Source organism: Apium graveolens, chromosome 3 (genome assembly GCF_009905375.1).
Source record: "Apium graveolens cultivar Ventura chromosome 3, ASM990537v1, whole genome shotgun sequence".
Classification (NCBI taxonomy): Eukaryota; Viridiplantae; Streptophyta; class Magnoliopsida; order Apiales; family Apiaceae; genus Apium; species Apium graveolens.
The window spans coordinates 284843046-284915134 of NC_133649.1; the positions used below are offsets into that span (position 1 = coordinate 284843046).

A 72089-nucleotide genomic window follows, 5' to 3' on the forward strand; every position below is an offset into this window, starting at 1 on the left:
CAAAATTCTGCATGGAGCTGAGTTGAATTATTCAACTATTGAGAGGTTTGCTTTAGCTTTGGTAATGGCTTCAATAAAGTTTCGTCCTTACTTTCAGGCTCATCAAATTGAGGTGCTAACAAATCAGCCCCTGAGAAATATTATTCATAGTCCCAAGGCTAGTGGAAGGTTGATCAAGTGGGCAATAGAGCTGGGAGAATTCGATATCAAGTATAAGCCACGAACGGCAATAAAAGCCCATGTATTGGCTGACTTTGTGGTGAAATGTACCATATCCAACCAAGAAGTCGAGGGGCAGGAGGATACCATACCTCAACATAAGGAAGTTGATAAGGGGGACAAAGAACAGGATGATAAAGAGAAAGAAAATTGGGTTCTCTATTTTGATGGAGCATCAAAAACAAGTTCAAGTGGAGCAGGTTTGGTTTTACAAAGCCCTAATGGGTTCTTGATTGAGTATGCCATGAAGTTAGACTTCCCGACCACAAACAATGAGGCAGAATATGAAGCTCTGATAGCTGGCCTCGGCCTAGCAGGGACACTGAGAGTCAAGAACTTGAAGTTTTGTGGAGACTCGAAGTTGGTCATATCCCAAGTGAAGGGAGAGTTTGAGGCAAGGGATGACACGATGGCTAAGTATGTCCACCTAGTAAGGGCTGTGATGACTCAGTTCGATGAATGCCATGGTGAGCACATCCCAAGGGAGGAAAATGCTAAGACAAATGCATTGTCTACGTTTGCTTCATCTGAGATAGAGGAAAGTTCATGAAGTGTATACTTCCGCGTTATGAAGACATAGAGCATTGATGTTAAGCTTGTAGCTCCTATAGGTCTGGGGACGTCATGGATAGATCCCATTAAGACTTATATTCAAACCGGTTGGTTGCCTAATGATGTTACTGAAGCACGGAAGTTGGCTGTTCGAGCATTAAGATACTCCCTGATAGATGGGATTTTATATAAAAGATCTTATGTGGTTCCTTACTTAAGATGTCTCAGGCCCGATGAGGCACGCTTGGCTCTTGAAGAAGTACATGAAGGTATCTGTGGACAACACTTGGGGGGCAGAGCACTAGCTCATAAGATAACTCGTTTAGGCTTCTATTGGCCAAAAATGATGGCTGATGTCAAAGAGTATGTGAAGAAGTGTGACCGCTGTCAGAAGCATGCACCTATCGTTAGACAACCCCCCCCCCCCCCCCCCGAGATGCTGACCTTCATCAACTCACCTATCCCCTTTGCTATGTGGGGAATGGATATACTTGGGCCTTTCCCCATGGCCACGACACAAAGGAAGTTCCTGATTGTAGCCATTGATTATTTTACTAAGTGGATTGATGTCAAACCCTTGGCCAAAATCATAACTAAGCAGGTTGCACAATTCCTGTGGGAAAATATCATGTGCCGATATGGAATTCCCTGCATCCTGGTCACTGACAATGGAATACAATTCAACACTGAGAAATTCAAGAAGTATTGTGAGGAGAATGAAATTGAATTACGATTCACCTCTGTGGCTCACCCACAAGCCAATGGGCAAGCGGAAGTGGCGAATCGGATAATCATGGATGGACTAAAGAAGAGGATCGAGAAGTCGAGGAATAATTGGGTGGATGAAATACTCCCAATACTATGGGCCTATAAGACTACCTGTAGAGTCACGACTGGAGCAACTCCCTTCATGTTAGCATATGGGGCAGAAGCAGTTGTTCCTGTAGAGATATCACATTCCTCCCCCAGGATATAAGCTTTCAATGCTGAGGAAAATGAGGAAGGGCAAAGGTTAGCCTTGGATCTAATCGACGAAGTACGAGATGAGGCACATGCGAAGATAATGGAATATCAGAAAAAAGGCTTCATTCTATTATAACCTAAGGTTTAAGGAAAGGTTTTTTAAGCAAGGTGACTTAGTCCTGAGGAAGGTGGAAGCTTCTGGTGTAGGGCAGAAAGGGAAACTTGCCCCGAATTGGGAAGGGCCATACAAGGTCAAAAGTGTTCAGGGTAGAGAAACCTACAAGCTTGAGACTATGGATGGTTTTGAAGTCCCGAGAACTTGGCATGCACAAAACCTGAAGTTTTACTATATGACAAACAGTTAAAGCGTGATTCTCACTTGTCGGAATGATAAGTAGGTTTAAAAGCACCTTGAAGCTTTGCTTGCTTAGGATTTTTATATATTTAATAATAGAAGATATGTTTAGATTTTGTCAGGGTTGAACCCATCTCATGTAAAGTATTGAGAATACCAAGTTATAATAAAAAGCGTTCACCTTGATCTAGCCTTTTAGATTGATACATTGTGAAGGATAAAACCAAGTTATAAACTTGAGTTTGAAAACTCGGAAAAACTACAATAATGTTTGGAAAATACAAGTGAAAATAATCAAAGTCAATTACATAAATTCAAACATGTCTGTAGAAAAGAAAAGTACATAAAGAGTTAGGCCTTAGAAGGCTCGGATTCTTCAGAGCTGCTATCTGTAGTCTCCTCGGACGTCTCCTGAGTTGGCCCCTCGGAAGTCTCTTCAAAAGTCTTCGTCGAGGTCTCCTCAGAACTACCCTCGGATGGCTTAGATGCCTTGGGGGACGCTGGTTTCAGAGGCTCCTCCACCTTTACCTTCTTAATAAGGGGCTCGGCCTCTTCCTTAGAAGAAGATTCCTCCTCTTCAAAGCTGGATTCGGGCTCCCTTCTTTTTTGGCCTTGACCCTGGCTTCCTGATGCGCTCTGATCGGGGACGCTGAAGTGCCCTCCTTAATAAGATCAGCGAGCTTATCTGCAACGCCTCCAAGTGCTGGGACTTGCACAGGGCAAGGGAAGGAAGATTGTTCAAGAACCTCAGGAAACTCGTCCTGGATAGCCTCCACAGCAGCATCCCAGCCTTCCTTATAACTGATTAGATGGATGAGGGCATCGTGCTCTACCATTAAGTCCTTGAATTCTTGAGTATCCATCCAGCCATCAAAGGCCTTGTCTTTCTGGGCCTTGAGAATAACAATCTCAGCCCGGGCCGTTTCAAGATCCGAAGTTGAGGAGGCAAGTTGGGCTTTAAGAGCCTCTATCTGCTGGTTAGCATCCTCAAGCTTCTTGTTTGTGTCCTCTAGACCAACTTTCCAAGCCTTGGCTTGGTGAATTGCCCCTTGAAAGTGGACGTTCGCCTACAAGAGACAAAGGAAAAGTGAGAAATGAGAAAAATTATGACAGAAAACTATGGATACCAAAAGAAAAAGACATACCATCGCCAAGGCCTGAGCTCCGAAAAGCTTGTTAGCTTCCAAGTCCTATTGAAGGACAAGGTCATGATAGTCTAGGAGGTAATAGACTGAATCGACCACTCCTTGGCTAGTTTTGTATTCCCAACGATCGAGTCTTTCCCCCGAATCCCCCAGGCAAGCTGGAAGAAAGCCCTCGGTGTTTGTTTTGTACGCAAGGGTTGGCTGGGGCCTTCCTCGTCTCCTTCCCTTTCCTGGAGAAGGAACTCTGGGAAGCGATCCCCAAGGCGCGGGTCCTTGAAGACCTTCCCGGCTCTCTTCATTTTGGTCGTTTCCAGGTCTTTAGGCTTGGTAGCCTCTTCAATCTTCTCAGCAACTCCAGCGAATAAGTAAAGTGAATTGAGAAAATAGTAAAGTAAAAAAGTAGGAAAAACGAAGGCAACTAGAAATAGAAGAAAACGTACCTTTTTTAGGAACGGGAGAAATCCCACGTTCCACAAGAACAGTCTCCATGATTAGATCCCAAGAGTGGGATGTCCCATTATCCTGGGTAAGGAGGTTAAAGGCCATGGTCTCCTCCTCAGATAAAACTATGTCATTCGGGCTCCCATCCACAGCTTGCCCAAATGACGAGCGAAAGAGGGTGCCCCAATCGCCGCCCTCCCAAAGGACATACAGAAACTCCTTCTTCCACCCCAAGTTATTGTCAGGGATGGACTTCCCATTCATTATGTGGGGAACAGTGGGGCGTTGGTTCAAAGAAACCCACCCCGGATTTTTGTCAGGGCTGTTCTTGAACTGAAAGATTTTTCTGAACACAACAACCGATGTAAGGATGTTGTGCTTGGCGCATTGCGACAAGTAGCAAAGAATCAACCTCCAAGAGTTTGGAGGGAGTTGGCAAGGGCTGATGCCCACATCAGCTAGCAAAACAGGGATAAATGGATGAAAGGGGAGTTTGATACCTACCCTTAAAGTATCCCTATAGACGCATAGAGCGTCTTTCTTCCATTGACAGGCCCTATCGGCCGGGCCCGCAAGAACCAGCTTGAAGGGTTCCTTGATCTTGAAACAAGTTTTCAACTTATCCAACTCCTTTGCATCCCTGAAGATACTGATGTGATCATGCGCGTCTAGATGCGCGTCAGACGGGTACTCATCCCCTCGAGTGTTGATCATGTCAATCAAGGAAGTGTACCTTGACCGAATGGGGAACTCATTAGACTTTTTGGCTACGCTCATCTTGACCAAACGGGTCATTCTCTTATCAGCCATCTGAAAAAGGGCGTAAAAGAAGACAATTTTAAACACAAACTATGCAAAAACGAGCAAAAGAAAAGATGAGGGAAAGGTATTTACCTGAAGTAATGCTGTAAAAAGGGGTTGGCTTGCTAAAAGAAGGCTTTGGGGCTCAAAAACTCCGACCTATAGTTATTTCTCTGAGATCTTTAAGAGAAGAAAAGAGAAAGTGAGAAATGAGTGACCCTAGTCACTCCCTTATATAGGCGGAAAAGAGAAGATGAAAGGGCAAAAAAGCCCATTAAGCTGAAGGCCCAAAGGAAAAGCCCAAAATTCTGGAATGTTCCAGAATATCTTTGGAGTTATTAATATCTTTGGAGTTATTAAGTTCTGGAACCCTCCAGAGTATCTTCAATAATTCTTAAGGCCCATCTCAAATCCAAACAGGACTTAGAGAAATAAAGGCCCAAAACGAGGCCCAAATCCAAAAAGGATTTGGAAAAGTGAAGGCCCAAACGAGGGCCAAATCCAAAAAGGATTTGGAAAAGTGAAGGCCCAAACGAGGCCCAAGTCCAAATAGGATTTGTAAAATAAGCCTAATAAAAGGCACAATTCAAGTTAATTTAGGAAAAGCCCAATAAAGGCCATATATCAGGATTGAGGTCGAATTTGAGGTCGTGAATCCAGTTCGAATTCTTTCGAACAGGCACCCGAAAAATGCGCGTTAAAAAGACCAGGATGGAGGTCGAAGTTAAAGTCATGGATCCAGTTCGAATTCTTTCGAACAAAAGCCAGAAAAGCACCTATAAAAAGACTAGGATTCAGGTCGAGATCCTGGTCGTGGATTAAGCTCGAAACATTACGAACAGGAGTCAAAAAGGGACCAAAACTTTGACCAAGATCCAGGTCGTGGGTTCGACTAGGATCCAGATCGAAACCCTGGTCATGATTCCTAGTCGAAACATTACGAACATGAGTCAAAAAGGGACCAAAACTTCGACCAAGATCCAGGTCATGGGTTCGACTAGGATCCAGATCGAAACCCTGGTCGTGATTCCTAGTCGAAACATTACGAACATGAGTCAAAAAGGGACCAAAACTTCGACCAAGATCCATGTCGTCGGTTCGACTAGGATCCAGGTCGAAACCCTGGTCGTGATTCCTAGTTGAAACATCACGAACAGGAATCAAACAAGGACCGAAATTTTGAACAAAATCTAGGTCGAAGGTTCGACTAGGATCCTGGTCGAAACCCAGGTCGTGGAACCTAGTCGAATTTCTTCGACCAGGATTAAAAAGCTAGCCCAAAATTTGACTAGGATCCAGGTCGAATTTTTCGACTAGGATCCTGGTCGAAAAAGGGCTGAAAATTGGAAAATGTTTCTGAAATATTGTAAAAAATTCGGAAAGTTCCAGAAATTAAGAAAAATTCCCGGAAATTAAGGGAAGATTCCTAAAAAATACCAGAAAATTCCTAAAAAGAGAGAAAAAGGTATGAAAATAATAGGGAAGTTTTTAAAACAACCCTGAAGCCGCGTACAAGGAAAATCGTTGTAAATGTGTAGGTCGCTCCACACTTTACACCAAACGATACCCTGTAAGGGAACGAGTGAACTTAACTTTTGCGAAATCTTTTACGGTTTCCCAAAAGTTGGGGGGCAAATGATAGGGAATAAATAAATCCTGATTACGTAATTAAATATTGCATTAATTACACATAATTTGGGCTACAAGGCCCAATAAGAAGATGTATGAAATTCATGCCAAAAAGGTTAACACATTGATCATGCCTGATGGACCAGATCAGGTCGGATGAAACAAAGAAGGCCCAAAAACCTAAATATTAATTAATTTCGTAATTAATTAATAAGGGAAAAATTAGCTGTTAAGAAGAGTCCCAATAAGGACATAAATCCTAGTAGATTATCCTCCAATGGACCTAAAAGGATAAGGAATCAGTTTCCTACCACTTTGGACTCCAAAGTCCATTCTAATTTCGAGACTTGCTCACCAAGTCTCCCAACCCAAGTCCAATTCAAGGACTCCCAACATCTATATAAGGGGTCTCACCCCCACCAATCAGAACTACGTTTTTTGACTTGATCCTTGGCAATCAGCAAGGTACGTAGGCATATTGTTAAGGGAGATCGAGTCACGAAACACAAGAGCAGTCAAATCGAGCCTCGAAGCTCACATTCCCTAGTAATAAATACAGCAATTATTATACTTTAGTTTTTGATCCATAACATAGTCGCTCTACTTTTATGAGTTCGTGGAGTAGGCATTCTAGGTGGCTGAAAAGCTTCCAAAGTAATCATACTCTTTGGAGTCTACTATTCCAAGAGTAAGAGGATTGATGCTCTAAGCAGCTGAAAAGCCTCCAAAATATTATTACTCTTCGAAGGTACGTAAGCTATTTCTTACAAGCATTTTATCAAACACCTTTCATACAGACAACTCTTCACTTAATTTCTTACAGATATGGCACCCAAGGACATCATCTTTAATGGAGCTAAGTCCGTCCCTAATGACTACATGGCTTTTCTTAGCAAGGATGAAGCTCCATCAGATCTTCACTTCATCCAAGATTTTCTTGCTCGAAGTGAGATTGGGTATGCTTTGACCCAACCACAATCACTCTCAAAAACTCAAATACTGGAGTTTTGGAGGAGTGGTTTTTATGATGATGATGGTGAAGCTGGGTCTCCAAGTATCATTTTCATAACAGGGGAAAAAGAGCATCTGGTAACATTGTCAGCAGTTCGACAGGCTTTGCACTTCCCAGAAAATTGCACTTTTAATGCTCAGATTGAGGAGCCACTTCTACAGAGTATGAAGGCCAATCTTGGCTATGAGAAAGGTTTGTCCAAGCGGGGACAACTGAAAAGACCATACATTAGAAGGGAGTGGAGTTTCTTCTTTGACTGCATCACCAGAGCTTTTGCCAACAAATGCTCCAACTTTGATGCCATTCCCATTTGGAGTCAGCAAATAGGGTATGAACTTCTAAATCAAACTCACTTTGATTATGCTACTGCTATATTGGGTTTTATTGGGGATAGGATGAAGGAGGACATAAATACTGTTTACTTTGCTAGATTTTGTCAACTTATCTACAGTTTCTGTTGTCCTGATGAGCCCCAAAACTTTAGTGAGACAATTCAACCTTTTAAACTTGCTAAAAGGGCTTTCACATACTTATTATCTACTGATAATAAGAAGGCTTTACTAAGACCCCTCCAAATTCCTCTATCTGTTAAACAATTCTTAGTAAATGCTGATCCTCACACATATAGTACCATATATCCTGATGTTGCACCTAAAAACCTTCCAACTCTCAACCACAAACATCACAGCCTACCATCAGAACATATTTCCAACCAACATAATCTTCACAACCACAACCATCAGCACCTACAATCAGAACTTCGTCCTCTAGGCCTAAAAGGAATATCTTTGTGCCTAGATCTCCACCAAGGAGAAAAAGAAGGATTATTCTAAGGGATGAATCTGATGAAGATGAACAGGTACAGGTTCCCAAATCTGAACCTGTAGAGCTGGAAGCTGAAAGTTGAATTTTTCAGAAGAAAGCGGCAGCTGAAAAGATAACTCCTCAAAGAAAACTGAAGCTGAGGGCATGGTATTTTAAAGAGGAAAAGAACTTCAAGTTCTGATACTGCTCAAACAACTCCTCCACCATCCAGAAGATCAAAGAAGATGAAAGAAAGAATGCATATGGCACAACCTCAATCTGAGGATGCTACAGAAACTGAGGAAGAGGATCTGGAATCTCTGATCTCAAAAGAACCTACAATCATTGAATCCCTTCCAGCACCTGGAAATACTGTTCATGACACAGTGATCACACCTCCTGTCTCTCCTATCAAAGAAAATGTTCCAGTTGAAGATTCAGGATTAAGTCCTGAAATTGATATTCATAGGCTGAACATTCCATCTGTCCTGTTTCTGGAAGCACCACAAGGACAAGTGACAACTCCATCTGTTTCTCCACTAAATGCTGAAGTTCCTACCATTCCAATTCTGGATGTGGAAACAGATGAAGTTGTACCAGAATCTCCTACATCCACACACACACTTGTGTTGTTAGAAGATGATGAGTTTCTTGCAAGTTCTGGAGAGTCAGCGCCAGTAAACACTCCAACTCAAATCCTTGGAAAGGAGGCACTGATTAAAAAGTTTGTTGAAGAAGATGCTCTTGTTCCTTGGGAAGAAAATCACAGAGGAGTTGAGTGGACCAAGAAATGGAATGATTCTGACTTCATTCCCAGTTCAAAAGTTCTTGTCTGAACATATTGCAAAAGCTGATGAGTTGTTGACAAATTCTGACTTCAAAGCTCAACTTAAAGTCACAGCTCTCAGTACTAAAAGTCTTCAAGGTCAACACTCAATTACTCATGCCAAGGTTGATAAACTATAGGAAAACGCTGATAAGCTGGACCTGATACTAAAGCTAGACAAGAACAAGTTTATCAGACCTATTCATGAAAAAGTAGAGGCTATTGAGAAAGTTCAAGAAAAGCAACAAGCCCAACTGACTGAGGTCCTGCAAAATCAAGCCTCTCAACAAGCTCAACTGAATGAAATCCAATTTTCAGTAGAACTACTTATTCCTCTACTTCTATCTGATGATGCCAAAAAGGGGGAGAAGGTAGTTAAATACAAATGCTCAACTAGTCAAGTACTGAAGAAGAAGGATGATGAAGCTGATGACCAGGGAAACCCTAGTAAGGGCAAGGGTCAAGGTCAAGTTCAAAGCAGCAAAGTTTCTTCAAAGAAACTAATTTCTGATTCTAGCAAATCTTCTACACAGAAGAATACAATTTCTGAAGCTGTGAATGCTCAAGTTCTGAAAGCAATTTCCGATGATCAAAGTCTGATATCAAGTTCTGACCTTCTCATTCAAGGAGGAAGTCAAGACTATCTATCTGTGTAATAGAAGCCTAGTAGGATACCATCTCTTGTTTAATTGCTTTCCAAGTACTAAAGGCTGGCCACCTTCTGTACTAACTATGCAATGTAACAAGTGTTCATGATCATAGTGATCTCTCAATAAATTCTTTTACTTCTATATGAAGAACCAAGCTTTCGAAGATGGAGGCAGTTAGAGATGAAGTGGTACCAAGTATGGTGGTATTCTGATTTTAACGCATTCGTGATACTAAGGTTGACGCGATTATTAAAAGGTTATAGAACGCTAACGAGCAAAAGTGTAATCAGTACAAAATTTGGTACGGAAGATAGTAACGATTACGAACTGGAAAATAGTGGGTATTGAGAAGTAAAAGCTATAGATCCAGATGAGATAATGAGAGTCTGTACAATAGACTTGAAATAAATTTGGAATGATCACTTAACACGGATTGAGTTTTCTTACGATAATCGATCGTATATCAGAATCGAGGTATCGCCTTATGAGATCCGTAAGGGAAGACAATGTCGATCTCCCTTATGTTGTGATGAAGTTGTAGAGCGCAAGATGCTCGGACCCGCAGTAGTCCAAAGGACCAAGGATATAATAGATCTAATCAGAGGACGGCTGGTAGTAGCCCAAGATGGACATAAGAAGTATGTTGATTTGATATGAAAGGACAAAGAATAGGAAGTAGGGGACCTAGTGCTGTTATAGGTATTCCCTTGAAAAGGATGGATGTGGTTCGGAAAGAAAGAAAAGCTAAGCCCACGAATTGTTGGACCCTTGGATATATTAAGTCGTATTGGGAAGTTAACATATGAGCTAGCCTTACCCCGAACCTTAGCAAGTTCATAACGTGTTCCATGTATCAATGTTAAGGAAGTGTAATCTGGATGCCAGACAAATAGGGGCATATGAGCGCATAGACATGCAACCAGACGTAACCTATATGGAGCAACCAGGAAGGGTTATAGATCAAAAATGGACAAGTGCTTAGAAGAAGGGTTATCATGCTAGTCAGGGTTTGTGGCAGAACCACAATGTGGGAAAATTGACTTGAGAGTTAGAAAGTGCAATGCTAAGAAAGTATCCCTTTTCATTTTATATCTGATCCTGGGACGGAATCCTTTTAAGGAGGGGAGACTGTAATAACCCCAAAAATTTTGGACTTTTTGTAAACCTTATGAATAGTGATTTTGCTGATTATGTTGAATAAGAAAACTTTTCATGCCACACAATGTAGCAGTTCTTTTATTGATATTCTGAGGTCTTATTAGTACTCTATATGGTATATAAGTGTATGTAAAGATCGTCATAATTCAAATCCGAACACTTTGATTTTTCCCGAAAATCCACCAAATACCGAAAGAATTGAGTAAAGTAACATGATAAAAAGGATTTAAATTCAAGGATTTTTAGAGAGGATCATAAAAGGAATATAAAATATTGAAAAAGGTTTAGGGGAACCTAAGTAATAAGATCCCAGGTATGATCCCTCAAATGATAAACGAGAACGAAAGTTAAGCGAACCGTATAACAGATAAGCGGTCATTAGCCAAGTAATTAGGGGTTAATCAAAGAGGTTAGTGGATGATGATGCCATCACACCAACAAGAAGAAGATAAGTGTAAGAGGATGACATGAGAAAGATGACATAGGCATGGTGCCATAAGCATGACAAATGGAGGGATTGGTTGGTTGATTGTGAGCCACACAATTTTTACCATAGTAACAATCTAATTAACAACAAAAGGAAGTAACCAAGGTAAACACCACACAAATCATTTAATCAAACTAGAAACATTTTTACTTCACTTTTTCTTCCCTTGCTCTCGGCCAAAACCAGAGAAACAACTTAAAACTACCATATCTCCTTCAATACTCACTCAAATGTTGTGTTCTATATCTCGTTGGAAAGGTATTGAGATGGCCTACAACTCTTGTTCACAAGTCTCATCCAAATAAGCATGGTAAGACCCTCATTTTTACAGTTCTTTAAATCGGACTTTTAGAAACTTCAAAACCTAACTTTGTGTTCTTGATTTCTTTGGAAAAATCAAGCTTGTAGGAGGTTAGATTAAGGCTCCCTAAGGCTTCCTATCAACTTAACACCTACCAAGGAAGGAATCATATTCAAATCCTAGCTTTGATTTTATGATTCCATTAAGTTTTATTGAAGCATTGTTAGTATTAAGGCTTGATCTTTGATTATAAGTAGTTTTGGTGGATTTATATTGGTTTTGAATATTGGGTCTTTGATTGGTTGGATAAATTGGTAAAACTTGGAGTTGGGGACTGAGTTTTTAGTATGATGGTTGAATATTGTTTTATTGGTGGTTGTGAGTGAATTGATGATAATTTAGAGTGTTAATTAAATTGGAAATCGCATAAACATAAACGTCATAATGCCCGATTTTCCTTAACTGTTTTGTTCTTAACTTTAGGACCCGTGAACTCACTAAAAGATTCTAACCTTTGCCATGTTTAGATAGTTGATGTTACGATCTTCGTTTTGATATGTGGTTCGCTTGAATCCAATGTAAGGGTTAGGAGAAACGACTGTTTTAAGTAACGGCGTTTCGCGAATGAACCATTACCCCTCGCCTTACTTTGAAACCTTGGTTAAGGCCCTTAAATGACTAATTGGAGTATGAAACAATTATGTAAAGTGGAGTAGGCAGTTGGTAGGGTATTCGCGAAAGCGTCGCCTTAAAATTTGTAACGGTTAATTTATTAAAAATGGTGGAGCTGAGGGTACTCGAACGACTTATGTGATTTGTTAAGCGTAGAAATGACCATAAGCAAACGTTAGGGTTCAATTGGTTAAAGTCTAGTTTCTTAAACGACCGTGGTTTAATTCCGGCTTATGTTTTTGTTCATAGGTTACCGGACCCACTCTAAGCTTAAGTCTACCCCGGAGCACTCAGGCAAGTTTTCTACCCGTTATACTGTTGTTGTGATGTAAATATATGTATATGCATTATCTTGTGATAAGTGCATGATTGTTATTAGCAAATTTTGCAATATATTGGAGCATGCTGATATGGTATATATGCATGTCTGTTTCGTAATCTTGATATCTAATTGTTGATTCAAATGCTTATAAGTTGCATAATACCTATGCTAGAGATAAGCAGTAGTTGCCTATACCCTTAGTAGAGGGGACCCAAAGGTGAACATTTTTCTAAACCGGGAGTCGATGTTTTCGAGTATAATATATATATATATGGATATAGTTTTCAAAACTATTAATCGAATAAGTTTTATTCGATAACTTTATTTTATTAATGAATATTACTTTGAATATTCATTCGAGGACTTATGACTCGGTTTATTTTATTTAATAAATATTATCTTGAATATTCATTTGAGGACTTATGACTCTGTTTATTCTATTTAATGAATATTATTTTGAATATTCATTCGAGGACTTATGACTCCGCTTATTTACTAAATAATATTCTTTATTTTATTAAAGAATAATGTTTCGATAATCAAACTTATTTTCGATTATTCAAATAAAGATCGTACTTCGTATAAGTATGCATTTGGTTATTTATTATTCATTTCAAGTACGAGTTTTAAAACTTCTACTTCAAATTATTTATATAGAGATTATCCTTATGGGAATATTATTTAAATAATAATATTCAGATATTTCCTAATATATCGGGACTGATTTATTTCATTAAATCAGCATTACTCCAAACATTCTTAAAAATGTTTTCGAGTCTTCAAAATGATTTTAAAAGTTAGAGCGGATCCCAAAACTTATTTTTATATTTAAGATCTTCCTTTCAAAGGGGATTTAAATACTCGCTCAAAACCTGAGGGATCCGGCTCTATGGTGTATTTTATATTCGCAACGAGGTTGCTATTTTGATAAATTGAATTGATTACTTACCCAACGTTCGGGAAGTAAGTCCATCTATTGAGTCGGCATAAGCAACATGGGCTCAGTGGGCGTCCATGAAAGTGTAAGTGGCTCAGTGGGAGTCCAGCATAAGGTCCTATTGCGGCCAGGGTGATGACTAGTGGGGAATTCGTCCATCTACTAGTAGAAAAGGTTACTTATTGGTATCTTTGCCTGATCAACAAGATATCAGGTTTATGCCAAGGTTTTCTCCTTTCCAAAATTCATTGGATATTGCAACTCTGTTTATAATTTTCATAACAGAGGTTTTCAAGAAGTGTATGAAATGTATATATATAGGTGTATATATATATCAGGACTTAATGAAGTATCTCGTAACTTCATTTCTTTCAAATGATATTTCAAAGATTGAATTTATTCAAGTCTTATCTTGTAGTATCATCAGTGTGATGAACTTTTGAAACTAATTATAACTTGAACGGTGGTAGTTCAAGTAGTATTCGGAAAAAATATAAGTATATTGGAGTATCTTGCAACTTCATCTTTTGAACTTATATCTAGTAAATGATTATCTTATGCATGTCAAAGATTTTCAGAAAAACGTTGAGACAAGGTTAGATATATGAGATCACCTTACAACGATATTTTTATACAGTTATAAACTGGAACTCTGTGTATATTATACATGTCAGAGGATTTCAAAGATTGTGAAAAGTATATATGTATGTATATACTGAATATTTTGCGACTTGGTCGCGTTAAGATATCAACTTTGTTCATTTCTTCTTAACCAAGACTTTCTTGAGTACTATGAGAATGCTCATATATTGTAAATTATTATACATACTATTTCGGTGGGCTTGTTGCTCACCCTTGCTTTCTTCTTTCATCACACAACATCAGATAGACAAGATGAACAGGACCAAGCTCCCAATTCGCGAGCGGATAGGAAACGTTCCGCAGTTTCCTATAGGCGTTGATGTCGCTGTAGCTAAGGTAGGAACTACCAATAGGCTAGGCTTTCAACTTTTGATGTACCAGACTTATGTATCTTTATGAATTGTAATAATGGCAAAGAAATGTAAATTTATTCAGAAACCCTTTTAAGGTGTAATGGCATATAATTGTGGAATAAAATGACTCGTGTTATTTTTGGATATTCATCTCTGAGACTATAACTTGTGGTGTGTGTGTTTATTGTGGGGTCACAATACGGAGTAGTTGATTGTTTATTAAAATTGAGTGTTATTAAGGGAAATGGAACTCGTGACAACCCGAATCCCCGACCCCGGATTTGGGGGTGTTATAAACACCTTGACAAGGTTATATCTGTGCAAGTGGTATTGGATGCTCATGATAAAAGTAATGTCAAAGAAAAGCTGATTCTGTTTCTTGAAGATGGGAAGAACATACAGAATGTCAGAATCAGATGTGTTGAACAAATCTTTGAAAGAACTTCAATTCTTTCATTATCTTTTGGAGATAAAGTCTGAAATTACCAGGAGATGGTCAAATTTCATCATGAAGACCAAAAGGGATAAAGCCAGAATCACTGGATCAAGAGTTACAGAATTTGTTCCAAATATAGTTGAAGATGATGGAAGTGAAATTCCAATGAAGAAAAATTCTGCTAAACTTGAAGTTGTTCTGAAAGAGAAATGTCTAAGCTATAATGAAGACTCATCTCATCCAAGAGTAATCAGACTTCGTGATGGATTGGAAAGAAATCATATCTCGGCACTTAGGACTGCAATCTACCAGATTGGAAGTCAAGATGAAGAAATGAAGCAAGTCAAGGATACATTAGCTCAAGTCCTGAGAAATGCAGAAGAGAAACTGATATCAAACTTTGTCAAGAATCACTTTGGATTCAGATTGACTCAGTAAAATTGGTAAAAGTTGCAAGGACTGTAAGTTGTAGTTAGTTGTTTAAATAAACTCTCATTGCATTTGTACTTAAATTTTTTTGACATCATCAAAACTATTAACTTGTATATTTTTCATAATTTATAAGTTGGGGGAGATTGTTAGATATATTTGTGATGTCATGTCTAATCTGATGTGTTTAGTATCAGATCTTAATATCAGGACTTATCAGGACTTACTGGAAATCAGAACTTACTGAAGTCAGAACTTATATCAGAACTTAAGGCCGTCAGGATTTATATCAGGACTTAAGTGCAGGTACTTCAGATAAGGAATGCGGCTGATTTACAGGAGAGGATCTGGACTAAAATAAAAGAAGATATGCATGAAGAGTTAGAGGACTAGAAGACTTGTAAAAGATAATATCTGATTGATATATTTTAGGAGACATAATTATATTCCATATCAATTAGAAGATATCTTTTAACTGTGTACTATATAAACACAGCTTAGGGTTTACACTATATGTGTTATCATTCACGAGAAAGATAATACATTGTAACCTAGCAGCTCTTAGTGATATTGTTCATCACTGAGAGAGAACAACTGTTCTATTGTTATAGAGTTTATTATATTGAATATACTTGATTATTGTTACAGACTTGTGTTGATAAATCGATTTGATTGTATAAACACTATAATCAACCCCCTTCTATAGTGTTGTGTGACCTAACATCTCCATTCAAAGAAACATCTACAGTTGAAGATTTAGGATTAAGTCCTGAAATTGATATTTAAAGGTTACATATACCAACTGTCTTGTTTCTGGAAGCACCACAAGCACACGTGTCAACTCCACCTGTTTCTCCAATAAATGTTGATATTCCTACTACTCCAATTCTGAATTTGGATCCAGAAACAGATGAAATTGTTCCAGAATCTCCTTCAGTTACACACACTCTTGTGTTGTCAGAGGATGATGAGCTTTCCTCAAGTTCTGGAGAATCAGCTCCAGTAAAAAATTCAGCTCCAATTCTTGGAAATGAGGAACTATTGAAATTTGTTGAAGAAGATGCTCCTGTTCCATGGGAAGAAACTCACAGAGGAGTTGAATGGACCAAGAAGTGGAATAAATCTGACTTCATTCCCATCTCAATAGTTCTGTCAGGTTATATTGCAAAAGTTGATGAGTTGTTGACAAATTATGGCTTCAAAGCTCAACTTAAAGTCACAGCTCTCAGTACTAAAAGTCTTCAAGGTCTACACTCCACAACTCAAGCAAAAGTTGATAAACTTCAAGAATCAGTTGATAAGCTAGATATGGAGATCAAACTAGACAAAAAGAGGTTAATCAGACCTATTCATGAGAAAGTGGAAGCTATTGAGAAGTTCAAGAAAAGCAGCAGGCCCAATTGGATAAGGTCTTGCAGAATCAAGCTTCTCAACAAACACAGCTCAATGAAATCTAATCTTCAGTGGAACTACTTCTTTCTCTACTCTTATCAGATGATGCCAAAAGGGGGAGAAGGTAGTTAAGTCAAAATGCTCAACTATCCAAACACTGAAGAAGAAGGATGATAAAGAAGATGACCAGGAAAACCCTAGCAAAGGTCAAGGTCAAGGCAAGCAAAGCAGCAAAGTTTCTTCACAGAAACTAATTTCTGATTCTAGCAAATCTTCTACACAGAAGAATTCAAGTTCTAAAGCTGTGAATGCTCAAGTTCTGAAAGCAAGTTTTGATAATCAAAGTCTGATATCAAGTTCTGATATTCTGATTCAAACTGAAAGTCAAGACTCTCAGAAGTTTTTAAAAACTCTGAAGCTTAAGGGAAGGGAGACTACTGTCTACTATAAAGATCCCAAGATTCAGACACTTGATGAAGAAATTGCTAAAAGATTGTTTCTCAAGGATAATCCTGGAATGGATTTAGAGACTCTAAAGGAGGAAGAAGCTAGATTTGCAGCTGAGAAGACAAATCTTAAATATAAAGCTTCTAATGCAAAGAAACCTCCAAGGCCTAAGGAAAAAGGCATTTTGATCAAGGAAATGACAACTTCTGAGGCTTTAAAGCCCAAGACAAGATCACAAGTTGAGATTGATCTCAAAGCAAAAGGGAAAGAAAAGGTTGATGAACCAACAAAGATTCAGAAGAAGAAAATTCCTTCGGTTCTAATAGATCCTGCCTATCAAGCTACAATGCATGATGATGATACTCTGATAAAAGAGGAAGTTGGATCTTTGAAGAGAAGGAAGAAACTGAAAGAAACAGATTTAACTACTGATAATGCTCAAACTACTCAAACTCTAGAAGCTCAGAGTTTATCAAATTCTGAGAAGCTATATGCTTAAGAAGATAATGAAACAACAAATTCTGATCAAGACATCAACCTCTGACAGAGCTCAAGTTAATTTGGGTAAGATGACAATTATTGATAAGAAGAAGATGCTATGGAACAAAGCTACTCCAGTGGAACCTAAGTCCAATCTAATGATTAATCAATTTGCAACGCTTGGATTAAGAGCCAAGCAACCTAGAGAAAGAGCTGGATTAGATTCTGATGAAGAAAAGATACAAACAGGAGTAGAAGTTACTCTCAGAGATCCTTTCATGTTGACAGACAAACCATATGAACAAATCAAACAAAAGCACCTTGACAAAGTGATGTCTGCTCAAATTATGACGGATGCTCATAATAAAGATGATATAAAAGAGAAATTGACCTTATTTCTCAATGATGGCAGAAATTACAGACTAGCTGATACTGATGTACTAAAGAAGTTTGTCAAAGAGCTTCAACATATTCACTACCTTCTGGAAGTAAAATCTGATGTTACAAGAAGATGGTCAGAATATATTTTGAAGGCTATAAGAGATCTTCTCAGAATCTCTGGTACAAAGGCTTTTTAGTATATTCCAAAAATAACTGAAGATGATGGAAGATAAATTCCTATGAGGAAGAACTCTGCTAAGGTGGAAGTTATTCCTGAAAGGAAAATGTTTATGTTACAATGAAGACTCTTCACATCCTAGAGTTATCAGACTTGGAGATGGTCTTGAAAGAACATCAATTCAAGATCTCAGAACAACCATTTATCAGATTGGTGACAATGAAGACGAAGAACTGATGCAAGTCAAAGTACAATTAGTTGAAGTTCTGAGAAAAGCTGAAGACAAGCTGGTAAAAGACTTTACAAGGAATCACTTTGGATTCAGATTGATCCAGTGATATTGGTAAAGCTACATATACTATAAGTTATAGTTAGTTGTCTAAATAAACTCTCATTGCATTTGTACTTAAATGTTTTTGACATCATCAAATCTATTAACTTGTATATTTTTCATAATTTACAAGTTGGGGGAGATTTTTAGATATATTTGTGATGTCATGACTAATCTAATGTGTTTAGTTTCAATCTTAATATTAATACTTATCAGGACTACTGGAAATCAGAACTTACTGAAGTCAGAACTTATATCAGAACTTAAGGCCGTCAGGATTTATATCAGGACTTAAGTGCAGGAAGACTTTAGATAAGGAATGCAGCTGATTTACAGGAGATGATCTGTACTAAAACAATGGGAGATATATTTTAGAGTTGTACAGATATAGGACTACAGAAGATAATATATGATTGATATATTTTAGGAGACAGAATTATATTCCATATCAATTAGAAGATATCTTGTAACCGTGTACTATATAAACACAGCTTAGGGTTTACACTATAGGTGTTATCATTCACGAGAAAGATTATTCATTGTAACCTAGCAGCTCTTAGTGATATTGTTCATCATTGAGAGAGTAGCTTAACCTACTTTGTAACAGAGTTTATTGTATTGAATAAACTTGATTACTGTTACATACTTTGTGTTCTAAATCGAGTTGATTGTATAAACACTATATTCAACCCCCTTCTATAGTGTTGTGTGACCTAACATGGCTCCCCTAAAATCACCACACCCACTTTATCTACACCCTCCCACACACAATCTCAGCTTTTCTCCTCCGTTTTTAAATTGATTTTTCCCGTCAAACGGTAAGTTTTTTTTAAATCCAACTTCACTATATTTTTCTGCATCTCTCAACGATCGATTTGCATATCATATAAGTTATATTTCGAAGTTATTTTTTTATAATAAAATATATTTTCAAAAATATACTTGTTATCATATAAATTAATAAATAAGCATATTTATTTTAAAAATACTATTTTTTAATATTTTAATTAAAATATCTTTTTTTAATACTTAATTGTCATGCATTAAAGCACATTACTCGAAAACCCAATTATGATGAAGAAAAGTATGTCTGGGTGTAAAAGAAGTTTCAAGATCCCCTGTAGCTGTTTCCTTATGTTCTAGCTTTAACACATCTTTTGATCCTTTGTTTTATTTTCATTCTATGGTATTCTTCTGGGTGAAAAATATTGATGTACCTCTCCACCTAGATAGCTCTTCAACCAAAGATCAGAGATCATTTGAAATATAATGAACATTTTTTATCAGCAAAAAACATTTTTTATTATCATTAGACTAATAATTTGTATTTAATTTTTGAATGTAAACTTATCAATAAATTTAAATTTAAATATATTAATGTTCTGAATTTATTTATTTTTGTAAATTATTAATTGTTTTATAATAAGTGGTTAAACCGCAAACCGATTCGCAATAATCGCAACCACAATTAACGCGGTTAACCGCAACCGCATTTGGTTCAACTTTTACCCCAAAACCGATCTAATCCGAATCACGTACACTCCTACCTAGACCTGGCAAAATGGGTCTGGATCAGAAGAATTGAACCGAAATTCATAAAACTGAGATCCGATCCGAGATCCGAATCATATAATCCGATAATTATCCGAAAACCGATTTAAACCGATCCGTAAAATACCCGAACCGAAAATTTAATCGAAAATGATCCGAAATACAAGATCCGATTATAACTTGGAACCAATTAAAACTGAATAATATATTACCCGAACCGAATATGACCCAAAATAAGCAAAATTTATACTTAAACAATTTTATGTTTATGATAACATACTTTTTTTATCATATTCTTTTGTAATAGTACATTATATTATATTAAAAATACTAAATTAAATAAAAATATATTTTTTAAATCTCAAAAATTGAAAAAATAAATAAGTTAGGATCCCAAAATATCCGAACCGAATTTAATCCGAACAGGATTTTGTCCGATCTTAATCCAAATTTTATCCTATTTTAACCTGAATTAGACCTGAACCGAATCACATCCGATCCAATCTGATCCGAATGATTTTCAAATATATCATAATCCGAAAGTAGATCCGATCTGAAACCGAACCAGTATCCGAATTTCCAGGTCTACTCCTACCCCATATGCGTGTGTGCAATGAGTAATACGATAGTTTATTTGGCATAAACATGTATTGTGATTATTAATCTAAGTTGTAAATATACGATGATGAAATTGTAATAAATATATATTATTAATAATAAATGAGTTAGAATAATTAATTTATAATATTAAATTTGATATTTATTAATAATATTAATAATAGGTAATTCAGTAATTTCAAATGAATAAACTGTCTTAACCAACTCCCTATTTGCTCTATTATATATATTAGTATATAACATGTTCGCATGATCGTTTTTATCATTATATATCACATATTATAATTTTAATAATATGTTGCTTGTAGGATTTGATCTTATATCACTTGAATAATAATTTTTAAAATAATATCTAACGATTTTTATCAATTTGATTTGACGGCTCGAATGATAAGGACCTACAACCAATTTTTAATAACTCGTTTTTAATATAATAATATAGATAGATAACAGATAAAATACATGCTGAACAAAGACCTGAAACACTTTTCCCGAAACGATATTGGCCCGTAAAATATTAATATTATGCAAAATGCAAAATATTGGACTTAACTTCGCCAAATTGACCTCCCGCCTAAAAAGACGAAAAGTCCTGTATAACTTTTTAATTGAAATTTAAATTTAAATAAAATCTTGCATTTTTACCGATATTTTATTTTATGATATATATTTATACCGCATCGTAGCCAAACCCCCCTCCCTCGCTCTCGCTGTATCGCAACGTAACCCTAGCTTATATTCGTCACTAATTAGGTCAATTCTCTTCGATTTTTTCTTATTTTTTTCTTCTAATCGATTACTTTTTGCTAATTAGTTGATTTACACACAGGTTTTGCAATGAAAGGAGGTAGATCTAAAGCTGGATCCAAAGACGAGAGGTTAATTTTATTTTATTTGATTTTTTTGGTATTTTATTTGATTTTTTGTGTTTATATAGCTGAGCTTTTGAATTGTATGTATGTTAATTATGTGTTTATGTGTGTTTTGTGATGAATAGTGTTTGATTGAGTTGATTGTGATGTTAATCAGGCTTTCTGTGAAACAAAGCAAGGGCAAAAAGGTCAAGGACCCTAACAAGCCTAAGCGTGCTCCCAGCGCTTTCTTCGTTTTCATGTATGTTTGTAATTATTCGGTTATTATCGGTTTCGTATCGTATGCGCTGTTTTGAAGTGTTTATTTATGTATTTTATATGTATATGTGTGTGTGGGGGTTTAATTTTTGTAGGGAGGGGTTTAGGAAGCAGTTTAAGGAGGAAAACCCTAATGTCAAGGGAGTTGCTGCGGTGAGTTGTCGTTTTGTACTCGTAAAAGTTTGTTATGATTTTTTGGTTTTATTTTGTATGTGAAATTGATTAGATTAATTGGTTGGTTTGTAGATGGGGAAAGCTGGTGGGGACAGATGGAGGTCAATGAGTGATGATGTAAGTAATTTTGTAATTGAATGAAAGTTGTTATGTCTTTATTTTGCATTTTAGTTGGATAGGAATGCGTGTATGTTAATATATGTTGTGTTTTGTTGATTGGGAATTTTGAATATATAGGAAAAGGCTCCGTTTGTTCGTACTGCTGAGCAAAGGAAGAAGGAGTATGAGAAGAAAATGAGAGCGTATGAGAGTAAGCAGGTACGTTTTTATTGTGTCTTTGTGTTTAGTTGGTTATTGTATTGTGTACTGTGTCGTGGAAATAATTGGAATGTGAATGTGTAGAGTGGAGGGAATGAAGAAGAGGAATCCGACAAGTCCAAGTCTGAGGTTAATGATGAGGAAGACGAAGAGGGCAGTGAAGAGGTGTGTTTGAATTTAAGTTAAATGGTGTTCAGTTGCATATGTTAGTAAGTGTCACTGTTACTGATATCATCTTGTTCGTCTTTTGCAGGAGGAAGATGACGATTGAGTTAACATGGATTCTGGGATGAAAGATGGCATGTTCTAGGTCACTGCCATATGCTATGTTAATTACGTTTTCTAGATATTTCAGTACTGATACAATTTGACCATCCACTTTGTAGTGGCAATGTTGCGCCTCTTATCGTTCTGTTTGGTCCTTTGACTAGACTTGTAGTGTGAACAAAATGCTGTTTTAGTTGCATGTATGTTTCTTATATCTATCATAGCGCAATGATCGTGTTACTGCAGTTGTTTTTAGTTAGCTTTTGAATGATTGCTAATATTTTTTCAGTCATGTGCTGCATTTGCTGTTTGATTGATTGGATGTTTGTCAACTTCCTTAAACGCAAATTTCATGTTTGGACTTTGGAGACCTTGGATATGCCAAAACAACAGGTCAATGTATTATCAACAGGGATTCCTTTTAGGCCAAAAGCAAGTATTCATTTTGTGATGATTGGAATCTTTTTATTCCCTTGGTCAATGCAGCACATTCCTTATTTTTGACCTTGGTGAGATATATCTGGGGGTGCAGACAATAATATTCAGGACTTCTACAAATTGTATGAAGTATTGTTTTTATCAGTACTGATAGGGTGGTATGTTAAATTTTTTTAGCAGTGCTCATGTTAATATTACAAAAGCCAGCTCTGTAGGTTGAGTTCTCAGCTATTGTAATTTGTATACAAGTTTCAAACCCAGTTAAAAGGATACTAGAAAAGACAGTGTCTAGTGGGGGATCATTTTGAAAAATGTAACAACCTGTGTGTCCGTAGATACTGTTATCAGTCGGGTGTAGCGATGTCTTGCGATGTCTTGTTTTTCCCTCTTGCTAGCTTTATAGAGTGATATTTTCATTCTGTGATCGGTTTAAAACACAGCACTGTGAATTGGTGCACTGACTTTTATATCCATTTTGTATATTTATAAATATACTATGTTTTATCTTAATTCATTTACATTTGTTACTAGTGCAGGAGCATCTTCAAGAAACTTCTCATCTCTACTCTAAATATAATATATAATATTGGTTTCTACTAAGTTAATGTGTTATTTTTCAACCATACTCTTTATATGAATTCTTAATTAATTTTTTATTATTAAATAAAAGTTGAATTTAGAGGACAAAAGATAGTGGAGAGAGAAAGAGATTGTTTTCAAGAATATATAATATAATATTATTTAAGAGTGGGAAAAAAACTCTTAAAAGTGAGTAGATTAAAAGTGAGTAGAGAGAAGAGACTCTTGAGTTTGAAAATGGAGAGAAGAGAAAAGAAAATTTTAAAATTTTCCTTTGCTCCCAAGTTTTTTGGCGAAAGAAGAGAAGTGATAAGGAGAGAAAATTACCTATAATTTCCCCCCAAAACTTTCTTCCCAAAAATGGGAACATTTGGAAAGTTTCTCTCACATTATCTTCTTTTTCATGGTCACTTTCTCTCCTTTTTATAAAAACTCGGGAGCACACGACTGATTTATTTTCTTCTATTATTTCTCTTCTCTTCTCTTCTCCTCCCATCTCTTCTCTCCTAAAAAATCTCTGGAGCACAGCGTTAGAGCAACTCGAAGAGCCACCCTATCAATACTCTTAAGTTAAATTATCTCTTCTCTTCTCTCCTAAAAAATCTCTGGAGCACAGCGTTAGAGCAACTCGAAGAGCCACCCTATCAATACTCTTAAGTTAAATTATCTCTTCTCTTCTCTCCTAAAAAATCTCTGGAGCACAGCGTTAGAGCAACTCGAAGAGCCACCCTATCAATATTCTTAAGTTAAATTTTAGTGAAATTGACAAAAAAATCAACTCCAGTAACCTCCTAGTCCCTCTCCATAATCTTAAGAGCTTTAAAATCTTCCTCTCTATTGAGGAGCATGTAATGACTCTTAAACTAATTTTATATTAGTATTTATGTTTCCACTGAAGTCTGCCCAGTCCCTCCCTTTTGTTGCTGATGATTTAAGATTAAAAAAAAAATTAGAGACATTACAGAGGACGGTTGAGTAATTCATTTACATCATAAATGACTTAAAGAGGTTATATAATAATAATTTTAATGAGAAACTTGTCAAACAACTCTTGGAGTTGTTCTTAGTGAATTTAAGAGTCATTAATAATGTGCTTAATATTAATATAGTAATATGATATTTCAATGATTATCTGGGCTATAATGGGCTCAATATTAATATAGTGATTTTTGAAAAGAAATTGTGTTCCAAATGAAATTTAATGGCATCAACATCAGAAGACAACGTGGTGATGTTTTTTTTTTGTTTCTGATTTTAATGTCAATAATTTTTTATTAATTTATCGAGATTAAATGTAAATTGTCGCTATTATGTTAGAATATAATATGTACCAAAAATATTAATTTATAATAAATTATTAATTTATTAAAATTTTGTTGTATATGTATTTATTTTTCCATCCTCATTTTTATTACAAGGAAAATTAAAAAAAGCAAAGTTGATAGCAATGACCAATATGACAGCTTAATATGACAGCTTGAGATGTACAAAAAAGTCAAATTCGAACAAATTGATGAAAGAAGAGGCCTGAATTTTTTTTATTCAACCCGATATTAATATCTAAAAATTTAGATTTAAGTATAAATATTTAAATTCGAGTTCAAACCAATATTAAAAGTATTTTAATTTTAATTAAAATTAAACTGGAGAGTCATACTCCAACAATAAATATTTATCATCTACCCGTTTTCTAGCCAAAAAATAAAAAGGTGCAAGTTCGAGTATCCATTAACATCCAATGATATGACTTACCAAGTAAAAGAAGTCAGTTAACCACAATTTACATAACTATTTAATATTAAAATATTAATTACTTATCAAAATTAATTATGTAAACTATAATTATATATCAATAAACTAAATAAATATATTTTAATTATCTTGAAATTTGTAGTTGTAAATTAATTACGAATAAAAGTTAACGAAAAACAAGGCCTTAATTGGAAAATATATACTTGGACAATATAGTGACGTAATATCCGATAAAATCAAATGATCAAGACTTTACGATAATAAAAAAATTAGGGGTAAATAGGAAATTAAAGAAAAAAATAGAAGAAAATTGTCGTGCTCTCTAATTCTAAATCCAATCCTTTTTGGTCTGGATCTAAACCCATCGATCATATTCGATTTCCACGATTCATTTGATATCCGTGTGTAAAATTAATCACACACAGTCGAAAATGCAAAATCAAGGAGGAGCAAATGTAGACTTGTTCGATGCTTACTTCAGGAGAGCTGATTTGGATCAGGACGGGCGAATTAGTGGCGCTGAGGCTGTTTCTTTCTTCCAAGCTTCCAATTTATCTAAGCAAGTCCTCGCTCAGGTTGTTTTCTCGTTTCGATTGTTTCGATTTTCGATATTTTATGTGTGGTTATTTGAATTAGATTATTTGTATTAACTGTATTCCTGATTGTTGTACTGCCAATTCTGATTGTAATTAGTCAACACTAACTGGAATTTATGAAAATGAACAAAAAGTGGGGATGCTGAATTGTTGTTTAATGCGGTAGGGTTTAGCTTGCACAAACTTATGGAATCACGACTTTTGTTTCTAGAATAGGTAGACTTAAGGGATTTAATGATCCTGATGACCAAAACTCGTTGTGATCCACACGGTCTACATTTTAAGCATGCACTTGTTTGGATCAAGAGGGAAATATCGTGCTTGTTTGGCTTGGAGTTTGCTTTGAAAACTAAGCACAAGACGGTCTTTTTGTTCAACTTTTGTTAATTCTCATGTACGAGGTGTATTACATAAACACTATAACATAAGAAATCAACGCAAAGTGTTTATGATATATACATGTAGGCTCGAACGAGGATGTGATTTTTTCTTCTGCTACAAGTTACAATGAAAAGAGAAATGGTGAAGTTATATCTTCTATATGCATTTGTACTTTAAAATTATGGGTCAGACCATTATTTGTTTTTGTTGGGCTCATTTCCTTGGCGTGCATTTCAAAAAAAAATAATATTAGTTTTTAAAAGCCCTCCTCTTTCCGTCCGCTCTTCCCGAAGCATTTTTCGGGAAGTGCCACGATGTACTTCATATTTGAATCTTCAAGATCATATTCCTCGCCAAATTTGAATCGGACTGAATAAAACCAAATGTTTGGAAACCAAACCCAGATCGCCGAATTTTTATTCGGTTTAGGTTTAAACTGAAATTCCAAAATTATGTACCAATTATTATCAAAATAAATATTTTTAAAAAAAGTTTGTTAAGTTTTTTCGAAAATCAAAATATTCATAAATTGTTGTTATATGACTCGTTTTTTAAAAACTAAATTTAGTTTTTTGGAAAATGCACCCTATAGAAATGGGTCAAACAAATAATGGCCTGACCCATAAATTTTAAAGTACATATGCATATAAGAGATATCACTTCACCATTTCTTTTTTCATTGTAACATGTAGTAGAAGAAAAAATCACATCCTTTGTTCGAGGCTACAAGTATATAGCATAAACACTTTGCATTGCCTTCTTAATTCTTATGTACTAGTGTTTGTGTATCCCCTTTGTTTTACTTTTATTGTCGGTGACTTGGTGATGAAATATTTTGTGTGATTGTTATTGTGGCAATTTCTTTTTGTTGATGTTGTGATCAGTAGCGTTTACGTTACTTGTATATCACTTATAGCCATTGCCCTAGATGCATGCATCACATTAACCACACACCAAATATCCTCATAGCAAACTATTGTAAGGGCCTCGAGTGTATATGTCCTTGACTTCCTCAGGATTCAAATTCCATGATTTATGCCCTGTACTCATGAAGATACCTTTTATTAGTTCTGATTGTGAGAAATAAAGTGATCTTTTTATGCACATATCATAATTAATAGGCTTCATGTAAAGTTTTAAATTTCCTTTGAGACCTTGCGGTATGAGCTCTAAAATTTACCTGATTGCAGATATGGATGCATGCTGATCAAAACCGTACAGGCTTTCTTGGTCGTGCAGAATTTTACAATGCTCTTAAACTGGTAACTGTGGCTCAGAGTAAGCGCGACCTAACACCAGATATTGTGAAGGCCGCATTATTTGGTCCCGCTTCAGCTAAAATCCCTGCTCCACAAATTAACCTCGCAGCTCTATCTGCACCTCAAACAAATTCAAGACCTCCTGCACCTGCACCTCAGATTAGTTCAAGGCCCCTTTATGCTGCACCTCAAGTTAATGCTAGGGGCCCTTCTCCAGCCCCTTATGTCAACCAAATGTCCCCCTCTATACCCCCGGCACAAAATTTTGGCTTCAGAGGACAAGTACCATCAAATTCAGGCATGAATCAGCAGTACTTTCCCTCCCAAGCCAATCAGCCAATGAGGCCACCGGCTCCTATGCCATCTGGTACTGCTCCAAGCCCGCTGCAAGGTGTAGCAGGTCCTAATTATCCTGGTGGTGGTGGTATAACTGCTTCTCCTGTCTCAACAAATCTTTCGAGTGATTGGCTCGGTAGTCAAACTGGTGTGTCTCTTACTGGACCAGCATCGTCTCAAGTAATGAGCAGAGGTATTAGGCCGTCTATTCCTTCATATGGACAAAAATTGCCTGATCCAGTTTCAACTCCTAAAACACCGGCTAGTCCAGGAAATGGTTTTGCTTCCAACTCAATGTTTGGAGGTGATATGTTTTCTGCCAACCAGTCAGCTCCAAAGCAAGCTTCTTCGGCGCCGACATACGCTGCTAGTACTGCGACTTCCTCTGCAGCCATTGCTGCTGTAACATCTGGGACACAACCTTCAACTAAGCTTGATCCACTTGAGTCTTTGAATGCTTTTACAAGACAGTCTGCAGGAGGTATGTCTACAAGTCAACCTGGGTCAAAATCTAACCAGCAGCTCCCTACTCAGAATAATAGCACACTTGGTTCGTCCGCAATGCCAGTAGACACAGGCAATTCTGCTTCCACCCAGCCCCAATCTTCTTGGCCGAAAATGACCCGTGCTGGTATACAAAGATATCATAAAGTCTTTGTGGAAGTAGACACTGATAGAGATGGGAGAATCACTGGTGAACAAGCACGCAACCTATTCCTGAGTTGGAGATTGCCAAGAGGTACTTTATGTTCCTATAAATTTCAGAGGTTCCTCAGAATGCCAATAAATCCCATTTTTTAATATGATTCTGTACTATACTAAATATAAAGGAGTGTGAACCCCAAATAATTCTATTATTTTCCAGGTTAAGTACACGTTTACGTTTTTTTGGTCAGCCTACACTTTCTTTATAAATCCCACAGAATTGTTTAGCTGTTTAATGTTAATTTGACTGTGCATATAGAATCATTAGCTGTTCATGGTTTTTGTCTCCCTCAACAAGATTTCCTGAAATGCGTATGTGTGCCTGTGTCCTGTAACATACTTGATTTGAGTTTGTTGCTCTTTTGGTTTTGCCCATGAGTAAGAACAATATGTAATTTTGTTTTTTTTCTTGCCGTATGTGTTGTTGTTTTTCGTTATTTAAATCAGGTTATTTTTCAGGGCAGGATATTTCTACTGAAACATGATTTTCACTAACTTTAGTTTTTCCATTTTCAGAGGTCTTGAAGCAGGTTTGGGACTTGTCAGATCAAGATAATGATAGCATGCTTTCCTTGAGGGAGTTTTGCATTGCTCTCTACCTAATGGAACGATATAGGGAAGGACAACATCTTCCGGAGACACTTCCTAATAGCGTAATGCTCGATGAAACTCTGTTAACACTGGCAGGACCACCAGCTGCTTCTTATGGAAACACCGCACGGGGATCTGCTTCTGGTATCCATCGATTTTCACCTAAAATTGATTATTTAGATACAGAAGCACAACATTCCTTGAAATTAAAAATACTCTGCAATTTTCTACGTTGTGCATGGATTCTGGTACAAATTTACATGAGATGCACGAAGTACAATTTGCAAAGAATTACTTCTGATCCTTTATAATATCAAGGATTGCTGAGCTTCATGGCTATAGGGGTTTCGGTCTTATTTCATAATTTGCATGACATTGGTTTATATTATCTTAACCATGTTTAGGTATGAGACCACAAGGGATGCCTGGTCCTCAGCCAGTGAATCCTGCTGCTTCAAGGACTCCTATTCAATCAGGATTTTCTAATCAGCAGAATGCTGGAGTGCCATCAATGGAGAGGTCTCAGATGTCCCAACAGAATAACGGGGAGCACAATTCAGCTGATGTGAAAAATCCTGAGGAATCTGAAACTGAGAATGTGGTATATTTGAATATTACAAGTTTTAATTAAGTGATTGAAACCATTTCTTTAAATTTATGTTAAATTCACAAATCTACACAAGTAGCAAAATAGTGTGATGTAGTGCAAGTTTAGATTATTTTCAGAAACTTGGGCTTTAGGCAATGTGTGCAGATATATTTATTTGTTGCCTACTGTCAATTCTCTTTAAAACATTATGTTGATCTAGTGTTGTTTTGTCCAAGTGTAGGTATATATAAATATATATGTTTTCTGTGATTTTGACATCTGATTCAGTGTGCAAAGTATTTATTTCTTAAACTGACTATGTTCACTCTTACATGGAAGATTGAAAGCAAGGAGAAAATGCTTCTGGATTCGAGAGAGAAAATGGTGTTCTATCGGGAAAAAATGCAGGACCTTGTAAGTTATCCTTATTATAAGCTTTAACCCGTCCTCGGTTGTCACTGTGCAGCTTTTTAATAGTAATTTAGGTTATTTATGAAATTTTTTTAATCCACTCTTCTTTCTTATGTGTTGTTAATTTTTCTTATGTATATGGTAATCCTCTTCCAGGTTTTGTTTAAAAGCAGATGTGACAACCGACTTAATGAGATCACAGAAAGGGCTAAAGCTGATAAGCATGAGGTTAACTCTAGAATTCTGGAATAGTATTGGCCTTGCATGTTCACATGATACCTTTGCTGACATACTAATTTACTACACTTTTTCAGGCTGAGTTGCTTGGTAAGAAATATGAAGAGAAGTACAAACAGGTTGCTGAGATCGCCTCAAAACTTACTATTGAAGAGGCTGCTTTTCGTGAAATTCAGGTGATTTCACATTGTATACTATATAATATGTTTATGTCTCTTGAACTGCTTAACTGTCAGGAAGGGTGTTATATAGTAACAACAGTAGTATTAATGACAGTAAGAAGTAATAAGAGGGTAGTCTAGTCATTTCTTAAGAACTAGATCAAGTACTATAAATACTAGTTCCAATCTGTAATTCTGTTATGTTTGAACCTATTATCAGAAAATGGAAATGTTTTTCCATTGCTTCTCTCTTTCTTTTTAGTTTCTGCTCTCTCTCTCTCTCTCTCTCTAAAACTGATCTCACTCTCTCTCTAAAAACTATCATTCTATACCCGTTTCTCTTACTTTCTATCTTATTTCTAGATCTCTACTTGTTTTACTGTTCTCTATTATCAAAAAACACCAAAAACAATATAAAAATTCAGAAAATTCAAGTCAGAAACCTCAGTTCATGACATAAACCTTGTTCAGAGTAATCATTATTGATTGCAAGACATTGCAAGAGCAACTTAAATGTATTAAATGTTGTATCAAATTATTTGATGACACAATGAAGGTATTCTTTTTTGTTCCTCTATCGTATTGCTCGTGACCATTTGACTCTCAATTAATGCACCTCTGCTGAGAATTGTGTCTTTAAGTATCTGTCGAGTCCCCCCTTTGGTTTCTCTTACAACGCGAGGTTTGCATTTTAATTTCATCTTCCATTGATGCTCCATGTAGGAGAGAAAGATGGAATATAATCAGGCGATTATTAAAATGCAACAAGGTGGTAGTGCAGATGGTATCCTCCAGGTGAATACCAATATATGCCTGTCATGTGCTTCAGGAACATAAGCTAAAACACTAAAAATATATTCCAAGTGAGAATCTTCCTTTGGATTGTATAGGTTCGTGCTGATAGATTACAATCCGATCTCGAAGAGCTATTGAAGGCGTTGGCTGAGCGTTGTAAGAGACATGGGGCGCAAATCAAGTCAGCTGCTGTGATTGAACTTCCCAAGGGTATGTTAACATTATCTTCGTTTTATTTTGAGAGCTATAAAATTGTAATTCACTTGTTTGGCATCTAAGACAAGTGATTCTGGGGGCAGTGTTTATTCATCAGTCAAATGATTATTATTAAACAGTTATTTTAGTAGTTTTCTGTTATTTTCTTGTACCTTTCAGTTATTTCATTAAAATTTTACTTGACCAAAAAAAAATCAGTAAAATTTTTTAGTAAATTTTCTAATAATTTGACTCGCTTCTTTTTCATGCTGATTATATTTTTAAGGGTGGCAGCCCGGGATCCCAGAAGTCTCAGCTGTATGGGATGAAGAGTGGGACAAGTTTGATGACGAAGGTTTTTATTTTTTGTGTTTCCCTTGGTTACTTGCTTGTGCTTACCAGTTTATTTAGTAACTAATGACTCTATTCTTTTATCTTTCAGGATTTTCATTTGACGTTTTGGCGCCAACAGATGTCAAGTCTGTATCCCCTCATAATGAAATATCTTCTCCAAATGATATTTATCCGCCTGATAATCTCTCAAATGTTGATGACAAGTCAGAGAAGCTTTTCAGTCAAGGTGAAGATACAATTGAGAATGAATCGGCTTACAACCATAGTGGAACAGGAAGTCCATCAAGGCAAACTGAATTCGAGAGCCCATCTCGTGACGATTCAGATGGCCATTTCAGAAAGAGCTTTGAAGCAGACACTGAAACTCAAAGGTCTGGTGTTTGTTGTCATCTATCCATATGGTGTTTGTTATGTTCTTTTCACCCGTTCGATATCAAGTCTATTTTTGTTTTGTTTTGTTTGCTTCTTATTATTATTGTATTATGGGTTTTTTTGAGCTGTTTTAATTCTGAGCAGGAGCTTTGATGAACCAACATGGGGCACCTTCGACAATAACGACGATATAGATTCCGTGTGGGGCTTTAGCTCTATGAATGCCAAGGTGAGTGTGTGTTCTAGATTGACATCCTATGCCCTTGTTTTATCGTGGTTTATTATACTGTATATGGAAGCTTGCATCTATTCTTTAATCAGCTGAAGTTAAAATCAAGTGAAATAAACAACAGAGACCTTGATATTGTAAAATTTGAAGAAATTGCTTTATGCATAGAAAAGATACTCACATGTCACTTAAAAAAATTAGTATTTGGGAAATTAATTCCACATTTTACTACATATTTGTGTGAGTACTAATTTAAGGTAATATAATTTACTTGTATTAATTTTCTATATAATTTTCATTTGATTTTAATGTAAAACTTGTGTTATAATATGAAACAACAGCAACTTCGTCATTTAGCAAAAAAAAAGCAGCAACTTAGTGAGTCAACATCTGTCGTAGCAAAGCTATTCTTGTGCGAGGGGATAATAAATTTGTTATATATGTGTGTGTGTGTGTGTGTGTATTTTAGTATTAAACTTGAAAATAGCCTTGGCGTGCTTTATGCATCTTCTCGCCATCAATAGTTGACTTTGAAGAAATATTTATTTCATTTCGTTCTTGAAACACAATCTTATTAACACTAAAGGAAAGTTGTGCTCCTTTTGTAACATATGCTGCTCCCATCTAGAATTATGATAAACAAGATTTGCTAGTTATAATGGATCAAGCGTCAGAGTCTAACCAATGTGTTCTTCTTAGTGTTTAATTAAGTGGTCAATGGTTTTAGCCAACGTAATGATGTTTATGTTTAGCAGCTGTAGGAGAATTTTTCCAAAAATCCATTACAAGACATTGTACCTTTGTTTTTAAAAAAATGTGCAAAGGTTACTGTGTGTGGGATGTGCTTTTGCGTGTGATTTTTGGACTCAGTATTGACTATTAAGATTTATTTGTGAAGCAGTTGTATGCCTTTTAATAGCTGTTTTACTCTGGCATATTGTTGATTTTATCTCTATACTGACATTTGGCCTCCAAAACTGATTTCATTTTGCAGGATTCAGATCATGAGAAACACGGAGAGAAGTCTTTCTTTGAATCTAGCAACTTTGGGGGAAGTCCTGTGAGAACTGAATCCCCAGAGGCAAATGATTTGTTCCCTAAGAAGAGTCCATTTGGTTTTGAGGATTCATTCCCGAGCTCTCCACTTTCTAGAGCTGGTAACTCTCCGTCGAGATTTAGTGAGGCGTCGGGGGATCAATTCTTTAACAATATGTCCAGGTTCGATTCTTTCAGTGGTGAAGACCATGATGCCTCTTCTCGACGGGAATCCTTTGCGAGATTCGACTCCATGAGCAGCACCTCAGGCTTTGATCATAGTCGAGGGTTCTCTTTCGATGATAGTGACCCTTTTGGCTCAAGTGGTCCATTTAAAGTCTCATCTAGTAGCGAAACTCCAAAAAAGGGGTCTGATAATTGGAATGCTTTTTAGCTAGCCGTGTGATGCTGTTGATTCATTTAGACCACTTGTCATTCCCAATTCATGTTCAGCTCTGTATGTTGTAAAGCCTCGAAGAAAAAAATCACTGCCCCCACCCCAGTTCCGAGAGCGAAAGTTAAGAGAATTCATTCCCCTAGTTCCGAGACCGAAAGTGAAGAGAATTCACTGCCCCCAGTCCCGAGAGTGAAAGTTAAGAGAATAGCATGTATAATATACCTGTAATATTAAACTTGCAGAAGAGCGGAGATGATTGTTTGTTTGTTTCATTTTTTTTAGTGTTGTTTATTTGTGTGCGGAAAGTGGTGCGTAGACTACTAGACTGTAGTTACTAAATGTTTTATATTTACATATGTTAAAAGAGTTGTATTTTTTTGTATTCAGTTCACGATAAAATATAATACATCATTGATTCTTGTCCTCTGAACTTTCTATTTAAATTTGTACATTATTTGGTCCTGTCATGAAGATTGTTTTGTTTTCTGAAATACATAAATTCGGGTGAACAATTTTTATGTTATCGCTTTTGGTAGAATATGAACCTATCTTACCAACCGGTAAGCTGTACTTGCTGTCAAAAAAAAAGTATGTTGTACTACAAGATTTAGGAAATTGTAACAGTGAAATAAAGCAAATAAATCTCGATAAGAATAGTTAAAATGGTTAATTATATCATTATCATTTAAATTTTTGTCAAATCTATAAAATAATGTACTTCAATGATATTAATTGATAACTCTGATGGTCTCTTAGTTTTGCCAATCTGGTCCAAGACTGAACCCCGAGATTCTTCAAAGTGCTCTTTCTGGTCCCCGGGACGTGTTTCAGGAGCCTTGTTCTTTTCTTTCCACAGATCCATAGCCGCTTGAATCTGCTACGGAGTCATGTTTCCCCAAGGGTTTGTTGAGGTTTCTGCATATTTGTGGGCTGTTTTCTCTATCGTTACTCTCTAGTCTCCGGGCTGGAGTTGAGATGAAACACGAGTTATGGGGGGCTCTTCTTCTATCTTCTCCATCTCGCCATCCCTGGGGGACAACGGTGGGTTGAATAGTTCCCGAAATCGAAGTTTTGCTTTTTCTTGTGATCATTTTTTTAGAACATAGTATGGGAAACGGTGGCAGAGGTGCAAAAAGGTGTGTGACTGTTTTTGGAAGGAAAGATAAGAGAGATGAGTCGTGAAGAGAGTGAGGGTCTTGTTCTTATCTGGGAGGGGGTTTTCTTGGTTCTCGGAGCTGTGTAATGTAGCTGGAGAGGGCACCACACCACCGGAGGTTCGACCCCTCCTTCTAGCGCCAATGATAACTCTGTTTCTTCCCGGGCCTTCTCCTCTCTCACGTGTGCTAGAGACCTGTCCACGTGGCAGTCGGCGTGCGGTTAACCTGCTGGGTAGGGGACTCTGCAAAATAGAACCGGAGGGGGTTGTTTCCCGCGGTAACTCCGGCGTGAGAATAAAATGGGGTTTCTTGAAGAAGAAGAAGAAAAGGAAAAAAGGAGCTATTCAAAATATGTATAGTGGTGTGTGTATAGGTGTGTAGCAGTCAAATGTTTTTCAACTCCTAAAACTCTATTTTTTGGGCCTTTTATAGGTCCAAATATTTAGGGTTTTTGGGGTTTGTACCTTTTCATGCTAGCCTTTGATTATTCTTGGTTGATGAGTGATTGGACGACTTGGATGGACTGTGGGGTCAGGTGTCCTTCTTCCACTAGTGTTATCTTGGGATCTTTGCACATGGACGGATGAGATGCAGTTGTTCCATTTTGGATAACATGAGACAGTTGACTATTTTGTCCTGGTGGCACCGGGGACCACCCAGAGTTTGGGCCTGGAGTGTTCTCTCTCTAGCCTTCCGCTCCTTTATTTGAGCTTGGTTATTTATGGCCTATCATTAATTATATTCAATTTTTTAAAAACATTTATTATTATTAAATATTAAGTTAATTTTTTTTAATATAAAGTAAAAATTTTAATACATATATGTTAAATATAATATAAATATATGTATGTATTAATATATAAAACTATGTTTGATGAGGTAGAAATATGACAGTGAGAGTTTTTGCTAATAAATATTAAATCAACATATATATAAGAGGTGACGGGTGATCTCTAAATTTTTTGTTAACAATTTTTGGTTGATGGCCCTAAATGTCAGGTGAACAATAATCCAAAATGTTAATGATCCAAAATGTTATTTTTGAAGATTATGACTGTAAATATTATTTCAAGACGGTACATCGTGTAGTGTTTAGACGAAAAGCCCAAACACTATATCGTAGAGTTTTGTCACTTTTTTATATATAATATGTAAAACGTTAGATAACGTAGCGTTTTGGTTCCAAACGCCATTATGTAGCATTTTGACCCCTAAACACTACTTTATCTAACGTTTTACACATATATTTTTAAAAAAAAATTTATTTTTAACCTTAAATATAAAATTGTAAAGTCCTAAAATACTAAAAAGTTATTTAAATTGTTTCTAAAACCCAAAAAGTGATTGGTGAAATCTAAAATGATAAAGATTTTTAAATTAAGTTATACTTTTAAATTTAAAATTGTTTAATTTAAAATTTATATTTTTGGTTACTAGGGTTTAGGGTTTAAAGGCCCTAGATTAAATTAGAGTTTAGGCTCCCTAAACCTAGACCCTAAATCGGTGTAACGTTTATAATTTCTTTTTAATATTTCTAAAACTCAAAATGGGATTGTTGAACCCTAAATGTTAAAAATTATTAAATTGTGGTATATTCTTAGATTTTAAAAATATTAAATAAAAAAATATAAAAAATGTAACATTAATTGATGTTTTCGGACCCCTAAACAATACACCAAATGACGCTCAAAATAATAAATAAAGAAAAAACATAAAACATAAAACGTTACATGAAATAACGTCAACACATTAAAAAATAAAATAAAAATAAACAAAACGCTACACGAGCGTTTTTGATATGTTTTAAAGACTATACGATATAATGTGATGAAATGACAATTTGAGACATAATTTCCATAAATGATATTTTGAATCATTTTACTTAATTTCTATATTATTTTTTCTAATATGAATGTGAAACCGATGATGATCGGAGATCAAAGTAATAATTCCCAATTTAATAAGTACATAAATAAATGACCAGTGAAGACTTGAGAGTAAAAAGTGACCAAAGGAAAAATTTCATAAACCATTAAAACTCTGTTTGGGATTATTGTTAAAAATTGTTGGGCTGTTAGAAAAAGTACTGCTAAAAAAATTGCTTGTAAAAATCAAATGACTTGGGTAATTTTTTTGATATGTATATGTTTTGAAGATGAAATAAGCATGTGCTTCACCCAAAAGCTAAAAACAGCTTTTTCTAAAAGTATGGGGTGACTTGCTTTCTCTAACCGCACATTTTAGGTCAAAAACACTTTTCCGAGAAGCAGTTTTTGTATTTTATCAAACAATTTTCAATGAAAAGCTGATGTTGCTGTCAGCAACAACAATATCAAACACACCTTAAGGCTCCGTTTAAGAGTGTTGTTTAAAATTGCTGTACTGTGAGAAAAATTGTTGTGCTGTGAGAAAAAGTGCTGTCATTAAAATTAGATGTCTGTTTGATAATTTTTATTAATTTATGCATATTTTGAGAAATAATATTATAAAAAATAATTTTATTTGAGAAGGGTTGATGATAAAAATAACTAATTTATGTTGCCGGGACATATTTTTGCCAACTGTTGTGACTATCTGTGATGCTAAACGGGGACTAAGCCCTAATACCCCTGTTTAAACCCCGAAAAATCCTACGAATCTCATAAAATTGAAATTGATGGAGGCAATAATAAAGAAGTATCAGCAAAAGTTTAACAAGGTGAAAGAATACACACAAACATGGGAGGAGCTTCAATCTCTTCTTGTTTCTCAGTTCACAAACGCTTCTTCTATCATCCTTAGATTGCAGGCACGCTCACGCCCCCTTTTTTATTTCCATTTTACTAACCTCTTTTTAATTGTTTTATGCTGCTTTTCTGTCATTTTGATGTATACATAATGTTAATTTGACTGTGATGATTTTGCGTATTTTTCGATAAATGGTTATGGCTTCATTGATTTAAGTGGCTAGAATTTCTATCAAATTAGAACAAATTACATAAGCAGCTAAATAGTTGTATCTTTTTTGACACTTGGTAATAGTATTATGTTTCATGTATTAGTTTTCATCAACTGCCTGTTCAATTACACCAGTACATTGTCTGGATAAAATATTTTGTTACTGTAAAAAAATTATGAAATTTAATTTTATTATTTAGAGGGGCCTCACTTCTAAGTTTAGTACAGGGCCTCAGAAAAGTCCATGACTGGTTCTGAATATGTGTATTGATATACTTGTAAGAAAACGGAAAATAGATAATGCTTTAGCAGTACAATTTCATTATCGTCTCACAGTTTGATCCATTGATACTTGATAGATATTAATATCAAAGTTACTGCTTATGATAATCAGTTAAGTTATATGTATAGTAAGGGATACAAATATGAGGTACTCCCTCTGTCCCATTCAATTGTATACCATTTTTTTCAATGCTCGACACGCATTTTAAGGTGAATATAAAGTATCCTTCCATACTTTATTTTTGATTTTTTTCTTGTATTAAACTTTAAAGGAGCGTTAAAATGCTAAAAATTATTTACGGAACTATACTTTAAAGTTTAAAGGAGTGTTAAAATGCGTGCCGAGCCCCTGTCCCCCAATGTATACTACCTAAAGGGACAGAGGGAGTATAACTTATTCAACATAGACAACTGAAGTTTGTTTTCCGATTCAAAGTCTCCATACTTAAGATGTCTCAAGGTTAATGCTTACAAATGTAATATATTGCTCTCTGTACTTGCATATCAGCACTGTATGTAGTGTTGATATTGATAATCTTGGGTAAATTTACTTTGGCCTTATTATAATTGTCACAAGGAGTCAGCATATGTTGCATGTGACGGAAAAGCGAAACTGGACTTTCCGATCTCAGTTTTCTTCTTTTGTTTTCATGTCTTGAAAATATACTGGTTTGACCTTATTATATAAGTTGTATCTTTTTCCATTAAATAGTTGATTCAAGATTCAAAGAAATATGGTTCCTTGAAGAGTGTAGATGGTATTGAAGATGCTGTCTTGGCAAAACAGATGAGTTCCTTACAAAATATCTTGCTTTCTATGAATAAGACTTTGTAGGTTTGTTCTCCACTGTTATTTTTTATGTTTATGTCATTATGTGTGTGTGTGTTTGTATAGATTAATACTGAACAATGTTTTAAAAGTAAAGTCTCATGGGTTTACATGCGGAGACCGGTTCATATTGCTGTAATTCTGAAAGGAGTGCAGGGATGAGTTTCGTGCTGTTGTTATATCGCTTGAGAAGATTGCTCGTGATGGCCGGCAGCTACTTAAAGGAGGAGGGTCTGTTCATCCCAAAATTGGACAATTGCAGCAAAGAATTGGCATAAAACCAAGTCTTTCAGATTGCTTGGAAGGGCTCGTGCAACTTCATGATATGCACCAATCAGAGTATGGATTCCCTTCATTATTTCTAGTTTGCAAGTTACTGGTAAAGTAGAGTTGTTACTTGTTATATTGTAAAATTTCTGATATAAAAGGCTGACCAGAATCTAGAATGTCACTTCCTTGCTAATAATTTCGTCTTAATTAATATAAACTTCCTACAACTTTACATAAGCGGTCGTAATTCACCATCTTAAACAAGTTAATACTATTGTTCTGTACCATTAAAGAAGAATATAGTTTTCCTGTCTGTCAGCTACATGCTGTCAGTTGTTCTTGGCTGGATCTTATTGACACAGCTATTGCAAACTGGTAGATTTCAATATATTTGACTTTATTGTTCATCTGATGTTTTGATATCATGAAATCTATGACTTGTTCAATACATTGTTGACAAACCTCACAACTTGTTTGTTTTTTAGTAGTAAGTTAAAGCCTAAAGGATTTACATGTTGCACAAAAGCCTGTTTAAGAGGATTAGGATTAGTTATATGCAGCATTATTTCATTTGTTTGTACAATTTGATTAGGATTAGGATTAGTATTTAATTTGATTTAATTTTCAGGTACCTTCTAAAATCATCAGTTGTATCAGCACTACCTACAGTTACCTTGGGACCCAGGTATTGAACTTCATAATCATTGAATAAACCTCAGTAGTACCTACTAACTCTTAAGTTCAAGTAAATGGTGAAATTAATTGTTATTTCCAATTTTTTTTTTGAAAACAACACCCAAGGATCGTTTTCTGGTATGTTGGTATAAGACTAAAAGCTAATAAAACTGAAAATTTTATATTACTAACCCGGTGATTCTAAAAATCTGAAACATATTATTAATGTTGTTTTTTGGTACATAAGTAGAATGGAAAGAAAATTGTTAGCAAGTCGCATTTTTTCGTATTATTTCTCTGCAATGTTGTTTCTTGGTACATACTTACTAATAAAACATTAATAAAACAGGAAAGATAGTGTTATTAATAAAACATTACACTTTATGCAGTGAGAGTGATCTAGAAGCACTTAAGCAACTCCTCGTTGATCAACCAAACATCCCCAAAGATGAAGGTATGTAAAGATATGAATAATCATCCAAAAACATTCTGAATAACTGATACTACAGATAACAGCAAGTAGCAAGTGAAATATATAAAAAGAGAGTTTCAAGGTCAAAATCTTAGTACTCAAAATTTGTAGGTGAAGACAGTTGACTTGGTTGAATGGTTCACATTCCTAAGAATATAAGTTTATTGTTTTTGTGTTTCTTTGAGAATATCAAGTTCGTCATTTTTACTACCTATAAATGATGATATACTTCTGAATCTTCACTGAAATAGCACATCATGTTGGGGCAAATGTTCTAGTTACCACATACTTGCATCATTTTTATGCATTTTTTTTAGTGTAGGAGTGCTTCTGAACCTAACCATCTCTATCAGTTTGAACCTAACCACTTAGCTTTCGCTTCCTTTATCTCATGGTTTTCTTTTTGCTATCTTGTCCTCTTCCCCTACTGATTGCTTTCATTTTTTGGCAGTGCAATCTATATATGACATCATTTTTGCGGAAGATATTTGTTGATGACTATGATAAGGGAAGTAGAGAATCACCAAACTTGGATGCAGATCCAATCAGAGCTACAGCTTTCTAAAACAGTTTGTCCTTTTATCATCTGAAGCTTGATCTTCTGCTCAACACAAGCCATTTTAACTGATGTATAAAAGTTGATCTTATTCGTCTCGAAGTTGGAAGTGAAATTTTTGTGTTTTTGCACATGTTAAGAATCACAGTTATTATTAGTTGTTTTTGTAATAACAGTACTACAGCTTATTAGCTTAACTTTCCTCCTTTGCCTTTAATTGTTGAACTGAACCTGCTAGTGTGCTAGTTGCCTTCTCTTGTCAATTTCTTTTTTTCGTTTATTAATTTCATCTGTGCACATCGTAGATTTTTCTTTCAACGGTTTTTCTGTGAAACGCAAGTTAAATTTGCGTTTTCAAACATTGGAAACACATTGAAAACACAATTTTCATTTGTGTTGCCCTTGAAAACGCAAGTTTTTTTTTTGCGTGTTAAACAGAAAGGCCATGAAGCCCGGTACTTGCAGCCCAGTTAAGAAAACAATACGTTTGAAAAAAATTATAAGCTCATGTATTGGTTGCGTTTATGTGTGATACAAGGATCTTTTTCACGATTTTCACGAATTGTGATATTTTTGACCATTTTCTTTAATTTAAAGGGCCTCAAACAGCAAAAATCCACCCCCAACTCTCTCTCTCTCTCTCTCACGCTCAGATGACAGGAAAACAAGACATAAACAAGTCAACATTTTATGATTCTTCAAAAGCTTTAGTACAACAATCACCTTCTGACTAATACTATACACCGGAAGTAAAATTTAAGACAAGATGCAACATAACTTTATACATGATATAGGAAAATGGTAAAACTAAATTAAATATAACTAACTTATTTTGCAAAAATGAGGGATCCAAAACTTAACCCATAGTGAAGATGCTACATCAACACTAGGGTAATAAATGAACCCTTCACTTAACCCATAACCCCCATGTTGCACCAGGCCCTTTAAAGTCTCACTCCACCCTTTTTCATTTTTTTACTCTATCTATATGAATCACTATGGAAGACACCTTCTTCTCTGACTGTCAGTTTGAGGAATGTCAATTCGAGGGGGAGGATCGGGAGAGAAACAAACAACTATAACTGTCAGATTGTCACGACTATTGAGTTTGAGTGCTTCCCTTACCAGTTCTCTAGAGCATCTTTCAGGATCATTATGTAACATTAACTCTTTCCTTGCTGTTGTTACAGCATACTGGCTGCTCATTACATCCCAAAGACCATCACATCCCATTATCAGAAATTCATCTTCTTCCTTTAACTGAATCTCCTGCAATTCTGGCTCTGCACTCAAGGGGCAGGCAGAGCCCTTGGGGCCCTTCATGTGCCAATCTCCGAGAGCACGTGCTACAGATAATTGACCATTAAGGAATCCATCATAGATGACTCCCCCCAGTTTTTCAATCCTTGTTCTTTCAGATGCGCAATTTGGTTTGTGATCTTTGGACAGCTCAACTGCTCTACCACGTCTTCCCAGCACAGCTCTACAATCCCCAACATTCGCTACTACTAACAGTCTGCAAAGATATAGCCATGTTATTGAATACAAAAGACACACCTTGGAACACGAAATTTCATGCCCTGAACCAAAAAGTTCAAAATACAGGGAATTCAATAGCTACTGCCTACATAAAGAGTTCTCCACTGACAAGAGCTCTTACCAGTGGAACAAACACTCAAGGTGCTCAAAGACTATATGATAGAAGGAGATAAGCAATTGTGGTGTAACATGGATCCTCCCATGTTCCAGTCATGGAATAGATGAAATAAATCAAGAAATGGAACTCTGTTTAAGAATGAAATCTTATTGGAACGGTCCATAAATTGGCTCGACTCGGGAAAATATTTTATCATGAGCTCCATTCTAGAAATCAGACCTAACCATAAAGTAGATCTATTACCGAGACACATGATGTGCACATCAAAATTCTACATAATGCTCCAGTTTTCGGCTTCAACATCCAGAACCACAAAAGAGATGCTAGCACATCCATCTACAGTACAGAAGAAGCATAATCTCTAGAAAGAGAAGAAGATTACCTTTCAAATATGAAAGCTATTAGTGCAGTAGTCCCAGAGGAGGTGTCTAGATAACTTTCATCTGCAAATGCATGATCAGCTTTCACAAAGGCATTCGTAATTGCCGTTTCCAGGCAAACAGGGAAATGAGAGTCATCTATTATAAACTTGAGGATGTTCTTTTTAACAAATGATGCCGCGTCAATACCACCATGACCATCAAACACCTGTTAAATGTGCACTCCACATGTCAAATTAGGGAAAAAGGGACAGATAAACAACATGTCAACAACTTATATTTGACAAATGGAGAATTGATTCTCGTATTAATTCACAAAATATTCTAATTGATGACACTTAACTAATATACCATAGAGAGCAAACTCGTAAAAATAACTCACACGTCTCCAATAAATTCAGATTCTCTCAGGCAATTTAATCATTCCAAAACCCATCAAATGCACCTCAATGTTTTCATTAATATTAAACCTACTTCGATCTTCGGACACCTTACTTCGTAATAAGTACGTAAACAACTCTCCTTATACAACTTCACAAGGCTAATAAAACTTAATGGAATTATCACTCACAAGGTCAGTGCAAAGGTACTTGAGATCACAGTTCTAGATAGCCAACAAGGAATAGCTGCCAGGTGAAAATGGTCATTTCATACTTCCATAATGATCCTGACCATCCTTTATCATACATTAGGGCCACACTTACCAATTCATCGTAAGAGGATAACCAAGTGTTGTTCCAGTTTTAACTTCAGAACAAGCTTCTTAAGGCATCCATATTCTATATAAAGGTGAGCTCTGGAGCCCCAATCCAAAGGGCCACACACCTTAGTTGGAGCAAAACTGGTAGTTAGTGGATTTCTCCCTCTTATTTATTTTTACGAGTTGATTCTATTTGGGTCCAGTCTCTCCTGTCTCCCCTGGCCTGTTCTTTCTGGGTTGCTTTGATATGGGTTTTCTCCCTCCTGGTTCTAAGCACTTTCGTTCGCCAATGTCTTCTTATAGGAGCCATGCTGGATAACCCAAATTAACTACCAAAATGTACTGTTTCCATTTGTTTGTAGATTGTATACTTCAGTAAATTAGATTTGAAAATAGGTAACTAGCCTGGTTCTCAAAAATATTTGAGGGGGAGTAGCATCTTCCCAGTGGCATAAAATTTAGAATAATAAAACCTCCATAAGCATTTTCGCAGATTCTTAGATATGGTACTGCTGACATCTTAAACCATTACCACAGTGGTCATTTAGATATATTCTTAATGAAAGATTGGACAGACATAAGAAGCAACATGAAGAATGCACAGGTGAGGATCCATTATAGACATAAATACGTAACTTAATAGAGGCAAAGCAAAACAAGTAAAGGTATGTTTATCATGACGCAAATAGAGGGCTACTTAATAAGTTCATATAGAAACTGGCTTGCAAGTTAAAAACTGTAAGAAAGTAGCGAACCCCATAAAAAGCTCCGGAGAAAAGGAAACTTGCACTTGCATCTGCACCTGCACCTAATTCTACAACAAGATCATCAATACAGATGTGTTCATCCTCCATATACTGCTTTGCTCCTTTATCAGCGCAGCTTCCTGATCGAAACACTGGTAAGAAGTTCGAATTTCCATCTTTAGGAGACCTAATGCCAACCCCGCAAACAGATACCTGGCCATAGATGAGGACATATTTATTAGTCAACATAGCTTCTGACTTTAAATGTAAAAAGGCAGAAAGGAAAACATTGACGATGTGCCTATTCTATATATAGGCCATTTTACGGTATCGAATAAAATCGAATGACGCATAAGATTCTAACGGAAAGGTAAAATTGAACCCTATTACTTTTTCTGTGAAGATTGCTCTAATACAAGAAACAATCAGAGATGTCCCACTAAAATTAGATGCTTCTCACAAGAAAAGAATCACAACATCACTATATTCAACTTCATAGCAGCAAGGCGACAAAAATATTACGCACAAAGTTAGCTCAAGAATATTATTATCTTGATATACTTATTGAAATAAAAACATCCAAGAAACTAGGGTCGAGGTCTGTATAAAAAAGTTTACAATTTCCTAGATAGATTGCTCATCATATGCGTCATCAACCACTTCCACCAAAAGAAAATTTTAGTAGCAACTGAGAGACCACAAGACAAATTTAGCAACCATTGTGTATACATAAATGCTATTTTTAAGCATTATTAGGTCAAATAACTTGCCCTAACAAGAATCGGAAAGAGTGTTCAAAAGCATCCTCTATCTATCGAGTTTATGATTTCTCTTTTTTAGCAAATAACATCTTCAAATAAGATGGTCGTGGTTGCATGCAATGTTCAGTATGCAGGTCCTGTAGAAAAGAAAGTGAACTCAAGATTAAGGTATTACTACCTTAAATCTTAATACATAACACAGCTGTTTAACACTTTAATTCACCACAGAATTTCAAAGAACAAAACTACACATATCACAAGATCACATAAAAGTTAAGCTTTCATAGGAGGCTTCACTTACCAAATCAACAGCACCTGTATCTGTAGGAGAATTTATTCTACGGAGCACAACAGAAAGATGCCTTGGAGGTCTTCCATTTGGAATCTGCTCCGAATCAGCTGAATTTTCGGAAATTTCATCTTTACCAATAGACACCTGCTCCGATTCAGCTGAAGTTATGGACATTTCATCTTTATTGATAGACACCTGCTCCGAATCAGCTGAACTTTCAGAAATTTCATCTTTACCAACAGACACCTGCTCCTTTTCTCCACTACTACTACTTTCTAACACTCTTAAAGGAGTCGAGATATCAGTTTTTGCTGCTGTTGCCATGCTGCTTTACCAATATAGGCATTTCCTAAGGGTTACAAAAAACACAAACTCGACTAATGTTAAACTCAACTTCCTAAGGATTACAAAAAAACACAAACTCGACTAATGCTAAATTCAACGAAAACCTCAATGCCTTATTATCCAAAACTAAGATCATAAGAAATCCTCAGGATCATTAGCCCTCACCAATTCTTGATTCGAAAAATCAACCAAATGGTACCAACACTGTCAATTCTATATCAATTCAATGATCATCCAGCTCAAACTACGTAACATTTCAAACCCTTGTTACAAAATCAACAATAAAAACATATATAATCCTCGATAATCAAGAAAATGGTACCAACACTATCATTTTTTAATCAATTCAAAGATCCTCCAGCTCAAAACTAAGTAACATTTTCAAACCCTTGTTACAAAATCACCTATACATAAAATCCCCAATAAAAATCTAATAAAAAAATCCTCAAAAACCCAGATACCCAACATAATCAAAGTCAATTTAAGTCCAAATTATGCAACCCCAACTTAAAAAAATCAAATTTTTTTTGAATAAAAATCCAATAAAAACATAAAATAAACAAGAAAAATCAATAAAAATAAGTTGTTTTTGTGCACAAGAAGATAGAAAAGAAAAAGATGGGAACTTGAATAAGAAGAAGGATCTTACAGATAAGGAGAAATGGTTGTAGGGCACACTGGTAAATTAAACCTCTGATAGAGATGTGTAGAGAGAGAGGGAAGTTGATTCTAGAGAGAGAGTAATGAAAGAGAGGGGGGTTATTTAAGTTAACTGGTAAATGACTGGGGATAGCCGGTAAAACAAGTATGTCAGGCGGTGGGGACAGAACAGGTATGAGACGGAACACAAGTCTTATGTTTGTTTGGTTTGTGGGGGAGCCACGTGTTGAGATGTTGCTACATTCTGCAAGTCACTCCCAGCCGTTGGATTGTCTCTTGGGAATGTAAATGCCTACATGCTTGCTTCCATGCTGGGGTCGGTTTACCAAAATAACGAGAAAATAATAATAATAAAAAAACAATTTTAATATCTATACTATATTATATAATAGACAAATATTAAAAATTTGTTAGTCGATCGATACTCGCTAAAATTACTTAATCAGCATTGTTTAATAATTCTAATTTTAATTGGTCAGTTAATCGGTCGATTAATTTTATTTATAATTGATATTAAAATCAATTTTCTCTACGACTCTACCAATTTAAATTCTATTTTTATATTGAACTCTGTATTATTATAATCTATCTATACTATTCTATACTATATTATAATTGACGAAAACTTAGAATTTTGGTAGTCGGTCGGTCGGTACTTGATGAAATTACTTAATAACCCTTACTTAATTATTCTAATTCTATTTGATTGTTTGATTGGTCAGTTAATTCTAATTCTAATTGATATTGAAGTCAATTTTCTCTACGACTTTATTAATTTAAATTCTATTTTTATATTAAACTCTATATCATTATAATCTATCTATACTACATTATAATAGACGTAACATTAGAATTTTGGTAGTTGGTCCGTCGGTATTTGATGAAATTTTGGTAGTTCATTGAACTAAAAAAATTCCGACTTATAAGTTATTGTCCATTTGGGAAATCTTAAAATAAAAAACTTATGGCTTAAGGATGAATAAGTGACTTATAAGTGATAAGTAGATTAATTCTTATAAGTTATATAAGTGTTTGGATAAAAGTCATATTTTTTTTTACCAAATTGAATAAAAAATAAATAATTTTTAAATACAATTATCTTAATTTGTGAATATTAAATTAAAAAAATATTTAAGAACACGTATTTTACAACTGAAGTTAATAAAAAAGCAAAAATTCAAAATAAGTTGTGATAAGGGATAAAAATAATCCTAACTGCGTAATAAATAAGCACATTAATTATGTCTGATTTTATCCAAAGACGAAGTCCAATTATAAGGCCCAATAATTAATGTCATTAATTGAGCTCAAAGGACCCGTAAATCAGGGATTTATTATTAAATTTGTAGGCCTTGTATCAGCCCAATTAGTCGTGATTGAGAAAACAAGTTTAAATCAGAACCAAACTCTCAAAATAGTAGTCCTCAAGCCACACAATCCTATAAGAAAGCAAATCACCACCTTCTAGGAATCCAAAGTCTATTCTTAATCTGAGACTTACCCACCAAGTATCCTAACCCTAATCCGATTCAAGGCACTTATGCTTATATAAGGGGTCTCACCCCACAATTCAGAACTACGTTTTTTGATTTGATCCTTGACATAGAGTAAGGTATATAGGCATATTGTGATGACAGATTAAGTCACGAAGCACGAGAGCAGTCAAATAGAGTCTTGAAACTCACGAACCCTAGTCTTAAATACATCATTAAATATACTCTAGTTTTTTACCCATAACAAGCTGTGAAAAAGTACGTTTTTATTAACATTCAACTTATCAGCTTGTAAGTTGTATATTCAACTTATAAGTTAAGTCGATAAATACTCCGAGATAAGTTATAATGGACTTGTAAGCTATAAGTAACTCATAAGCTGGTAAACACTTATTTTAACTTATAAGTATTCATTTACTTATCGTTTATAAGTGATTTTTTCATTTTAAATCACAAGTCACTTATTTTAAGATTTCTTAAACGGGCACTTATCGCATGTTTTGCTCTATTTTTCAAAAAATCACAAAACTAAATTTATTGTATAACATTTATAGGTAATCAGATAGTTTGTATTGTATGTATCGTTGGAAAACGATCGTCTATACTTGTGTAAGAAACACATATGATTAGTTTTACTCCCTCTGTCCCATTCATTTCTCTGCATTTTTTTGATACGTCCCTCTCAATTATCTAGGTTCCAAAATAATAAAATTTTATAATATATAAAAATTAACTACATTCACTCACAACCACTATTTTCTTCCACTATACTCACTATATAAATTAAAATTTTGACTGGTCCCATCACTTCAGCGGGACGGAGCGATTAACTTTTAGTGGTTTTGTATGTTGAGTATAATATATTGGCCTTTCTTCAACAGATAATTATCTTATATAAAAATCATAGGGAATTCTTTTTTTTATTATAGAATTTTTTCAAAATTTGTAAAATCTGTTTTAAAAAAAATAAATTAAAAATCGTTGCTAATATAGAATAATAATTATATTATAATATAATAAAAAAATTTAACAAGGGAAATTTGAAAAAAAAATAATTTTAAATTTGATTCTACTATAAATTAATTTTGGATAAGTGTAATTTTGCTGTAATTTACAATAAAACCACTTTAAAATATTTCAATAAATTTCAATAATTTTTTAAATAAAAAATTGTGCAAAATCATTTTAATTTGGTAATTAAAATTTATAATATATATGATGAAAAATGAAATAAATTATATGTTTATATATTTTTAAATAATAGTTATCTACTTCATAGATTGTCACCCATAATATATAATTGTTAATTGATCCGTTATATATTTGTATATGTACAATTAATTAAAAAAGATAGTTTGAATTTGTATTAATAATAAAAAATGTTCATTTTCATGGAGGATCCATCTAATGTCTTGACTAGTTAGATGCATAACAAACATATTTTTTTTATATATTTTTCTTAAATAATTGCTCCATATGTTCCAAAATAGTAATTTTTTTAAAAGTTTTTGATGTGCAAAACATGCTTGTACATAACAAGATTAAGTCATCTTGACAACCCTAAGATAATGTAACACCCCCAAATCCGGGGTCGGGGATCCGGGTTGTCACGAGTTCCATTTCCCTTAATAACACCCAATCTTAATAAACAATCAACTACTCTGTACTGTGACCCCACAATAAACACACACACCACAAGTTATAGTCTCAGAGATGAATATCCAAAAATAACACGAGTCATTTTATTCCAAAATTATACGCCATTACACCTTAAAAGGGTTTCTGAATAGATTTACATTTCTTTGCCATTATTACAATTGATAAAGATACATAAGTCTGGTACATCAAAAGTTGAAAGCCTAGCCTATTGGTAGTTCCTACCTCAGCTACAGCGACATCAACGCCTATAGGAAACTGCAGAACGTTTCCTATCCGCTCGCGAATTGGGAGCTTGGTCCTGTTCATCTTTTCTATCTGTTGTTGTGTGATGAAAGAAGAAAGCAAGGGTGAGCAACAAGCCCACCAAAATAATATGTAGAATAATTAACAATATATGAGCATTCTCATAGTACTCGTGAAAGTCTTGATCAAAAGAAATGAACCAAGTTTGATCTCTTATGCGACCAAGTCGCAAAATATTCAGTATATATACATATATACTTTTCACAATCTTTGAAATTCTCTGACCTGTATAATATACACAGAGTTCCAGTGTATAACTGTATAAAAATATCGTTGCAAGGTGATCTCATATATCTAACCTTGTCTCAACGTTTTTCTGAAAATCTTTACCATGCATAAGATAATCAATAACTAGATATAAGTTGAAAAGAGGAAGTTACAAGATACCCCAATATACTTATATCTTTCCCAAATACTACTTGAACTACCACCGTTCAAGTTATAATCAGTTTCAAAAGTTCATCCCAATGATGAGACTACAAGATAAGACTTGAATAAATTCAATCTTTGAAATATCATTTGAAATAAATGAAGTTACGAGATACTTCATTAAGTCCCGATATATATATATATATATATACACCTATATATATATACATTTCATACACTCCTTGAAAACCTCTGTTATGAAAATTATAAACAGAGTTGCAATATCCAATGAATTTGGAAAAGCAGAATTTTGGCATAAACCTGATATCTTGCTGATCAGGCAAAGATACCAATAAGTAACCTTTTCTACTAGTAGATGGATGAATCCCCCACCGGTCATCACCCTGGCCACATAAGGACCTTGTGCTGGACCACCACCCAGCCTCTTACGCGTTGATGGACTGCCACCCAGCCACTTACACTTTGATAGACCGTACCCCAGCCTGTCGCTTATGCCGACTCAATTAGATGGACTTACTTCCCGAACGTTGGGCAAGTAATCAAATTGTTTTCTCAAAACAGCAACCACGTTGCGAATGTAAATTACACCACAGAGCCGGATCCCCCAGGTTTTGAGCGAGTATTTAAATCCCCTTCGAAAGGAGGATCTTAAATATAAAAGAATGAGTTTTGGGATCCGCCCTAACTTTTAGAAATCATTTTGAAGACTCGAAAACATTTTTAAGAATGTTTGGAGTACTGCTGATTTATTAAAATAAATCAGTCCCGATATATTAGAAATATCTGAATATTATTATTTAAATAATATTCTCATAAAGATAATCCTTATAAAAATAATCGAAGTAGAAGTTTTAAAACTCATACTTGAAATGGATATTAAATAACCAAAGATATACTTCTATGAAAGTACTATCTTTATTTGAATAATCGAAAATAAGTTTGATTATCGAAACATTATTCTTTAATAAAATAAAGGATATTATTAAATAATAAGCGGAGTCATAATACCTCGAATGAATATTATAAATAATATTCATTAAATAAAATAAACGGAGTCTTAAGTCCTCGAATGAATATTCAAAATAATATTCATTAAATAAAGTAAGCGGAGTCATAAGTCCTCGAATGAATATTCATAATAATATTCATTAAATAAAATAAAGTTATCGAATAAACCTTATTCGATTAATAGTTTTGAAAACTATATCAATATATATATATATATTATACTCGGGAACATCGACTCCCGGTTTAGAAAAATGTTCACCTTTGGGTCCCCTATACTAAGGGTATACGCAACTACTGCTTATCTCTAGCATATGTATTATGCAACTTATAAGCAATTGAATCAACAATTAGATATCAAGATTACGAAACAGACATGCATATATACCATATCACATGCTCCAATATATCGCAAGATTTGATAATAACAATCATGCACTTATCACAAGATAATGCATATACATATATTTACATCACAACAACAATATAACGGGTAGAAAACTTGCCTGAGCGACTGGGGGTTATAAATGGCTTGGGACGAGTCTGGTAACCTATAAACAATATATAAGTTGGAATTAAACCAAAGTCGCTTAAGAATCTAGATTTTAACCAATTAGACTCTAACGCTTACTTTTGCGCTTAACGATTCACTTACGTCGCTCAAGTACCTTCGGCTCCACCATTTTTAATAAATTAACCATTAAGAATTTTAAAGCGATTCTTTCGCGAGTACCTTACCAACTGCCTAATCCACTTAACATAATTGTTTCATACCCCAATTAGTCATTTAAAGTCCTTAAACAAGGTTTCAAAGTAAGGCGAGGGGTAATGGTTCGGTCGCGAAACGCCGTTACTTAAAACGGTCGTTTCTCCTAAACCGTACATCGGATTCAAACGAACCACATATCAAAACGAAGCTCGTAACATGAATTATCTAATCATGGCAATGGTCAAAACCTAACAGTGAGTTCACGGGTCCTGATTGTTAAGAACAAAACAGTCTTAAAGTAAATCGGACATTACGACGGCTATGTTTACGCGATTACCAAATTTTAAACTACTCCAATCAACCACAATCAACCACAAATCAACCCATAACCACCAATACCACCAAACTTCATCCAAACCTTACTAACTCAGTCCATAACCTCATGATTTTTCCAACTTATTCAATCTCAAACAAGAGCTACTAATTATACTTAAGGTTCATCAACCAACAACCAAGATTTATAACCCAAAATCATTATAATTCCATCCAAACTCTAAACATCCAAAATCATCCCCACTATTCTCTTTGATTAGCTTTTAATTATTTGGCTAATGACCGCTGATCTGTTATACGGTTCGCTTAACTTTCGTTTTCGTTTATCGTTTGAGGGATCATACCCGGGATCTTATTACTTAGGTTTCCTTAACCTTTCTCAAAACATTATATTCCTTTTTATGATCCCCTCTTAAAATCCTTGAATTTAAATCCTATTTATCCTGTTACCTTATACTCACTTCTTTTTGTATCTGGTGGATTTTCGGGAAAAATCAAAGTGTTCGAATTTGGATTCTGACGATCTTTACATACACTTATATCCCATATAAAGTACTAATAAGATCTCAGAATAACAATAGAAGAACCCCTAAATAGTGTGGCATAAAAAGTTTTCTTATTCAGCAAAATCACTATTCATAAGGGTTTCAAAAATTCCAAAATTTGGGGTTATTACAGATAAGTTGTATGATAATCTAATTTTTTATTCTATAATTATATTTCTTGAGTCTGTAAAAATGTTAAGTAGATTAGACTGAAAGATTTTTCTGTGAACAACCATTAAGCTAAGTAATAAACTCTGGAAGAAGATCAATCATGACCATGTCTCAGAGAGAAGCATAGAAGTTTGGAGTTGAAAATGTTGTTCTAGGAAAAATGTTCAAAGTCAGATATCGACAAGTCACGTATCAAGGAATATAGAGAAGTATGTCGAGAAGTCCAAAATGACTTGTAGAGAAATTCCAAGCAAGTCAATCTGCATGTAGATAACTCAGATATCGACAAGTCAAAAAATCCATGTAGAGAACATGAGATATCGACAAGTCAATTCTTCATGTAGAGATCTAGAGATATCGACAAGTCAAATCCTCATGTAGAGAACTAGAGATATCGACAAGTCAAAAAGCTTATGTAGAGAACTGGAGATATCGACAAGTCATTCTACTTGTAGAGAAATGGAGACCCCGACAAGTTAAAAACACAAGTTGAGAACTCAAGATATCGATAAGTCATTTTACTTATCGATATATGACATCTCTACAGAACAAAAGAGATCTCGACAAACTATTTCATAATTCAGAATGCAGACAACTTGAAGATTCAAGATTATCAGTCAACAAACAATTCTATCACTGAATCGGAAAGCCTAAAAATACAGTTTGAAGAATACAAGATCAAGGGCCAAGATTCACTGGATAAAGGAGGGTCATAGACCTAATAGATTATGCACAGATTTGCTAACACTGGAAATAGAAATGTACAAAATAGCTTTAGAAATTGTGTTAGCCCATTTTAGTGCAAATTTTGTAAACCCGTGCATATTGATTTATAGAGCATGTCACAGGTCCTTTGTTTAAAAGTAACAAACAGATCTAGGAAATATCTTGTATTCTCTCTCAAGAATTGTAGCTGAATTCTTATTTTTAAGAACACAGATTTGTAGCAAGACAAATTTGATTTAATATAAATCAAGTGAGTTTTTGATAATCTGCTTGTGCGTTTATTTATAAGTATTTTATCCCTAAAAGTTCATACATCTGTTTTGTTTCCAATAGCCAAACACTCTCACAGTTATTTAAAAACCAAAAAATATATTCACCCCCCTCTGTGTTGCATTTATACCAAAAAAGTGGTATCATAGAAAAATATGAAAGTAAACAAATAAAGATCTTGAAAGTATGAGTGCAAAGAAAATCAGCAGTATCAAGATTCTTGTCTTTGACAAGATAAACTACACATTATGAACAAAGAAGATGATGTTTTTCATCAAGATGGCAAATCCAATGTATGTTGAAATTCTTAGGCATGGACCCTTTATTCCTATGGAAAGGATTCCTGAATCAACAGATGGCGACATGGTCATTTCTGCACACTTTGGTCCTAAAGATCCATCTACCTACACTGAACCAGAGAAAAAGAAGGTTGCACTTGATAGTGGCTTATAACTCATATTAATTGAGTCTCTTGATAATGCGATGCACAACAAAATTATCAATTATGAGTCAGCTAAGCAAATCTGGGAGAAGATAGAGATCTTGTGTGAAGGAATAAAAGATGTGAGGTCTAACCAGAGAAGGATCTTGCTTTCACAGTATTAGGGTTGAGAAGTTCAACAAACTGCTAAATGATTTGCAGCTTCATGACAAGTACTATAAAGTTGAAGAAGTCAACCTCAAATTCTTGCTCACTCTTCCTGACCACTTGGAACAAAAGATCTGCAATAAGAGAAGGAAGAGATTTGAAGAGAATAACTTTTGAGTTTTTGTATGGTATTCTCAAAACCTATGAGCTAGAAATGATGCAGAGAAAATCATTGAAAGCTACTCAAAGGCATGTTGTGGATGTGTCAAGTGCCTTAATAGCAAATGGTAACAAAATGATTGAAGATAAAATGGAACCCCAGACTCAAGTTATTCAAGCTGGTGAGCAGAAAAATAAAGAACCTAAAAAAAAGTCATTTTAGAGCTGGAAGAGGATAAGTTCAAAACTCTTGATGAATTGGATGTGTTAGGTAATGAATACAACACAGAGGGGGGAATGTGTTTTGGATTATTTTTAAGCTTTTTGAACTGTTACGGATGTGGTGAACAAAGTAGTCTAACTTGTAGAGATAAAGTGTTTTAACAAAAATAGAAAAACATGCACATAAACACATTATGTTCAAAACTCATTGTTAGGCCCTTAAGCAACTATAGGGGGTGAATACAGTTAATACAATCAATTCGATAAAGCTTCAACATAATCAACAGTTTTTATATTAATTGATAAAAACTTATTACAATCGTACTCTCTCGAAAGGATGAACAAATATCCTTGGAGCTGCTAGGTTATGCGAAAGATATAACAATTTCGCAATACTTATAGCATGAACCTAATCTGTGCTTTATATAGAGCACAACTACCAATGTATAAGGAATCATATTCTATTAACAACAAGGAAACTTATACAAGTTTCCTTTTCCTTCTCAAAGATAAACTGATGTGACAAATACTGATTTCATCATCCATTGATATCATCATCCGTTGATATCACTATCCGTCAATTATCAACATACGTCGATGTCATTATCATCCGTCGATATAGTCATCATCCGCCGATGTCATTATCATCCGTCGATGTAGTCATCATCCGTCGATGCTTCTGATAGTTTGTGTTTTATATCATCAATTGCTCCTAACAATCTCCCCGAACTTGTTCATTATGGAAATATGGACAAGTTCCAATTGATGATGTCAAAACTATCTAAATACAGGAATCAAGTATGCATATTCAATCTTGCTTCAGTGAATATCAGACTTTACTCTTTATCCTGAACTGCTTCTTTAACTTGAGCAATGTCAGAGGTTAATTCCACTTCCTCAGCTCAGAATGCTTCAATAATCTTCCTTCTTCTATTTAACAACAACAACTTTGGCTTTAGACTTTGAAAACTTTGACTTCTCTCCTATCTTCTCTTTTCCTTTAAGCTTCAAGTCAGCAGTTACCGTAACTTGTGATATGCGATCTTCTGCCTGACTGATTTCCCTTATAACTACACCTCTGGTTGGTCTGTTAAAAAGATCATCTCCATAAAGTACTTGAGAAATAACAACAATATCAACATTTGCTGTCTTCATGGAATTCTTGAAGTCTTCCTCTATTTGCCTTAGCTGTTCAATATCAACTCTTGGATTTTCTTTATTCTTCTACTCTACTCAGAATCAAATAATTGAATCTTTGGATCCTTGTAGAACAAAGTGTCTTTCAGAGATTGAAAAAATTGACCTGCTTCAGCATCAGCTTCTATCTCCAGAATACCTTGGTCTTCATCAGCAACAATTGTGACCTATGAAGATTTTTACATTTTTGTAGTCACAGTCAAATCTTCAACTCTTCTTTCATTTTCTCCTTTTGCTATCCTTCTGTCCCCCCTTATGTTAGGAATTTGTTGTGTACTTGATGATAAGTTAAACAAAATACCTTAGTAGATTCAATTTAGTGATTTTGTAGCTTTCAACGGATGATCACTTTAACATCCGTTGAAAGGGTAGCTTATGTATTAAGAAGTTTAGTAGCACATTTATGCATACTGTAATGCCTTAGAGAACTAGATGTTGTAGAATATTTTAAGTCATGTTGACTACTAGATTGATATGCAAGATAGGTTGGCTAACAATAAATATTAGATGCCTTGCAATCTTGTATAAGTGAAATAGAGTTAACTGCTATGAAAATGCTCTCAACGGATGTTCCACAAGGTTTCAACTAGATAATCAACTAGAGCTTCAGCGGATGTTCAACCATGCTCTCAACGGATGATCTAACAAAGTCTTAATGGATGATCCCACAGAGTTTTAATGGATGATCAAATTTAAAAGCAGTTGATAGTGACTTGACAGTCACATGCGTTGATTATATGCAAATAGAATGTGGCAGCCTATTTACAGGTTTTAGAGAACAAAGAAGCATTTCCATTTTCATGCTAAACTGAAGATATTCAAAGATGCTGGATGAAGAAATGAAGAAGCATGAAATTAGACTAAGAAACATTTTGTCTTATTTATTTCTCTTTTTATCATGTAACTTAGTGATATATAAACCAAGTGTAGCAAGTAGAACATAATCGAGGTAAGTAAGCAAATTACCAGAGAAATATATAAAGCTATATCTGTAAAGAATTTCTCTGTTCTTTGAAAGTTCAACATGTAAGCAGCTGTGTGCAAATCTTGCATCACAAAGTTCTCAAATTTATATATTTCTCTGGTGGAAAAGTTCAATCTACCAGAAAGTTTTTAAATACTTGTATTTGATTACTTTGTGTTTGATTTCTTCAATACTTTCATTCCGCACCTTAGCTAAATCAAACACAGTTATATATTTAAGAGATAACTGTTCTTAAAATAAAAAAGAAGCCAGAATTACATTCAACCCCCTTCTGTAATTCTTTGTTAGATTGTTTGGGAATAACACTTGATATCAGAGCAAACTCTTGAAGTACAAAAAGTTTAAAGATCACAACAACTAACAAGATGAGCATAAAAGATGTTGGAGTAAAGATTCCATTTCCGGACAAAGACAACTATCACCATTGGAAGGTGAAGATACACTTGCATCTCCTCTCTCAAGATGAAGAATATGTGGACTGCATTGAGAAAGGTCCTCGTGTCCCTATGAGAGCTGCTACGGGAAATGAGCCATCTATCCCAAAGCCTAGAGCAGAATGGTCTGATCCAGATATTGAATAAGTTCATAAGGATAAGAAGGACATGAACATTTTGTTTAATGGTGTTGATGGTGACATGTTTGATAACATCATAAACTGTAAAACAACTAAAGAGGCATGGGATACAATTCAAGTTATATGTGATGGAACTGAGCAAGTAAGGGAAAACAAAATGCAACTCTTGATTCAGCAATATGAGCATTTTCATAGTAAATAAAGCGAGTCACTCACAGACATTTTCAGTAGATTTCAAAAGCTGCTGAATGCTCTAAAGTTGCATGGAAGAGTCTATCAGATAAATGACTCAAACCTCAAATTTCTTAGATCTCTATCAAAGGAATGGAAGCCTATGACAGTCTCACTAAGAAACTCTCAAGATTACAAGGAATTTACCTTGGATAGACTGTATGGGATTCTAAAGACCTATGAGCTTGAAATAGAGCAAGATGAGAAGCTGGAGAAAGGAAGAAAGAAAGGAGGATCCATTGCATTGGTTGTTGAGCAAGAGAAAGAGAAGGAGATAAAGGTTGAAGCTGTTGAATCTGCACCAAACCCTAGAGTTTGTGAAGAAAAGGAAAAGGGCTAGTAGCTGAACATGAAGACTATCTTAGTCAAGATGACATGGATGACATAGATGAGCATTTGGATTTTCTATCCAGGAGGTTTGCCAAGCTCAAATTCAAGAAGAATTTTGGAGCATCCAAGCCAAACAGAAACATGGTTGACAAGTCAAAATTTAAATGTTTCAAGTGTGGCTTGAGTGGTCATTTTGCAAATGAATGCAGAAAGCCTGATTCTGATAGAAGTAAGTTTAAGCCTGTGGATTACAAAAAGAAATACTTTGAATTGCTCAAACAAAAGGAAAGGGCTTTTCTAACTCAGGAAAATGACTGAGCTGCTTATGGATTAGAAGAGGATGAGGATAAAAGCTATGTCAATCTAGCACTTATGGAAAAATCATATGAAACAGAAGTCAGTTCATCCAATAATCTAGTAATCACCACTAATCTAGCACATTTATCTAAAGCTGAGTGTAATGATGCCATAAATGACATGTCTACTGAATTATATCATTTACGTGTTACACTCAAATCACTTACTAAAGAACACACTAAAATTAAAGAGAACAATTTATTTTAAAGTGAAAGAAACAATGTGTTAGAAACTCAGTTTGTTGAGTTTGAAAAACTGAAGATGGAGTGCAAGATTACCAAAGATGAACTGACTGAATCCTTAAAGAAAGAGGATATTTTAAGAAAGCAACTTGAACGAGAACATGATGTAATTAAGGCATGGAAATCATCTAGAGATGTTCATGCTCAAATTACTAAAGTTCAAGGTATAGAATCCTTCTGTGATGAAGCCTGGAAAAAGAGCAAGGAGAAACTGAATCCCAACTTGGAAGAAGGACTTTCAATGGATGATGAATGTTATCTATCGAATGATCAAAAGAATTATCCGTCAAAAGACAAGGAATCACATCATTTGAGTGAAAGAAAGCCAGTTAGCAAATCACAGCTAGCTAAGTTAAATGAGAAATATGGATCAGTTTCCAAGATTTTTGTTCCAAGAGAAACAAGTCAAGTGAAAAAGAACAAGAGAGTCAATGTAGGGCATCTGTCAATCAAGAAATTGAATGACATATTGGATAAAATAGAAATTAAAGCAGAATCAAAAAGGAAAAACAATAGGAATTGGAAAGTAGGAATTAACAAACATAACAACTACACACCTGATAGATATGCACCTAGAAAATCTGTGTGAAATGTGGTAGTGTTAATTATTTGTCTGTTAATTTCAAACTTGCTATGCCTGCACCCATGTCTGCACCTTCTTCATTTCCTAACATTCCTACAATGCTTGTGTTATATCTGCACATAATTTAAATCTACAATTTGCTAATATGCCATTTGCACAAAATCCTTACTATGCTGCATTCAGTATGTCTCAAATGCCATTTAGCATGCCGTACGGGAATAACATGTTTGCACATAATATCCCCTTCCATATTAACCAACCTGTGTATGATAATTCTGTTATGATGAATGGTTTTAAAGGATCTACTCAATTGACTAAGGATAGATCTCAGATACCTAAGTCAAATAAGGACAAGCCTAAGAAACCCAAGAAAAAGGCTAACAAAAAAGGACCCAAGGAAACTTGGGTACCAAAATCAACTTGATTTAATTTTGTTATGTGCCGGGAAATAGAAAGAATCTTAGGTATTTGGATAGTGAGTGCTCAAGGCATATGACTGGAGATTCTGCCATGCTCACTGAGTTCAAGGAAAAAGCTGGCCCAAGTATTATTTTTGGAGATGACAGCAAGGGTTATACTGTGGGATATGGCTTGATTTCAAAAGACAATGTCATCATTGAGGAAGTTGCCCTAATGGATGGACTCAAGCATAATTTGTTGAGTATCGGCCAACTTGTGACAAGGGCAACTTAGTAACATTCAATTTTGAAGCCTGTGTTATGACCCACAGGAAAAATAACAAAGTGGTTCTACCTAGTGTGAGAAAAGGAAATGTGTATCTAGCTGACTTCAACTCATCAAATACAGAATCTGTTACTTGTCTCTTTAGCAAGGCAAGTCAAGATGAAAGTTGGCTATGGCACAAGAAGATGTCCCATCTTAACTTCAAGACTATGAATGCACCAGTCAGGAAAGATTTGGTAAGAGGCATTCCTCAAGTGGATTTCTCAAACAAATGGATTGTGTGATGCCTGTCAAAAAGGAAAGCAGATCAAGGCATCATTCAAAAAGAAGCTTGATTCAACAATTGAAGAACCTTTACAACTACCGCACATGGATTTATTTGGACCAGTCAATGTATTATCCATCTCAAAGAAAAGATACTGCCTAGTAATTGTGGATAATTTCTCAAAGTTCTCTTTGACACATTTTCTCAAATCCAAAGATGAAGCTAGTAAAATCATCATCAATCACATAAGGCAAGTCAACAACCATCATGATTTCAAATTTAGAAGAATCATGAGTGAAAATGGAACCGAGTTCAAGAATTATGTAATGAGATTGTTTTGTGAAAAAAATGGGATCATGCATAAATTCTCAGCAGCAAGACCTCCACAACAAAATGGAGTGGTTGAAAGGAAGAGTAGATCTTTTATTGAAGCTGCAAGAACAATGTTAGAAGAATCAAAATTACCAACATATTTTTGGGCAGAAGTTGTAAATACTACATGCTACACTCAGAATATTTATTTATTTAATCAAGCAAAATGCATGACACCCTACCAATTGTTCAAGAACAGGAAGCCAACATTAAACTTTCTTCATGTCTTTGGCTATAAATGCTATATCTTATGGAATCAAACGGATCAGAATGGAAAGTTTGATGCCAAAGAAGATGAAGGCATTTTTGTTAGATATGCAGTTGGAAAAGCATATAGAGCCTGCAATCTAAGAACCAACATTGTTATGAAAACTGCACATGTTGTGTTTGATGATAAGAAGATTGAAGGACTACAAGATAAAGATTTCCATGAAAGCCTTAAATTTGACAATGTTGAGATGATTTGTGATGATAGTGATGATGAAAGTGATCAAGAAACAATATCTAAGGATAATGCAGAAAAGTCTACAACAAATGAAGCACATAATTCAATATCCATTGAAAGATAATCTTCATCATCCGTCGAAAGGAAAAGATCAACATCCGTTGACCCATCAATAGGAGTTGAAAGCCAATACATATCACAATCAGAAAGAACCCCAACTTGAAGTCAAAGATCCATAAACTCAGGGGGAGTTTCTTCTAATCAAAACTCAGTCACACATCAAGACAACTATGAGGCCTCTTCATCTAGAGCTAACCTACCTCAATAGAGAAAATGGACTAGAGATCAGCCATTTGATTTGATTATTGGTGATGCATCTTCAAGAGTGCAAACAAGGAAAGCAACTCAAGAAAAATGTCTATACAACAACTTTCTGTCACATGAAGAACTTAAAAAGGAAGAAGAAGCTCTGTTGGATCTTGATTGGGTTTTAGCTATGCAGGAAGAGCTAAACCAATTTGAAAGGAATAAGGTCTGGAAGCTGGTACCCAAGCCTAAAGTAAAGAATCCTATTGACACCAAGTGGGTATTCAGAAACAAGATGGATGAAAATGGCATAGTAGTCAGGAACAAAGCTCGATTGGTCACTAAGGGCTACTATCAACAAGAAGGAATAGATTTTAATGAGACCTTTGCTCCTGTTGCAAGACTTGAAGCCATCAGGATTTTCCTAGCCTATGCAGCCCATGCCAATTTCAAAGTCTATCAAATGGATGTTAAAAGTGCCTTTCTGAATGGAGATTTGGAGGAGGAAGTCTATGGAAGTTAGCCTCCTGGTTTTGAAGACCCCAACTTTCCAGAATATGTCTACTATCTTTTGAAAGCACTTCATGGACTGAAGCAAACACCTAGAGCCTGGTATGACACTTTGTCAAAGTTTCTCTTAGAAAATCATTTCATAAGAGGTACTGTTGATAAAACTTTTTTATTTAGAAATGTTAATGGCTCTAGTATACTTGTTAAAATTTATGTAGATGATATTATATTTGGATCTACAGATGAAAAACTTTGTAAAAAGTTTTCCAAATTAATGCAAAGCAAATATGAAATTAGTATGATGGGAGAACTAACTTACTTTCTTGGTCTACAAGTTAAGCAAGTTAATGATGGAATATTCATTAGTCAAACCAAATATATTTATGATCTTTTAAAGAAGTTTGACTTAATGGATTGCACATCTGCAAAAACTCCCCTGGCCACTGCAACTAAACTTGAATTAAACACTTCTGAAAAGTCTGTGGATATTTCAAGCTATAGAGGCATGGTTGACTCACTTTTATATTTAACAGCCAGCATGCCAGATATAATGTTTGCTACTTGTCTTTGTGCTAGATTTCAGGCTGATCCTAGAGAATCTCATTTAGTAGCTATTAAGAGAATTTTCAGATTTTTCAAAGGAACACCAAAACTTGGCATTTGGTATCCTAGAGATTTTAGTTTTGATCTAGCTGGTTATTCAGATGCAGATTATGCAGGTTATAAGATTGATAGAAAAAGTACTACAGGAACCTGTCAATTTTTAGGAAATAAGCTAGTATCCTGGTTCAGTAAAAAGCAAAATTCAGTCTCTACTTGTACAACTGAGGCTGAATATATTGCTGCTGGTAGCTGTTGTGCATAAATTTTATGGATGAAAAATCAACTGTTGGACTATGGTCTACAGGTGAATAAGATTCCTATTTTCTGTGATAACACAAGTGACATTGCAATTACTAAAAATCCAGTACACCATTCAAGGACCAAGCATATTGACATCAAGTACCACTTCATTAGAGAGCATGTTATGAATGGTACTGTGGAACTTCATTTTGTTCCAAGTGAGAAGCAACTTGCAGACATCTTCACCAAGCCACTTGATGAATCCACCTTTACTAGGTTGGTAAGTGAGTTAGGTATGCTTAATTACTCTTAATTGTTTTTGATGTCTAGGCAATTTGAAATGCAGCCAAAATAAAACTTGATATTTCTTGTCAAAGATGAAATTTTGGCTAAGTCAGAATTTACATCTCGACGGATGTTCATTATCCATTGAAAATGAATATCCGTTGAATCTTATCATCAGTTGAACTATCAAATATTATTCTGGGTACCTTAATCCTTATCCGTCGAATTGCACTCAATCTTAGCCGTTAATTCTAGATATTATCCGTCGAATTTACTTACAACATGTAAGTATACTTTGATGGATAATCATTAGATTTTGACAGTTTTCTTTATTTTTGAAACGACTATTTTGAGCTAATTTGATTGGTTACTTTATTTTACTTTTTAATTTTTACTTGTTTGTTTCTGAGATAGTATAAAAGCCTATTTCATTTTTCACTTTTACTTTCATCTTTCTCAACACTATCTCTAATCTCTCTTCGTCTCCAAAGCAAAAACCCCCTTTCTACAACTATTTTCAATAACATCACTGACACCAATAGTCAAAATCATGTCTCAAACCGGGTATGTATATGAAAAGAACAACTTCGTAGCTCTAGTGAACAAGGAGATTATGGAATCTGAAGTCTATCACAAAATGATGGACTTCATTCGAAGCTGCAAATTGAGTTATGCTATGCTTGAGTCCCCTGTTATCTACTGTGAGGTTGTTGAGGAGATTTGGACTACTGTTGTGTTCAACTCCATAGATAAAACCATTACCTTCGCTCTCAAAGGTAAGGAACAATGTATTAACTGTGATACTATTGAAGCATGCTTTAAATTGCCTAAAAATAATACTCTTGCTCCACACACAGATACTGATGTGAGTAACATGCTTATTTCTAAGGGTTATGCTCTTACTGCCACCAAATTAGGTGAAGTTAGGAGACTAGGTCTTAGGAAGAATGGAGCTTTCTATATGACCCATTTAGTAAGGCTTTTTCTGACAAAGTTAGTAATTTTGATGCTCTTAGTTATTCTATTGTTAACATGCTCTATATGCTCCTGAGTGATAAGTATTTTAATTTCAGTACTTCTGTAATGTATGAATTGGGGAGTAAATTGGGAGATATTAAAAAGAGGTCTAAGAACATCTATTATGCTAGATTCTTTATGAGAATAACTAACTTTGTTTCTGAGGATCTCTCAATCGTGAACCCAACAAATAAGTTAGATTGTTTGGTCCAAGAGAGAAAAGTTATTGCTGATCTTAACAGGGCTAACCACCATAAGGAGGTTCCCCTCATCTACATGCCAATTATGGAGCAGTCTCGAGTAAGTGAGGTAAATACTTCTGTCCCTGCTACTTCTCTACCACCAGTTTCTTTGCAGATCTGTGACTATGGCATCTATGACAATGACCAAACAGATGCCTACCCAAGCCACAAAATCAAGAATTTCCAAATCCAAGTCAAAGAAAACCCACTCTAGTTTCTCCCAAAAGAAACTAGTTTTAAAATCTACTAAAAGCCAAGAGGGGAGTGTGAAGGGAAGTGAGCCTGGTGAGGGACATGGTGAAAATCAAAGTAACCCTAAGTAAAAGGAGGGAGAAGTGTGTGTAACCCAGCCTAGCCACACTGTAGTTTCCCAACAAACTGTAGTGCTTAATAGGATTCTAGCTCATCACTAGTTGCATCCTCCCAAAAGGATGTAAACATTGAACAAAGCTCTCAGCCAAGAGCACAGGCCAAAAGGGTTAGGGACACAGACTCACCCCAAACTTATACAAGAAAGAATAAATTTAAAACACTTGGGGATACATAGGGTGCACACACTATGTAAACTGCAGTCAAAGACTCAGTTATAACACCTTCTCAAAGTCAGTTTGTTGTGACTCCTGTAAATGTGGAGTCACAACCAAAATCTCTTATAATAGAAGCACCATACACATAAAAATCACCCGCAAATTCTACACATCAATTCATGATTCGCCATCTTTAACTCTCATGGAGAAGCCAAAACCTCAAGCAAGTGAGCATCATCTTTTGGATGATTTATTGGCTCACTTCCCATTCCTTTCTAATTATACTGAGAAATCTGTGCAAAATCTCAAATCAATCACCACAGATTCTACAGTAGTTTCAACTCCAAACTCTGTCATTTCTACTATCTCGACGGATAGTCTTCATCAGTTGACTAGTGATTGTATCTCGACGGATGTGCTTAACATCAGTCATTCATTAAAACTCTCAATTACTACCTCAACGGATGTTCTCATCCGTTGACTATCACTGCACCACTTGAAATCTCAACTATTGTTACAAGTGTAGATGATTTAGTAGTTGTACAATCACTCATAGGATTGAGGGAAGGGAGTGAACATAGTGAGAGGCTGAGTTACTCTAAGGCAAAAGGGGAGGAAATGAGTGAACAAATGCAAGCTATTTCTTCCAGCTTGGCAAAAGTGAGTGAGAGGAGTCCCACCTTAGAAGGTGAAGGTGAGGGTGTGAGGGTGGAAGCCAAGGGGAGCCCTTGATGCAAGAAAAGAGAGAAAATAAGAGAAATGAGGGTACTGAAGAATGGAAGAGCCCATTGTTAGTGAGTTAAGGGATGCCAATGAGGCTGAAAAAATAGCTATTTTAGCAAGAATATCAATCTGTCTTAGATTCTATTTTTATGAAGCTGAGGCATTTACTCACCCTGTTCCAGCTTATCAAACTTTGGATGAACATGAAAATGAGGCTGCTGAAAGAATTCTCAACTTGATGCACATAACAGCTTCAATGCAGAGGGCCTAGGATGCAATCACTGCTATGCCCTCCACAACCGGTAATGATTTTGAATATCCAACTGGTGGTTCTGAAGATAATTTTGGGGATGATGGCGAAGATTTCATGGACATAGGGGGAGAAGCAGGTCCAAGCTCCAGAACAAACACTGCATCATGGATGTTTAGCAAAAAATGCAGTGAGCATCACTTCAAACCAACTCTTTTTCACATAATCCACCAGATTCAGACAGCTCTTCAAGCTACTACAGATGCCAACACCAAGAGTGTTCTTCAAGCACACCTTGAGTCTCTTCACTCGCATAAAATCCAATTTCTCAAGAAAAATCAAGATGTGTCTGAGCTCAAGACAAAAATTGGACAAGTCAAGAAGGACATCATTGAAAGATTGGAATATTTTCTTTCGGACACAACAATGAGAGATATAAACATGCAACTCAGGAAAGATTCTGATCTCAGTATCAAGGTTGATTTTTGAACAAAAGGATGAAAGTCCTAGAAACTTCAATGACCAAAATTCAACTACATCAAGCTCAACAGACACTGTTTCTTCAAAAATTGGTGGTTGCACAAACCTCAAAATCTGCTCAACTTGATGCTAACAAAAAGGGGGAGAAAGATTCTATCATTCCAGTTAGTCAGGGGGAGTCAGTTAGTGAGGGGGATAAAGTGCACAACATACAAGTCAGTAAAGTGATTGTTCCAGAAATTACTTTCTTTAAGCCACCAGTCCTTGACAACATTGATTTGATCAAGATAGCATCAGCTGAATTGGAGTTGAAAGAAAAATGGAAGAAGCTTGATGTAAAAATCAAGTAGAAATTTGGTCCAATTGAGAAACAAGACAAAGCCTTCTCTCATTTCTCTCAATTGAGACTAATTTCATCTAATGACATGAGCTTAGGGAACATGGAAATGGGTCAACCCTCAGCAATAAAATCTCCAAAGGCCAATGTGATTTTTCAGCCAAAGAGAAACTATCCAAGGAATTCAGATAAAAATCTATTGGACCTAGTTTCTGAAACCCCTAAGCCTGATGAGAAGAAGCTCCTTGGAAGGTCAATTACTTTCTTTAAAGATCCAAGAGACTCACAGTCTTGAAGAAAAGAATTGCTAGAATCTACAGGAATGGAAAATTGATATGTGTGGTGGTTGGACATCCACAGTTTGCAGAAGCTAAGAAAGAAGAAAAGGTGTCTCAAATAATAACAAAAGCAAGCTACTTTAGATGCCAAAAACCAAGCTAAGAAGCCTACAACCACAGAATCTAAAATGTCTGCTGTGATAGCTGAGCCAGTTAATGAAGAAAAGCAAGAAAAACAAGAAGAACCAAAGCAGACAAAGAAACCAAGATACAAATACAAACTAAATAAGATGCTGGATTTTAATGAAGATAAGGAAGAGTTTATGCCTACCCAATATACTACTTCAAGTCAACCAGCCATGCCCACAATGGATCAAACTGAATTCAAGGTTTATCCTGACATGAATTTTTATGGTGAACCCATAATTCCTAAAGATGAACCTATAGATTGGGAAAGCCTACCTTTTCCTGATCTAAACATTTCAATCCAAACCAAACCAAGGAAAACAAAGAAAGAACAATAAAAAAGGTCAGGCATGTCAGACTTCAATCCAAAGCCTTAGCCAAACCTAAACCAACTGTCAACAAGGGAGATCAACTCTTCATTTGTGACATCAAGGAATTTTCAGAAATTAATCTCTATCTGGATGAGCTAGAAGAAATAAGAGCTATTGATGCCTACAAACATCTTCCAGAGAGATTGGTCTTCAGATATAAGGGTGGAAAAGAGCTAACTTGCCCCCTTCACAGAATTCTCAATGAAGGCTATTCTGTCTTGGTAAAGATTTTCTCCTCAATAAAGAAGAACTTTGGGTTCAACATAGTTGCCAAAAAGTTGGTGCTGAATAAAATTGAGGAGATAATGAACAACAGAAGAAACCCAAATGCACTCCCAAGAGTCTTAACAATTCCATAAACAGGAAATATAGTGCATTTGAGGCCATGCTGGTTGATGGAGTTCAAAGATGAAAAATACACCAGCAGATTCTTCAGATTAGAAGATCAACTAAAAATTGCAAGCAATGAAACTCTCATGGAGATGCAAGGAATGCTGGATTAGACATATGAAGATGAATCTGAATTCTACAGGCAACTTCAACACCAGATTGAGGAAAATAATGAGAAATTGGGAAAAAAGTTCAGATAGTCAAGGAAATAAGTTAAATTTGCTCAGTCTAGAGGAGCACCTTGAAAATGGCTTGTGAGATTCTCTGTAAACCTTCCTCTACATAATTTTCAATAAATTGCAACACTTGTTAATGTTATCTACTAGAAATCAGTCTGTATTCATAGAGTGTTTTGTTATCATCAAGTTTCTCTTAGTTTATGCCTACAATTCCAGTAGACATAAATTGGGGGAGATTGTTAGGAATATGTTGTGTACTTGATGATAACTTAAACAAAACACCTTAGTAGATTCAATTTAATGATTTTGTAGCTTTTAACGGATGATCACTTTAACATCCGTTGAAAGGGTAGCTTATGTATTAATAAGTTTAGTAGCACATTTCTGCAAACTGTAATGCCTTAGAGAACTAGATGTTGTAGAATGTTTTAAGTCATGTTGACTATTAGATTGATATGCAAGATAGGTTGGCTAACTGTAAATATTAGATGCCTTGCAATCTTGTATAAGTGAAATAGAGTTAACTGCTATGAAGATGCTCTCAACGGATGTTCCACAAGGTTTCAACGTATAATCAACTAGAGCTTCAATGGATGTTCAACTATGCTCTCAACGGATGATCCAACAAAGTCTTAACGGATGATCCCACAGAGTTTCAACGGATGATCAAATTTAAAAGTAGTTGATAGTGACTTGACAGTCACATGCGTTGATTGTATGCAAATGGAATGTGGCAGCCTATTTACAGGTTTTAGATAACAAAGAAGCATTTCCATTTCCATGTTAAACTGAAGATATTCAAAGATGCTGGATAGAGAAATAAAGAAGCATGAAATTAGACTAAGAAACATTTTGTCTTATTTATTTTTCTTTTTATCATGTAACTTGGTGATATATAAACCAAGTGTAGCAAGTAGAACATAATAGAGGTAACTAAGCAAATTACCAGGGAAATAAATAAAGATATATCTGTAAAGAATTTCTCTGTTCTTTGCAAGTTCAACTTATAAGCAGCTGTGTGCAAATCTTGCATCACAGAGTTCTCAAATTTATATATATATCTCTGATGGAAAAGTTCAATCCACCAGAAAGTTTTTAAATACTTGTATTTGATTACTTTGTGTTTGATTTCTTCAATACTTTCATTCTGCACCTTAGTTAAATCAAACACAGTTATATATTTAAGAGAAAACTGTTCTTAAAATCAAAAAAAAGCCAGAATTACATTCAACCCCCTTTTGTAATTCTTTGGTAGATTGTTTGGGAATAACACCTTATTACCTCCATCAAGATTTTCATCATTAGTACTTGTCAATGACAGCTGTTTGCATTTAGATTTAATAATTTTCTACCCCTTTTTGGCATCATCACCAAGCAGTAGAGAAAGAATCAGCTCCATTGAATTCTTTAATTCTGTAAGTTAAGCAGACATTTGATCTTGTTTAGCTTCCAATCTAGCTTGACTGATTTCAATTGCAGTTTGTCTGACAGCTATTGGTGAAATTTGTTTCTGAATTTCCTGATGAGTAGTCAGCTTAGAAGCAATCAAAGATTCTTTAATCTAATTGATTTGAGTAGTAGTTGCTTCATGAGCTGTGTGTAAGGATCTGACAACTAAAGTTGATGCTTTCAGATAATTCAGCATATCAGGATTTGTAATCTTCTGTTCTGCTGTTTCCAGATGTACAACAACTTATGTTCTGGAAATAGGATATGTAATATCTTTCCAATGAGCATTCTAGAGATTATCAGAATAATCCTTTTCTTTTTTAGCATCTACCTCTTTCAGTTTCTGTTATCTCACATGCATAGGCATATCTTCAGGGAAGAAAAGATCATCCTAAGGATCTATAATAGCATTAGAAACATTAGCTTCTTCACCATCATTAGATTCTTCAACAATAACCAGATTTTGCACTTAGCTGAACTTCATCATCAGCTTCAGCACGTAGAATAGAATTAGAAATTGGTGCAGTATATGATCAAGTAGCTTCAGAAGCTTCCACACCTTCAGCAGTTAACTCCATATCTTCAAGTATTGTAGATAAATGAATAGGAGCTTCGAGATTTACTTCCAGAACTTCAGTTCCTGTAACATGCTGTGGTGATTTTGAAATGAATGAACTTTTATGAATGGACTGTTGTTCTACTACATCTTCAGCAACAACAGGGATTTCCTCGGGTGATGCTAAAGTAGAGTAAATGGACTGTTTTTCAACAAAAACAATGATTGTACTATATGGTGGAATAGAAGAATGTATGGACTACAAGAAAGTATCAGTACTTAGAATTGCAGGGAGATTAATAGTCCTTGGTGTATCAAAGTGTTCTTGATGTTCAGTAGACTGCTGCTCAGCATATATTTCTTTAGGACTTTGAACACCTGCAAATGTATAGCAAATAAACCTTAATCTCTCTATTCTTTTAAAGTAGTCTCACTACTCCTCACACCACACATCTCATGACTTTTAATAGTCAGAGCTTCCTCACAAGGATTACTAAATCCTATCTCTCATATACCTCTCCTTTTTCCAGGAAGGATCCTGCCTCTCTTAAATTCTGTTTTTCTCTCAATCTTTTCATACATCTCACAGCAAAAGGCTCAGAAAGATTGTCCTACAAAATTAAGAGGTGGCTAAAGAAGGGTGATCCGTGGTCATACAACTAGAGGTAGTCCTTGAATAAGGTCTAGGATTAATCATGCCAACGGGATTTATATCATGAAAAATATAATAAATGCTGAAAGAACTAGATTAGTATTTAGAATAAATGTTGATAAAGTAATAACAGTATTTATACCTTGTGAATACACAATTTAGCTCACAGTTGATACTGTGGTTATGACAGTTTTTGTTCATCAATAATGAGAACCTCCATTTGAATTAGAGAGGATTTGATCAGGTTAATGTTATGTACCATGATCTCAAACCTTGTTCTTCTTGCAAAGAACTAACACTTGAATTTGTTTATTGAAAGCTATCACAGAGTCTTCAGTAAAAACTGATGAAACCTCTGTGTCTCTGTTAGTATCATTAAGATCTACCTCAACAAGTAGTCTCTAACCAACTAAATATTGTTTCTGAGTGGTGAGCACAATTCAAGAATTATATCACTTAATTTTTGGCAACATTTGAGAAAAGAATTCAAGTGTTTCAACTGTGAGAAGAAATTTTAGATATAAGATATTTAGTGTTAAGAAATGAGTGTGAATAACTTTCTTGATGAGAAAAAGAAAGTTTCAAAGATTTTGAATAGAATGTAACACTTAAAGATAATAATCCTTACTGATTAAGAATTAAATCTTTCATAAATTTCTTCTTTAACAACAATTACCTCCTGCAGTGTGCTCAATCTATACTGAAGTGATCATATGAACTTAGACAGAGATTAGTTTATTCACATGCACAATTGAAAACTTTTGAAGTTTAACATGCAGTACTGATTTGGATATATCATGTAAAATCATTTAAGCACACACAAACAAGAAAGTAATCAAGTAAGATAGCAAAGAAACTTAAAGATTTTCATTAAATATGGAGAAGATGAATACAAAGAAGAATCATAAAACAGTCTTAACACAAGCTAGAAACTATTCCTAGAAACTATCCCATCTTCAACTTCTTCAGAGCTTCTTGCATCTTCATGGCTTGGCGGTGATAAATTCCCGAGATAGTTTTTGAAAGAGAAATAATATTCTCTTGTAACTCAAGAGCTTCAAGTCTCTGCTACTTAGCCTCTTTGGCTAAGCGCTCATCCTCAAGAGTAATTTCCAACTGAAACAATTGTAGATCCAC

The 72089-nt window shown here is 35.2% G+C and overlaps 4 protein-coding genes across 7 annotated transcripts; 3 read left to right on the plus strand and 1 right to left on the minus strand.

The window, feature by feature from the left end:
- The first annotated feature begins 21156 nt into the window (after positions 1–21156).
- Positions 21157–22641, plus strand: LOC141713489 (HMG1/2-like protein). Its single transcript, XM_074516922.1, has 8 exons — positions 21157–21265; positions 21342–21390; positions 21542–21625; positions 21738–21795; positions 21889–21933; positions 22054–22134; positions 22219–22299; positions 22388–22641. Exons 2-8 carry the CDS (start codon positions 21350–21352, stop codon positions 22403–22405), a joined length of 408 nt encoding a protein of 135 aa, XP_074373023.1. The 5' UTR covers positions 21157–21265; positions 21342–21349; the 3' UTR covers positions 22406–22641.
- Positions 22642–25438: 2797 nt separating this feature from the next.
- LOC141713490 (uncharacterized) lies at positions 25439–34236 on the plus strand. The gene is made up of 13 exons (XM_074516923.1): positions 25439–25745; positions 27338–28481; positions 28964–29182; positions 29443–29639; positions 29967–30041; positions 30195–30266; positions 30353–30451; positions 31160–31231; positions 31327–31441; positions 31713–31781; positions 31869–32151; positions 32297–32381; positions 33376–34236. The coding sequence occupies exons 1-13, from the start codon at positions 25602–25604 to the stop codon at positions 33808–33810; spliced, it is 3009 nt and encodes a 1002-aa protein (XP_074373024.1). The 5' UTR covers positions 25439–25601; the 3' UTR covers positions 33811–34236.
- Positions 34237–37526: 3290 nt separating this feature from the next.
- On the plus strand, positions 37527–41208 carry LOC141713491 (uncharacterized protein At5g43822). 2 transcript variants are annotated; one of them, XM_074516924.1, is made up of 6 exons: positions 37527–37758; positions 38902–39020; positions 39175–39357; positions 39917–39973; positions 40353–40417; positions 40887–41208. In XM_074516924.1, exons 1-6 carry the CDS (start codon positions 37627–37629, stop codon positions 40928–40930), a joined length of 600 nt encoding a protein of 199 aa, XP_074373025.1. In that variant the 5' UTR covers positions 37527–37626; the 3' UTR covers positions 40931–41208. The 2 variants fall into 2 exon arrangements, with proteins under 2 accessions (XP_074373025.1, XP_074373026.1); XM_074516925.1 differs by lacking the exon at positions 40353–40417.
- Positions 41209–41663: 455 nt separating this feature from the next.
- Positions 41664–46639, minus strand: LOC141713492 (putative protein phosphatase 2C 27). Of its 3 annotated transcripts, none has more exons than XM_074516927.1 (5): positions 46522–46639; positions 45537–45876; positions 44484–44687; positions 43031–43236; positions 41664–42507 (listed from the first exon to the last, which is right to left on the minus strand). In XM_074516927.1, exons 2-5 carry the CDS (start codon positions 45849–45851, stop codon positions 41988–41990), a joined length of 1245 nt encoding a protein of 414 aa, XP_074373028.1. In that variant the 5' UTR covers positions 45852–45876; positions 46522–46639; the 3' UTR covers positions 41664–41987. The 3 variants fall into 3 exon arrangements, with proteins under 3 accessions (XP_074373028.1, XP_074373029.1, XP_074373027.1); XM_074516928.1 differs by lacking the exon at positions 46522–46639 and adding an exon at positions 46038–46488; XM_074516926.1 differs by lacking the exon at positions 46522–46639 and having other exon boundaries at positions 45537–46488.
- Between the last annotated feature and the right edge of the window lie 25450 nt (positions 46640–72089).

Coding starts and splice junctions, on each gene's coding strand:
- LOC141713489 (XM_074516922.1), top strand. CDS start 21,350: ATGAAAGGAGGTAGATCTAAAGCTGGATCCAAAGACGAGAG. Junction 21,391..21,541: donor GCTGGATCCAAAGACGAGAG/GTTAATTTTATT, acceptor GATGTTAATCAG/GCTTTCTGTGAAACAAAGCA. Junction 21,796..21,888: donor ATGTCAAGGGAGTTGCTGCG/GTGAGTTGTCGT, acceptor GTTGGTTTGTAG/ATGGGGAAAGCTGGTGGGGA.
- LOC141713490 (XM_074516923.1), top strand. CDS start 25,602: ATGCAAAATCAAGGAGGAGCAAATGTAGACTTGTTCGATGCTTACTTC. Junction 31,232..31,326: donor GTGCAGATGGTATCCTCCAG/GTGAATACCAAT, acceptor TGGATTGTATAG/GTTCGTGCTGATAGATTACA. Junction 32,382..33,375: donor TTAGCTCTATGAATGCCAAG/GTGAGTGTGTGT, acceptor TTCATTTTGCAG/GATTCAGATCATGAGAAACA.
- LOC141713491 (XM_074516924.1), top strand. CDS start 37,627: ATGGAGGCAATAATAAAGAAGTATCAGCAAAAGTTTAACAAGGTGAAA. Junction 39,974..40,352: donor ACAGTTACCTTGGGACCCAG/GTATTGAACTTC, acceptor CACTTTATGCAG/TGAGAGTGATCTAGAAGCAC. Junction 40,418..40,886: donor AAACATCCCCAAAGATGAAG/GTATGTAAAGAT, acceptor ATTTTTTGGCAG/TGCAATCTATATATGACATC.
- LOC141713492 (XM_074516927.1), bottom strand. CDS start 45,851: ATGGCAACAGCAGCAAAAACTGATATCTCGACTCCTTTAAGAGTGTTA. Junction 44,688..45,536: donor ATACAGGTGCTGTTGATTTG/GTAAGTGAAGCC, acceptor ATCTATGGCCAG/GTATCTGTTTGCGGGGTTGG. Junction 42,508..43,030: donor ATAGCTTTCATATTTGAAAG/GTAATCTTCTTC, acceptor ATATCTTTGCAG/ACTGTTAGTAGTAGCGAATG.